Source organism: Catharus ustulatus, chromosome 9, assembly GCF_009819885.2.
Source record: "Catharus ustulatus isolate bCatUst1 chromosome 9, bCatUst1.pri.v2, whole genome shotgun sequence".
In the NCBI taxonomy this organism is placed as follows: domain Eukaryota; kingdom Metazoa; phylum Chordata; class Aves; order Passeriformes; family Turdidae; genus Catharus; species Catharus ustulatus.
Genome location: NC_046229.1, coordinates 19,612,234 through 19,671,756, shown reverse-complemented (window position 1 = coordinate 19,671,756; position 59,523 = coordinate 19,612,234). Strand labels below are relative to the sequence as shown.

Below are 59,523 nucleotides of genomic sequence, written 5' to 3'. Positions count from 1 at the left end.
CTCTATTGATCACTGGAACAATCCAGTCGAAGAATGCTGACTTTGTGCAGCCCTTTGCAGGATGGCTGGATTGAGAAAAAAACAGGTAAGTGGGACCCAGTAGCAGGTAATTGGGAAAATCCCAGACTGGTGAGAGATCATGTTTGGTGCATGAAATCCTTGACTTGTCTTTTACCTCCAAAAAAACTGGACAAAGCAGCTGATTTCTACAAGATTTTCTGTCAGTCTTTCCATAATGTCATTGGTCAGGAGAAATGAAATATAAGACAATACTAGTTGTAATAAGAGGATGATGCTGAAAACCCATGTTTAATGTATTGTGATTTTTTTCCCCGAGAATGCACGAAAAAAGAACTTCCAAATTTAATTAATGATCTCAGTTACGATATTTATTTGTCAAGAAATAAGGCCTCAAATCTGCCAGGAATACATTTGAATTTGTAGACTCAGAAATAGTACTGCATTCCTGTGAATTGAGGCGGAATCTATCACAGATAACCAAGATCACACCTTGCCAATCTGACAGTTCTGTGATTTGTCAGGACTTCTGGTATCTGGGAATAGGAGTAGCCTGTTGCAATGAGGAGCTGAGAACTACTATTTGGATTTGCATGTCTGACCAATAAGATCAGTACTGGATCTCAGAGGCACATATTTTTTAAAACATGGCTTTCACTGAAGCCTGTGGTAGACCTCTATAGCAAGAGTCTACACTCACAATGTTGTTATCCAGAGCTTCCAGCAAGTTCTCGAGTATAAAGTTATTATTTTCCATAAATTAAGATTTACTGGTAAATGCAGCGCTCAGCTGATGGCAGGTTATTCAGGGCCATAGTGATGCATTGCTTTTAGGGCATGCTGTCATCACATCATTTTTTTCTGTTTCTCATTAATTGCAAATACTTCCAGGATGCAGGTCTGTAAAATGTAATTATTTATTCCACTGGGTGTTTTATCTCTAGTGCTGCAATCAGAGGCAGCACACGCTGCTGTGTACTCACCAGTGTGCAGTGGGTGGCTAACAGGAAGCAAAGGGGTTTGCGAAAGACTTTCCTGACTCCAGTGGAGGTGTGGGGCATGGAGCAGAGCAGCTCCACGCGAGTGGGTGTGAGCTTGAATGCACCGGCGGCTCCGGGCTGCCAATGCCGGTGCTGCCCGGTGCTGCCGGTGCCGGAACTGCCCGTGCTGCCCCGTACTGCCCGGTGCTGCCCGGTACTGCCCGGTGCTGCCCGGTGCTGCCCGTGCTGCCCAGTACTGCCCGGCGGCGCTGCCCGATGCTGCCCCGTACTGCCCGTACTGCCCAGTACTGCCCGGTGCTGCCCGGTGCTGCCCGGTGCTGCCCAGTACTGCCCAGTACTGCCCAGTACTGCCCGGTACTGCCCGGTGCTGCCCAGTACTGCCCGGTGCTGCCCAGTACTGCCCGGTGCTGCCGGCACGGGCCGGGGCTGTGCGGCACCACGGACCCGCCCGCTCAGCTCCCTGCTCAACGCCCGGCTGACGGCAAAAATATGAATGATAAACCTGGATCAAATGGACTACAGGGAACAAATCTGGAGGTACAGAAAGAGGCTCCATGTGTCGATTCTGGCATGGCAGAAAGCACCAGGCACAGCCCTAGTTTCCATTGGACTGGCAGTGGATGGGCTTTCCTTTCCTCTCCCAGCGTCCGAGTATCAATCGGTTCGTGCCTTTTGCTAGGATGCTAAAAGGCCTGTAATTAACATGAGCAGAACAATCCATGAAGTATTTCGTTATCTGAAATAATGCGATCTATTAAACAAACAAAAAAGCCGATGGTGTTTATTATTTCCCCTGCGTTTGGCCGTCTCCCTGTTCCAGCCGGAGCAGAGCCTGGCCGCTGGCCACTAGATGCCACTGTTGTATAAGGACATGTCGGGCGTAATGACAGACAATGAGTAATTTACTTAGAGAACATGCATGTGTATAATTAGGAGTCATCAATGTCTTTCTTTTAAAATAAAATAAGTTTACCATATCTAATTAGATATTTCTTATAAGATGGATTTCATTCTAATTGGGTAAAGCTATGCTACTGGTTAAAATACAGCAAAGAATGTATTTGTATTCACTTTCACAGTTTCCATATTCTTTTAGTCCTTGCAATAAATGGATCTGATTACACCTTTTAAATCGATGTTCTCTCAAACTGGTATGACATAAATGATTGTTCTGTCATTGTGATTTTACTGCCATTGTTTTCAGCGTGTGAGGTTTTTTAGTGATATCTCTCTTAATCTCATTTTGTCTTTCCCTATCCTCCAGATTGTAATCTTAAATCTGCATGTTCTTTCCATCCAAACTGAAGTAATCTATTTAAAGAGCCAACAGCGGCCACCACGGACGACTCTGGCTTGACCATGACCGCACAGGCTTTCCAGCAGCAGTGAGCTCAGTAATCCACAGCTAATGAGCCAGAGCTCCAAAATGTCCGTTGTGCAAGGGCTTCTTTAGAAGCGCCGATTTCCTGTAGCTGAGCGTTGCCAATGGAAATCTAGATTTTGCAGATGTTGGACTGTATCCAGCCTAGGTAAAATTCAAATTCAGTGAGTTTATTTTCAGGGAAAACGAACACCTTAAGGCTTCAGCATGAATTTAGAAGGCAATGGCTAATCATTGTCAGACCTGGTGTGATTAAGGCTTACACCCCTTCCCAAAGCAGTTTCATTGGTGCCTGAATTCTCTTCACCAACTTGGGTTCTGAATTTTCCCACCAAAATTCTGTGTTGCATGCTAATTAAGAACTATGCTTGTTTTACGGTTCTTTCAGATCTGTGGGAGTCTTGGTATGGGTGATCTTCCTCAGAGCAGCTCTGGTGAGGCCAGGCTGCAACAGCGACCACTTCCATGTTATGAGTGTTCCACCAGGCTATTCCTGCCTCTGTCCAACACATGAACCACTCCTGTGTTTCCCAGTTATGACTAGAAACTTGTCTATTCAATCCTAATCTTCAAATCTTTCAAATTACTTTAAATTATCTCCTGAAAGAAGCTACTCCTGCAACAAAACAATGGCAAAGTGATTTTAGAGTAATTTTCAGATTGTGCTTTATAACTGCATTGTACCTCAGAAATAGCTTGTCCCAGCGGGCATGGCTTTCTCTGCTATCCCTACCTCTCATATATCAAATTATGGATTATTATACAAAAGTTGTATCTCTGTCTTATTTATTGAAGTGTTGGTTCACTAAATAAAGGATCTCAACAGTGATTTGAGCTGGCTGAAAACCTGCTTGAAATTTATGTATTTCAGTGAAAGGTTTTCAACAAGCTCTATTTCTGAAGCTAAAGTACTTCAATTCCCAATGACCAAATTCATTAAAATATAAATTAGCTTAAAGAAACATATGAATCACAATGGTATATTTGCATATCATCTATTTGGTGTGCCTATAACAGATTCTTCATGTAGACTAACAGCTACTGCAATCTTCACAACCACAGAGTTGAATAAATGACTGTGGGGCAAATGAGAAAGCAAAGAGGATAAGGATAAAAATTCTTTCTGCTGAATGGGAAAGAATACTGCAGAATTCTGCAACTGAAATTAAAACCTGTGTTAAACCAGTTTCCTTCACTAAGACGTCTTAGCTAATCAATTAGCATTGACTGTCTCAGTATTCTAATAATAGGAGAGGATTTAAGGAAATGTCATGTTTCGTTTGTATTTTCAGAACTGTAGATAATTACTGATTATTGCACAAGAGTGAATATCATCTAAGAAATAAAGGTGAAGAGGATGGAACGAGAATGTCTTATCTCAGGGGAGTTAAATGATCCTCCTGCAGTAAGACCTTTGCATCCTCAAAAGGCAGCAACAGAAATTTCTCATAAAGTTTGACCTGTTGTTCTGTAAGTAATATATTCAAGACTCCAATACGGAGTATCTTGTCAATTCCTTTTAATAAGTGAAGCTGAACTGATACAGCAGCTCGGGTTGTTTCTCTGATCTGTACCAGTTCTCTGCTCTATGCCTTCACATGTATTTCCATGAATTGTTGATACACTTGGCCAGTGAGTTTTCTGTGACTTCAAATCTAAGCCTTTCACTTTCCCTTGTATAAAACATGCCCAGAAGCTGGATTCTGAAGAAAATAAATAGAGAGAAAAATATTGATTTTAGATGTTAGGATAATCTAAGGAAAATTATTCAAAAATAAAAGGGGAGGGAGAACAATTTTTAAATTTTTTTTTTGTCTTTGGTGCAAATACTCCCCAGAAAATTCTGTTGTAGTGAAGTCATTAGCTCCATATAAATGCAAACAACAGCTGAAAATATTGCATTTGTGACATCCAGAAAGTTCCATGACATTCTTAAGAGATGTTGTTCTACATCTCATCATCTTTCCAGGGGAAAGGAGGGAGAAAGGATAGGTTAATCTTCAAGAATGATGGGCATCAGGTTCACTGGTGGATCTTCTGAAAAGGCTTATGTTTGATATCATAGAGCACAAACTCGATTAGCTCTAATGTAATTTGTTTGCTTTTGTGATGCAACTCAGTGTATGCCATTGTGCATTGCTCTGATCAAGTAATGTTGACAGTCAAAAGAGCTAAATAGTCAGAGATTTATGCCCTTTCTAGAAATGACTAGGACATTTTGAATCCTATAGGAGAATAGACATTTACACTTCTAACTCACCTAGAATATCTTTGAAAATATGACCTTTAATATAGTCCCATCTTTCTAAACAGCTTCAGGGGTCATCCCAACATTTCCAGATAATTTTGTAGACAAATACAATAAGGAACTGCTGAGTTCTCTTCAAACTGAGAAAGAATAAATCATGAGATGTGGGAAAAAAAAGTTCCATGACTAAAGCTTTTCAAACAATGCAATTTTACTGTATTATCATATCCCACTAGTTCTTTAGTCACATGAGAACACGAAGTTTGTTAGTAACCTAAGTGTGACTATTTCTGCTCTTTAGGAAAATAGTTCTATAATTCATTGATGTCCCATTGCTTGACTGTACTCTCTAAAATATAATCCTCCTTTTTCTTGATATTGTAATTTTTTTTTTCATAATTTCTAATATTCAACTTGGTAGCATTTGAAATCAGCCTGAAATAGACAATTTTATGAGAGTTTTATAAACTTCATTTAAATTGAATCCAAGGAAATGTGGAAAAAAGTATTGCAGATGAGTAATTTTTTAAGGAATTGGGAGGAAGAGACACCATTATGTAAAGGAATGTTTAGTATCAAAGCATATAAATAGCTTTAGCTGACAGCAGAACAATAACTTCAAAAGTTAAATCATTCTCAAATTTTGATAGAAAAGGAAGCTAGAAAAAGCTAGATTTATTCCACTCTGAAGATAAGAAAGGCTGTTTTAATTGTGATTTTTAAGGATTTTTCAGACATGCTCAACTTTTGATTTCAGTGTTTTTAATTCTGATTTGCACTAATAAAAACTAGGTGCAAATGAGAGCTGATGAGTCTGCATTGAAGTTAAATGAATAGTTGAAAATGTCTATGAATATTCATTTAAATTCAGAAATTAACTCCAAATTGATCATACCTATGGCTTTGTGAATTTGCTCTCTATGAGCATACATGCACTTGAAATTAACTTTCATGAATATTTGCAAAAGCAAATTTTCAATTAGATATTTCATATACTTGCAGAAAATAATTTTTCAGTTACATATTTAATTGTGAGATTTGGATTGTGCATCATGCTGCCTGATATTTGTGATCTCTTCTGTGAGACTGCGTATTTGATGCACTCCAGAAAGTGGATGGAACACTTTGGAAAACCTTTACCTTGTGAATTACAGGATTCACCGAGAAGCAGAAACAGAATATACAAGGAAATAAGAAACTGTACAGATTTTCAATTTCCATTTGAGGATTTTTCAGAAGAAATATATTGAATATTGTTCTTCAGCATGAAGTGAATCTTAGGGGCCAATTTCTCCTCATTTGTGCTGTCAGGCCACGATCACAGCCAAGTTAGTGTCTATGTCCAAGCAGAATAATTTTAAGGAAGTGGCTGTTTGAATTTTTAACCACGGAAGACAAGAATCATGATAGATTGCAATGGCTGATAGTTTGGGGTAGCTTAGAAAAAGTGGTACACATGCAATGACTGTCATTGGGGCTCCAAAATGGGATGTGTAGTTTCAGTTAGAAGCTGACTTCATGTAAGAAATCATAGATCTAATAAGATGTTTGTATAAAACTGTTCTCATGGTATATCCAGTTTAAACATTATCTAGAGCTTGCTGGCTTGCAGGAAGAACTGAAGCTGAAAACAATATTCTTACTGAGGAACACAATAGAAATGGCAGTTTGGCAAGTCTTCCATATCAGGAGGAGAAACCAACAGCAGCAGGTGAGTTGAGAGGATGGGGTGTGGGCCTGCTTGGCATGGGTACTTTTGTGTTCCTAGAAACAAGGAGAAGCAGGAAGGAGGCTTGGCCCCTCCATGGATGCAGTGGGATCAGTTCTGACCAGAGGTGTGATGTGTGGGGAGGCTCAGAGGAGAAGCTGCTGGCAGAAGTGACCACAGGACCCCGTGGCCAGCCCAGGAAGGTGAGCTCACCCACCTCGAGCAAGGGGAAGGGGCTGCTCAGGGGCAACAGCCTGAGCAAGGTTTGCACCTGGCCTTAGCAGCCCCGTGCTATTGATCTTGCAGGGGAGGAGAGGTCCTCATCAGTAACTGCAGTCTAGGAATGCACTTCTAAATTTCAGTTTAGTTTTTATTGTGTGAGTTCATCCATTGTTGTGCACAGGAGTGTAACTGCTTATTTTGCTGGACTAACTGTGTCCTGATTTCCTCTTTTACCTTGGCAACTGAATGGCATATTCCCTATGGCTGATTCAGGGCACTTTGGAGCAAGGAAATACACACACACAGGTATTCCCTCGGAGCAGGGGAGTGGTATCCCACCTGGTTACTGGAGCCAGCTTGAGGGCAGGTAACAGGCAGTGCTGGGTCAGTCTCCCTCAGCAGGCACAGCCAGTGCCTGTAACAAGCAGCAGGGGAGGAGGAGATTGTTTATGATGCATAAGGTACCATAAGAGGGTATTACTCAAAAGAAAATGAATCAGGTTCTGAAACTGAGACAATCAAATTTTTCAGCATGACCAGCTGTAGCTTTCCAGGGTACTGAGTACCTTGAATTCCATGTTCAAATATTTTGCAAGATAAAATACTGTTTATTGGAAGAAATTTGTGAGTAACTTTAAACCAGGAATTATTTGGGGAATTTTCTGAGTGGTTTTTAGCTAATTTAAAAACAAGAAATGTAGGACAAATTAATTATTTTGTTATGTATTGCTTCTTCGTCTCTAGTTTGAATAGTGAGAGAATCCAGCCTAGAAGTCATACTCAAGGATTGGATTTCCTGTGTAAAAACTACACAATGTGATAACACAGTTGTACTGCATATTCAGTTTTGATATGTAACCTTTTAAATAAATTGGAATACTCTTTGTGCCTATACTGGCACACACGGAGAGATCATAAACAATAATTTTGTAAAGGTCACTTCCTCACTAAGCGCTTGAGCTCATGGCAAGAGCAGCATAGGGCTATTAAAGGACCTTTATGTTTCTATTTTTTGGTGTCTGTTAATATTTTTTCAGCTTTGAAGCTCTATTTAATATAAAGGCTGTGCAGTGTCCCATGCCATGGGTCAGTCAGTGCTGTGAGACCCTGGGCTGCCTCCCTATGCATTTTCAGATCTGGCTGTAGGATCCAGGGTCACTGGGCAGAGTGGAGCAGCATGCCCGAGGCTGGCAGCATCCCTCCTGCTGTGAATCAGGGGGAATACGGCAAAATCCAAAAGGTGGAGGCTTTTGTGTCAGTAGCATCTCAAGACAACCAGGTATCAGGATCCTGGGCAATACATGAGTGTCAACAGTGGCTGAGGGATCTGCACAAGGTGAGAGTTACCAGATACTTGCCAAGTTCAGCTGCATAGCACATTGCTCAGATTTTCCTGCTGCTGCCCTTCTAAGGTGCTAATGAAGTTGTAGGTTGAATCATTATTTTTGGTCCAGTGGAAAGTCTCTTGGTCTTGCTTGTCTCCAGCAAAACACTTTGTTTCAGAGGAAATGCTTGGAAGTTTATAGTCCATCCAGCCAACATTAAAACTAAGCATGTCTGCTGGTCTTCAGAAACAAAAGCACATTTTGTTACAAACTCCCTTTATGCTATACTCATTGGACTGCTCTTTCCTGTGATTGACAAGATGGCCTGAATCAATATCCTTTTCTTTTCAGATCTCTATTATTTTGAAGAAATCCACATTTGTCCTGCTGACAGTGTAGGGGGAAGTTATTTCTCACTGTGGTGGCATCAGAGGATACCCTCTGCAGGGTAAGAGGAATCTATCTGATGTTGTTAAAATAGCCCCTAGCCTAGATGTGTATGGCATTTTCTGGGGGGCAGTCAGGCAGGAGCCTGAGATGGTGCTTTTTAACTCTGAGATGTTTTCTTTCCACTGCTGCCTGCTGGGTGTAAAGCCACCATGGCTCACAGAAGGAACAGGATGTTTGTAAGGATATTGACCATACACAGGGGGTTGTAACTGGAAAACACCACAGTGTGCCTGCAGAAAGGATGCTTGATGTTGCAGGCATGGTCTCTCTAGTGGTCAGAGGTTGGTGCTGCCCACACAGGAGGTGACTCATCTGTCTGCTCATGGGGACACTCCCACACTTGCTCTGGCACAGCTGGAATTGTCCCGATCCCAGACACAACACTATGCAAAGCCAGGACCAGAGCTGGGGGACAGCCCAGGTGCCCCCAGCTTCTGGTGCCACCATCCCTGCTGCTGTGGTGTTTATTCAATACCTAGAATTTTGTTTAAAATTATTTCACTTCCTTCTCAGTGAGAAGCCCTTGAATGTATGATTCAAAGCTTTGATTTTGTCTTCTGTAGAAGCCCTGTGCCTAGCACCTGTCTGTGATCTTGGGGTGGTTACATGCACTCAACAACAGAGATATGTCAGCCTGGAAGTTTAAATTTCTCAGGTGTCTCTTATCTGGGAAAATCTCTTCACTCTTTCTGAGGGCAAGCTGATAAAAATCCGTATTTCCTAGATTTAAAGTATCAATGTTGCTAGCTCCTTCTGCACTAATAGATTGTCTGTTTTATGGGGTTCTTAATAACTCACCTAACTTTTAACAAATTTGCATGAATGAATTTTAAGGAAGGTCATAACATTATAAAAGTATGTATTTGTACTTGTTCCACATCACTCTACAAACTGTAGCTTTTTTTTTCCCCCATAATCTTCACCAGAAAGGGATAGAACTTCAATCTCATAATAAGGAATAAAAGATGTAATTTCCCTTGTAATTGATAAGCATAATTTGTAAATCAACCTGCTCTATGGAAAGGTGAAAAATGGTTGGAGCAGTTAAAAATGAATTGAATATGGAGAAAATAGATTCCCCATAAGAAATAATATGAATTTGTAAATGTGGAACACAAAATTATTTATAGACATTGATTGAACAAATTAATTTGGCTGACATTACCTTCAATTTACATAGAAACCATCTTTCCCTTTTTCCGTGTAGACCATTTTCTATGTTCTGCTGTGACTGAGGGAAAAACAAAGCAATGAGTCCTTTAAGGCAAGAGGAAAACATCCCAAAAGTCATTTTAACTGATTCCAAGAGTTGTGCAGCGGGCAGAGATTCAGGGAATGACAGAGGCACATGCAGAGAGGGAAGCAGCGATGCCAGGGAAACAGCTGGTGTCTGAAAAGCCCCGTTTGCTGTTCCCGTTATTGCTCTGCGTGGAGGCTGGGGTGGAGCCCAGGCTGATCAGGCCAGGCTGGAGCAAGGATTCTGTTGGGGAGATGCTGGTCTGAAACTCATGGCTTGGGAGGCCCCAGCCAGCTGGGATTGAATGTGGCAAAACCAGGTCCTAACTCCATACTGCAATGGAGAATTGTAAACCAGCTTCTTGCTTGACCACATGGACTCGGTGGGAATGACTGTACCAAGGGAAGGTCTCTGGAGTGGGCTTATTTCAGTTTTGCTTGCACAGTAGACATTGCTCCTAGACTACATGAATACATGTGGGCATGTCTGGGAACATTTGGTTCTTCTGTCACAAGACTTGGAAGCAAATTTTTGGTCTGTAGTCTTTTGTTTCTCAAATTCTTTCTGGTCGCCCCAAAGCTGAACATCTGGTGGAGACCAAAGGTAAGTGTTTAAGGCCAGTGCTGCAAACCAAACACAGCATGGTTCTGTTATGTCATAGCAGCATCCAGCACATTTCTTATGCAGGAGGACCCGTGTGGACATCTCAGTAGGTCCAGCTCCTGAGCCTCATGGAATGTCTGGGAGCAGCCACCGGCTGGTTTAGAGGCCAGGGATGGTGACTGTCTGATTCCTCCTCTTCCTTCTGCATCCTTTCCTGTCTTCTTGGTGAGAAGTATAAGAAACCCATTTATTCTTCCTTCCAAACTGTAGCTGATCAATAATGAGACATGCTAGTATTCTTTCTTGCTACTCAGGCACATAAAACACTCAGCAAGTTTTTCCAGGCTTAAAAACTCACTGAGTTGAGCCTTGCACAGTGACACTGCATGACCAAAAGCAAAATGCAAATATGCCTAAAATTCAGGACCTCAATTCAACTCACTTTTGTTGGGACATTTCAGACAGAGTGTAGAGAATGACACATGAATTCAAAAGACAATTTATGTATAAAAAGTCTAATAAATGTTTCAGATTTCTTCCACAAGCATTTAAAAAAATAAATTAACAATTCTGCAGTCCTGTTGAGTTTCAACATTGGAAGTCAGTAGCAAACTATTTGAAATCAGCCATTCACAGTAACTGTCACTGGGGAAGGAAATGATAGAGTCAAGGTATTAGGAAGAGAGAAGCAAAAAAAATAGGTTGCCCATTCTTCTTTCTTTTATCTCTTGCACAGTTTGGCAGAGAGTTCGGGAAGGGGCTTTTCGCCTCTTCAGGGAGAGACATAAACTTGGACCACACATTCTCAAACACTGCCAGCTTGTCATTCAGCTCATGTATTCAAGATGTTGCATATTAATAGCACTCCCTGATGATGGTGGATAGGGGTCTCTCCACCTATACAAAATAAGCCTCTTGGCACAACAAAGTACAAAAGAGGCCTGCACAGGGAAAAAATGCACTTGAGAACTGGTTTGGAGAAACTCTGCACAGATGCTCATGTGCAGATGCATATTTCAGATGGTTTTTTCCTGATTAGCATGCAGGAAACTCACCTGTTTTGCTGCCTAGAGGAGTCACAGCAGACATGGAGAAACACCTGCGTGAGTTCAGTTCTGTCTCCCTGTGAATATGATTTCCACCCTTATTCCATTGCTGTTCTGTGTAGCCACTGAGACCCTTTTCAATCCCCCTCTTGGACATGCCTAAGGCAGCAAACACAGAGCACTGCTTGGGGATGGAGACAAAGCATGAACAGTGGAGGGTGGTGCATGTTGAGGAGGGAATGAGTGGATAGGGTCACACTGGTGCATTGAGGGTGCACTGGGGATGCTAGATGGGCTCTGGCATGGCTGGGATGGGAGGATGAGCTCCCAGGACCTGCACAAGAATGCATTTGTCATCTGCAGATGATCTGACACTTGTCACATACAGAGCTGTACCTGAGGTCTGGTCATGGGATTCAAGAAAAGGAAGCAGGCTGTTCCCCCCTCCCTGCAGTGTGCTGCTTACACGTGTCTGCCGTTGAGTCTCACACTGAGCTCTACAGGCAGATCCTACACACGCATGGGGAATAAATTTCCTTTGTGCTCTGCTCCATTGTAGTTTACTCCAATGGCAGAAAGCACAGCTTAGTTCTAACCATGTGTTTTGTAAAAATGAGCCTCAGGAGGAGAAAGTGGGGAGAGAGTTGCTTATACATGTGTCGGTATCTGATGCAATCCGCAGTGTGAGCCACGTTTTTCTGGATATTTCAGCATACACTGAGAATGACACATGAGTAGTCCAAGCTATTTTCAGAACTGACAGTTTTCCTTTTCACTCCAACAATTGCTTCTTCAATACACTAGAGTATGCAAAGTGCTTCAATAAACTTTTAATTGGGAGTAGGAGTAACAGTGAAACTAAGGGAAAACTTTAGGCAAAATGAGAGCTGACCTCAGCTCATACCTGTTTTGCAGTTTGTTGTTAACTTTTTAAAAGAGGCTGCACACCTTGGCATTTGTTGGTTTCTGGTAAGGCTTTTCAAAAGAAGTCCTTTTCAGGAGTCCTGAAACAGCCTATGAAAGATTGGTTTTATGATGTTCTTGACCCAGGAAAGATCCAGCAGAAATCTGCTCTGCCAGGAGCCATGGGCTAAAGCTGTCTGGATATATTTTGATCTAAACCCTTAGGTATTTCTCTAAAACCAAATATTTAAAATACTCGAGATTTTCAGAAAATCTTCTCTGATCCTTACAGCAGAAAATAGATTCCAAGCAAAACTCTCCAGATAAATGTGAGATGGATTTTGCTCTAATGGCTCTTTCACACTCTTTGCCTGAAGTTTACTGACTGACACCAAGAACACAAATATGCCAGGGACAGGGTCTCTTCTTTTCCTTAAGCTGTCAAAATCAATTAGAGATCTGAGGCATGGTGGTGTATTTCCTAGGAACTTAATTTCTTTCTATTACCCTCCTGACAAAAGTAACCAATCTCTTTGGAGCTTGCAAAGTAAGGTACATCCCACAGAGCTAATGCTGTGTGCACTACTTGTAGAAAGGTATGTTTAACAAAAGCTGCATTCTGGATGCACTCCAAATATCATTACTATTGTTTAATTTCAGCTGCAGTTCGCCATCTGTTTAAGATAGTTTCAAAGATAATAATCTCACCAGACAGATACAAAGTACAAAACTGAAATTACGTTGCTCAATTATTTTATTTACTAGTGGTGTTAAACTACTGGTTTTGTCTGAATCATGCAGAATAACTGTGGAGGTTTTTTACCTTTAAGCTCCTCCAAAAATACAGCTGTTTAGCATCAGTACCTATTTCTTCCCAGATTACGTTATATGAATGAGTTTGATAGGAGTCACCATGGTGAGGAGAGGATAATGGAATTTCAGGTAAGAGTTCTCCATAATGAATTCATTCCTTACAGCATGTTAACACCCACCCATGGAATTAGGGACCTTTGTAACACAATGCAACAATTTACTAGACATCACAAAACACCAATTATAGAATTGGACTGAAACGAGCTGCCAAATCCTCTGTCCCTCATAAAAGAAGGATAGGTATAGTCGTGCCAGCACATTTTAACTCCTTCCTAAAAATTCACTTGGGTCCATTGTGAACATCCTCAGTGATACAGTAGATTGACTGCAGTGCTATGTGTATGACATGAAAGTAAAATAAAGTAAAAATGAATAGGTCATGAACAGCAGTGAATATGAACTCAATTTGGATCATATTTATTTAAATAATTACGGCAGATTGTTAACTTTGAGAATCTCCTGATTTATGCAAGGGAAAATGAAAGAGAGTTGGCTTCTATATTGTATATTTAGCTTGATAAAAGGAAGGCAGTCTGCATGGGAGAAGTGTGCAATTGAAGTTCCTCAGCTGATATTTTATAAAAGCACAATTAAATGTCAGTACTTTACAAAGAACTCTTAAATCCTAAGACTGAATCTCGTCTGTTTTTACTGGTAGCAGAGTACCAAACTGTAAGCAGAACTGAGCAGGATCTGACTTTCCATCACAGACAGTTAATAATTAAATCAAACATTATATTCAACAATAGAACATATGCATCAGCTTCTTTCAAATTGCATTTCCTTCCTGTTAGATCCATTAGTGTAAACCAGACTGCCTTTAGAAAACCCCTTATTGCTGCTGTCTTTCAGCACAGTTCCTGAAATGGATAATGTGGTGCATATTATGGGCAATTACACAGAACTCCCTAGTGACAGGGTTTTAGAGTTTCAGAATAAAACAGCTGGAACTACAGGGCTGTAAACTAATCGGAAAAAGAGACAATAGTAACACATTTAATGCACATTGTTAGAACATGGACAAAGACTAGATGTGAAATACTACATATCACTACACCTACTGTATTGCACTGCATCTTCACTGCAAAATCCTGTTCAACTCTTGAAAGACAAGGCGGTCAAAGCCAAAGATTTTGTCATGAACATGCATGCACAGCTCTATAACCTGAGCTAATTGGAAACATTAGGGGAAGAAGCCTTGATCCAGATCCCTGGTTTTGTCTTAATGTCAGTGTAGTTTTAATCAAATCCAGAACTCTATTAAAAAATTATAATTTATTAATGAATGCATAATGAATATATACCTGTAGATGCTAAAAAAGCTATGTCTCCATCCCTCTTTTACTGTTTCAATATACTGAGAATTTAGCTTTTGCATTGCAAAATTTGCATTTGCTCTTAGATACATCTTGGATATTGCCACAATGCATAGTGTTTGATCCTCCATCAGTTTAAATTGATGACAAAGCTCCCATTAATTTTAGTAATACAGCAGTGAATTTTTAGAATAGCACATGCATCATTTAAAAGCACAATGACCGTGATTACATGTGTAATCACAGTAATTGTGCACACAATTACTGGTTGGGTATCTAACTGCCTTTCAAAAATCAGTTGCTCTACTTGCATGTATGCTCACAGCAGCCACTTGTGCAAATGCAGTGCAGCCCAGAGCATGCCCACCTCTGTGCTTGTCCCTGAAATACTACAGCAGAGGGCTTGTCATGCAGTAGGCATGTCGGATAGAGAAGTATATGTTTACATTGCAGTGGTTTGAACAATAAATAAGAAAGGAAGAGAAATGGCTGCAGTGTCTCTTTGGGAAAGTAAAAATGTAAAATTACTTCAACTAATTTTTCAAAGGGACAGAGACTGATTTTCACCAGCTCCTGTCTTGTGAGCCTCCTTATCAGCAGTGTCCAGCAGGCATGGGCACAATAATGTTTTGTAATGGTATGGCAAAATGATCAAATAATATATCAAATAACAGCACCGTACTAGAATAAAACAAAAAAATTAAAACCAAACAAAACAACACGGAGTAACATTTTGCAGCTTAAAAACAAAGTTTCAACATAGTACAGTGAGTTTTTTAGAATGCAGAACCCAAGAACCAACTGGTGTGGCTCACTCTAGTTTAAAAGATGACTCTTTTAGCTCAGAACATTGATTCCTATATCTGCAGAGGTATAGAAAAGCACATCCTCCCTAGCCAGGGAAGGCTTCCTGATCGATCCTTTTGCTCAGTGAAATGGTAGCAGGATGAAGTTTTACACAAACCATTTTATGCAGTTGTCCCCCCCCGTCCTGGCTTCCCACCCCTGGGGCATGGCAGGTGTGCTTTGCTTTTCCAGGAACAGCTTTATGACCTCACGATGGAGGAACTGGGCAGGCTGGGCCTGGCAGCCTGGCCTCTGCTTCTCCCAAGGGAAGGCTGGGCCATGAGTCCACACCAGGGAAAGCAGATGTCAGTTAACAGCCAGAAAGCAGCACCCTGTTCCTGGGGAGGAGCTGATGCCAGGGGATGGGAGCACTGCAGCTGTGTGAGAAGTAGCAGAGCCTCTCCAGGAGCCCCCCTTGCTTGCAGTGCTCCCTCCAAGGGACTGGGGCAGGACAGGATCCCACAGCTCAAGAGAGCATGAGAACAGGCCCCCCAGCAGCCCTGACCCTATGGGAAAGGCAGCTGTCCTTCCAGCAATGAATGAAAAATGAACTTTTTCTGAGGCTGCCAGTGGACTGGAAGGCTTTCAGCAGATTACACGCTGTATGTTTACCAAGGAGGAAACCTTGTAAAATGTGCTGGGGCAGATGTAATGGTTACAAATCACATGTGCTGTCTAAATAAGATCTGAATATCAAATGTAATGTTTGACAATATCTGGTTCTCAATTTCCCTTGTTTGAAGGTGGAAATTTGAGGCTCATCCCCATAATGTGGAATTTTAGTCCCATCAGGTTTTGGGAAGTTTGGTCTTGGGCTCTGGTGTGCTGAGAAGAAAACAAATGTTCAGTCTCTTTCAGGAAGAAGAGGGAACAGTGGTCAGATGTTTGAAAAATGTTTCTTCTGCCACTGGGAAGTTTCAGCACCTTTCTCTTCAACAGCATCAGCTTGTAGGGCCAGAGAGCATTGCACTTTATGCACAACTGTGCTCCTTGGTTTCTCAGAGCCCATGGTCACAGTGACTTGACATGTTTTCAGAATAGCTTTATGTAAGTAAATCCAGACGTTATGTCCTGTTGCCTCTGCACAAGTAGCTGCTAAATAGTTTTTTAAAACTTTATTGAAGCACATGATTCCCGTCTTGATTTTCTACAACCATCCTTCTGATCTTTGTAGCAGATTCTGTTCTTAATTTCATTACAATAAGCGTGATGTAACCTCATTGACATCCAATCAGAGAGGGACTTTCACCTCTCTACATTGCCTTGGGTCTTCAGTCTTGTACACAGGAGCTGTTCATGTAGACTAAATTCAGTACAGAGCATTAAACACCGTCACTTTCGTCATTAACATCAGAGAGCTAGATGAAGCCTTGAAGCTATGAAATCCCGTAAGTCCTGTGGAAAATGTTTCTTTATACAGATCTGAAGTGTTATTCAAAGGAATTCACCCTAAAAGATAGAGGATTGCTGGGACATGAAGAACATAAGGCTCTGAGCCTGTATATTGGAAAAAAGTTCCCTCAGAAGTGTGCATTTAGTCACCTTTGGTGGCACATGCTGCCTTGCTGCTACCTCTCTGCAAGTGTGGCCTCACTTTCACTGTTGTTGCAACATGTGTCAAATGAAATGAAAACAGAGATTTGGGAAAGGATATAATTAACCTACTTGTAAACATTAACCTTAAATATCCTGCTAATTATCTCACTAATTTAATCACTGCAGATCTCAAACTTGTTTGTTAAATATTTAATTCTGCAAATTGTTTTTGATACAGAGGTGTGTGGAGCTTTCTGTGAATGTAAGTTACTTTGTAAAACTACATAAAACCATTGTTATGTTCACACTTCATTGAACAAACCCTGCTGTCAACAAGACTTTTAATGGAAATCACAAGACACTGTGCCCTGAGGCGAAGAGATATAGTGCCCTATTATTTTAAAATCTAATGAACACATTGTGTAGAGTGTAGACCAGGGTAAATTTCTTCCTGCACATCTTTAGGTTTGATTCCGTGGGAGTCTAGACTGGAAACCTCTGGGTTTCCTTGTTGCTTTGGTTGCAGGTTTGATTCCATGGGAGTCTAGACTGGAAAGCTTTGGGTTTCCTCGTTCCTTTGGTTGCAGTGAAGCAATACAGCTATTTCTTACCTATTCACCTCTTTGTTACTTGAGTAACTCAGCAAAATTATATACTTGATTTTCAACCCTTTTTGTCAAGTCCTTACCTTGTGCTACAAGGAACCTAGAAGGTGTTTAGATGCTCCAGTTACAATGCCACCCAAAGTGCCTCTAATTATTACTGAGAGGAAGCTCTTGAATTTGGTAGTGTTTGTTGAGAAGCTGAAAGCTCTGTTTGTTCCTTTCTCTCTGATGGGAAGGGGCCGTGCTCCTGGTGCCTCCTGCAAACACCCACAGCACAGCCAAGCACTGCAAGGCAGGACCATGGGGAGAGGGACATAGGCTGGCTGTGGGTGCTGGGAACATCCTGGGTGGAGCAGACAGCTGAGCCAGGACACACTCTGGAGGCACCCAAATCCTCTGTCCCATGAGAAGGCAGGGCTGCTCAGCTGTGCAGTGCCTCCCCTCAGACAGGAGCTTCAGCCAGTCCCGTATTTCAGGCTGCACGCCCATGGCAGTTCTTTGTCAGTGTTATTTTCTCAATTTTTGTTATATTTGTCTTCTTAATTGAGGGAGAAATTGAGAGATTGGGACTCACATTGTGTTTCTGCACTGTAATTTTTACTATCAGAAGAAGGTGCAAAGGTATGCTAAATCCAGGTGACAGCTCACAGCAGACCTGTGACAAAAGCCATTTGATTAGTTAGGTCCATATAAATACCTATTTGGGACTATATTACTACCTTATCATGTATTATTTAGAATTTCATCCTGATTGTGGTTATTTGTTACACACTTACATACTGGTTAGTTCAATAAAAAAACCCCAAATTTCTGTGAATTTGGGTGAATAAAGCTCTGTTTGTTCTTCTTAGTTATATGAAGTCTCATTCTTTCTATGCATTATCTCAATTTCTGGGCAGTTTTCCCCTTCATTTACTCCTAAAATTACTTCAGTACTAATGAATACTGAAAGACAGCCAAGACAGGATGAACTTTTGGACAATTTATGCAAACATGACAGATGATAATAGATTTACTATAAACATGTCAGGCACAAAAGACTTGACTGCTTTTTAAATACAGTGATACTGGAAGAGATTTATGGATATTTTCAACTGTTCATTAAAGAGAAAAATATTTTGAAACTATAGGCTCTATCCTTTTATCCATTTTTGCCTTCCAGGGTGAGTTGCAAACCTTTGATGTTTTCTTCACCAAAAAATAAAAGTAGTTAAAAGTTTATTTCTTCGAAGTACTTTCATTTTTGTGTCCTTTTACAGTTTTTATTACATTCCTGGCAGTCCAAATTATGGTGTTTGGAGAGCACCTAGAATCCACAGCTCTGAGTTTCCTGAAAATAAGGACTAAATTCATTTAATGATGCTTTCTGGCTACTGTCTATTTTCTTCTCCTTTAGTAAGAAAAGGTTAATAAAATCCCTGAATACTTTAACTGCCTGTTAGACCAACCAATTAAAGGTTATTCTATTCTAAATGACTGGAAGCCACTTGATTGAAAAGTTAACATTAAATAGCTGGTACCTGTTGCATCAGGTGAAGAAAAAGCAAAGTCTTAGACATGAAAATCATGTATAAATATGCTTCCTACAGTTGACCCAGGTATCAATTCTTACAGTCAGATAGGCATATTCTTGACTGTTTATTGTCAGAGTCTGCTTCTGTGCCCTTACAAATCAATACTAAGCCTTGCTTTCAACTTCAGTGCAAGTGATGATGTTGGCAGTCAATGATTTTGCAAGATCAGTTCAAGATACTGGAATGGTTTCATGGAATTATTGGATGTTTTCTTTCTAAAATAGTGTTAAACTCATAAGTAAGAATTTAAGGAATTTAAACGTGAAAATATATGCTCTTGCACTGCTTCTTAAAATCAGTGTATCTTGCCAAATCTCCTATGAAGTCAAAGCAGTGCACCAAAATGATAGCAGGAAGGATTGTGCAGTGTTTGAATATCTAATCCTGCATACTCACTGTGCTGAGCATGCCCTCATATTTTCAAGAGATGGGAAAAGATGGAGAAAGATGGAGAAAGATGGAGAAAGAACAGGTTTGGGTGGAAAATAACAGTTTTCATTGTAACCTTAGAAGGATATTGGCAATTTTGGAACAGAATGATTTAAGCATTCTGAGACCCTTCAAAGGAAGGCAGGAAGCTTAATAAAGGCTTCATTTTGGAAAAATGGATGGCTGAAAGTAGTATTTTACTAATTCTTATTAGAGGTGCTTTTGAAAATTAATTTAAGAGCCACAAACAAACACACGTTTATGAATAATATAATGCTGTTGGAGATAATGCAAATGTCTTTATAAATAACATAGTATAGCTTAAATCATTATTTTTAATGCCTCTTTTTCTTTTTTTTCCCCTATATGAGCAGGTCTGTGCTGGTCTGCATTAATTAAATGTAGGTAGGTTTGTAAGGCCAGATCATCATTACTTCTGTGTCCCTGATTTAAATCTGCAGTAAAACATTTCTCCATTTAGTTTGGTGCTTTTGTGTCATATTTCATACACTAGTTGTCTCTTAATTAAATCCATGATGGCCCACCAACACAGACTATTAAAATAACTATACTTTGCACTTGACATATTTATGAGACAGATTCATAAGAGTATAGACTGATACTTGAACTACTCACTGAGAAATGCTAATAAGATTATGATGAAGGTAAGATTAGAACATTCGTCTCCTTTTCGCTTCTCTCTTCTTTATAGGAATTTATTTTTATAACTGCAATTCACTATTTCTATTCCAGGCTCTTTGATGTTGTTGTATATACCAACAGTTCTTTCTATGTCAATTTATTGTGGCAATGAAGAGTGGGAAACTGCTAATTTATATCACACCAGCAAAGTGCATAACTGTAGTGTTCCTTGAAGTATGAATGTTTGCAGACATCTGTAAACCTTTGCATGGGACTGACATGTTCAAGATAACACCTTTGGAAATGGATGATGAAAAATATGGATGATGGTGAAGGGCCATGGTGTTTTACCCTGATTGCCTCACTCCTTCAACACTCCTGTTGGTGTAGAGCTGGCTAAGTCTGCTCCTGGCAGAGGGAGGAGATAGAGGCATTGTGCCTGTGACCCCTCAGTGCCTGTTTCTGTGTGTGACCCCTCAGTGCCTGTTTGTGTGTGTGTGACCCTCAGTGCCTGTGTGTGTGACCCCTCAGTGCCTGTTTGTGTGTGTGACCCCTCAGTGCCTGTGTGTGTGTGTGTGTGTGACCCCTCAGTACCTGTTTGTGTGTGTGTGTGTGTGTGTGTGTGTGTGTGACCCCTCAGTGCCTGCTTGTGTGTGTGTGTGACCCCTCAGTGCCTGTTTGTGTGTGTGACCCTCAGTGCCTGTGTGTGTGTGTGTGACCCCTCAGTGCCTGTTTGTGTGTGTGTGTGACCCCTCAGTGCCTGTTTGTGTGTGTGACCCCTCAGTGCCTGTTTGTGTGTGTGACCCCTCAGTGCCTGTTTGTGTGTGTGTGTGTGTGACCCCTCAGTGCCTGTTTGTGTGTGTGTGACCCCTCAGTGCCTGTTTGTGTGTGTGTGACCCTCAGTGCCTGTTTGTGTGTGTGTGTGTGACCCCTCAGTGCCTGTGTGTGTGTGTGTGTGATCCCTCAGTGCCTGTTTGTGTGTGTGTGACCCCTCAGTGCCTGTTTGTGTGTGTGTGACCCTCAGTGCCTGTTTGTGTGTGTGTGACCCTCAGTGCCTGTGTGTTTGTGTGTGTGTGACCCTCAGTGCCTGTTTGTGTGTGTGTGACCCTCAGTGCCTGTGTGTTTGTGTGTGTGACCCCTCAGTGCCTGTTTGTGTGTGTGTGACCCCTCAGTGCCTGTTTGTGTGTGTGTGTGTGACCCCTCAGTGCCTGTTTGTGTGTGTGTGACCCCTCAGTGCCTGTTTGTGTGTGTGTGACCCTCAGTGCCTGTGTGTGTGTGTGTGTGTGATCCCTCAGTGCCTGTTTGTGTGTGTGTGACCCCTCAGTGCCTGTTTGTGTGTGTGTGTGTGACCCCTCAGTGCCTGTTTGTGTGTGTGTGTGATCCCTCAGTGCCTGTTTGTGTGTGTGTGACCCCTCAGTGCCTGTTTGTGTGTGTGACCCCTCAGTGCCTGTTTGTGTGTGTGTGTGTGTGACCCCTCAGTGCCTGTTTGTGTGTGTGACCCCTCAGTGCCTGTTTGTGTGTGTGTGTGACCCCTCAGTGCCTGTTTGTGTGTGTGTGTGACCCCTCAGTGCCTGTTTGTGTGTGTGTGTGTGTGACCCCTCAGTACCTGTGCCTGTGCCAGACAGGCTGTGTCCTTGCCCATCCCACAGCTGTGGCAGATGCAGTGGAGTGTCCTGAGCTGTGCAGCTGCTCTGGGCAGCTTGGCTGTCACTGCAGTGTTGGGAATTGCCTGGGTGTATGGCCTCAGTGGGTAAGGAAAACAGAAATGCAAGCAAATCCACAAGTCGTATCACTTGAAAGGCTGATAGACATGTGCTAAGATTTGATCATTCACCTGTATAAATATCTTGGAATTTCCTTCTCAGCATTATTTACTGAAAGACTTGCTGATATAATTTGTTTGTTCATTTTCTTACTAATTTGGATGTGGGAAGTTCAAGGAACTCCATGTTTGAGAAAAAATCACTAAGCAGTGAAAGTGCTGCTAATTGAAAATCATCAAGGATTTCTATCATTTTTCAGGACCGTGATGTTCGCATCTTAGGGACCTTTCCTCTCTTTCTATTTTTTCCCCATTCACATTGTTTCATGGAAGAGCTTCCACTCATCATTGTGTTGTGGTCCAGGTGTGGATACAAATGGAAATGGCTCTAAATACATGCAGCTTGAAAGGAATGTGTTTTACAAGTGGGGTCTGTAGAAAGCCATGTCTACATGAGTTCAGATGTTCTGGAGGATAAATATATTGCTGTGCTTCATCCTGGTATTCTCTGTGAATGCAACAAAAGCATCAAATGCTGGGATTTCATTTAGAAATAAATATAATGTTAGAAAGTAAGAGTAAAAGAGTTATATTACATATTTTATCCTCTACAGAAATAAACCAGCTACAGTTCAGGGAGCTTCACTAAACACATTAAATCTAATAAAATCGCCTACACGTACTCCTGACACTAGTAGTAATTAAAATAACTTGTTTCACAAAACTGGTCCTATACATGAATACTTATTGGCAATTATTTCTAAGTTCTTCAAACCAAAGATAAAGTAATTTGATTCACACACAATGTTCTTGTAAACGTGGTTCATACTGGGTTTTATATGCAGCTTAGGACTGTTAATTGCCGTTTTGAGCCTCACAGTAAAATAGAGTTCAATATGTCGCTTTTTCTGAAGTATTGAGAAATGTTTGAGAAATGCTTGTCTTAGTCTAATCAACTGTGAATAATTTATTTCTGAGTCCTACTTTTCAGTATAAATGGATCTGACTTTTCTCAGAGCTTCTCAACTCTAATCAACTTGTTACATTCATTTAATTAAGGAAATCTGTAGCGAACTGTGAAGTCTATGTACCAACAGGCTTTTCTGTTGTGCAAAATTGGCGTATTTTCATTGTGAATGCAATTGTGATTGTTTATACTGACAGGTAGCCTCTACTAAAGAAATCAATTTTTTTTCTACACATATGGGTCAACATGAATAACATATAAACTGTTTTCTGAACTGCCTCTCTCATGGTGGAACCACCACCCAGCTTCCCAAATTCACACAGCAGTAGCTTTCAGGCAATTCTCATTTCTGGAAGGGTTGTAAGTATGTAAGTGTTCTTCCATGCCTCAAAGGGGAGGAAGATATAATAGAGGTAAAACATGCAAGAGTGGGGATAAGAGACTGACTTTAGAGTCACAGTTAGCCTGAAAAAGGTCATCACACTAGAAGCACTGGCACAAAATTATGATCAGGATCTGCATGCCACAGAGTCACCCATAAAGGGGTGAGCTAAGGTGCTGATTCCAAGTCCTGCCTGTTTTTCCTAACCTCACATAATTTCTTCTCACTTCTCTGAGAAATCAGCATTCTAGGAAGGGAACAGCTGGTACAATAAAGGGCTTCTACATCATATATGCATTTGTTTTTTAAAAAAGCCCTATATTTATTTGGTAATAAATGTTCAGAAGGTCATCATTCCTATCATATTTATGTGATATGAGGAATATTTTTTATTAGAAATATAGAGAGCTGCTGTGGAGATTGACATATTATTTTTGCCTCCTTATCCTCAGACAAACTCTTCAGACTCAAAGAAAAAGTCATCAACCCTGGTCTAAAATACTGTCCAGTGCTTATGGGTTATAAAATGAAAATCATCAAAACTGTCCTTGACAGGATGTTTCTTTTCATTAGTTGATTAAAATAGTTTATTGTTGCCTACAGCATCATTACTTTAAATGTATTTTTTAACAAAGAGCAGATGTGACCATGTCTTGCACTATTTCTCTTTGTGTGGTTTCTGATACAGAAGTGAATCACTACCTTGGCAGATCCTCCTGTGGAGAGGGAAAAGGAAAGGTGAGGGGCTCAGCCATGGCTGGGGTATCAGCTTGGGGATGTTGTACAAAAGTACTGCAGAAAGTTGGAGGTAAAACATGCAAACTTTCATCAGCAAGCACTCAGAGTAGGAAAAAAACCCCAGATCTGGAATTATCTGCCTGCCATTGCTGCCATTGTTTTCTCTGACAAAGCAAGAGGTGGGTTTTGGCATTTTTTCAGACTGATAGCTCTAATGTTTCAAATAGAGCATGGAAGTGGAGAGTAGCTGATCCTGAAACATTAAACAAGGTTGCACCCCCATGAACTCTCATCTATCCCCTGCTGTTACAAAGAGAACTGAAAGTCCAAGTCTTTGAGATGTATGTTAAATTTCTTTGTTTCTTGTCCCATCCATGTTTGATGGGGGAGCTGAAATCTCAGCACAAATCCTATTTCCAAATCTAGGGGTCATTTTAAGCAATAGTTGTGGAATAGGTACCTTTCCATTCCCTAGCACAATTTTTCTAAGGCATGTTGTCATCTGATGATAATAGGGCCTTTCACTAGCAAATCTCAAATCATTGGCCATATGGCCTTACATTCAATAAATATTTATTTCAGAATCTTAGGATAATTAATTTCCGTTGTTTCTGTTTTCATTCTATACATGCTTATACTATACAATTAGAGAAAAACACAGACAGCCATGAGTAAATGTTGCTCATACAAAATGTTTCTATTACCCTTTACTTTTAAAACCATTAATAGATTATTAGGAGATATAAACATTGGAGACCATGGATCATATTTGCATGTTAATGAAATCCATGAATTATACATTATTTGCTATGGAGAGTACTAGAAACAATATTCCTCCTTTCTAATAGCTATAAAAGCTGGAGGTTTCCTGGAGCACACATCACATCCCCTCTGCAATACCTTCTAATGGAAAGAAAGAAATCCAGCCTTTCAAAGCAATCTCTCACTAAATGAAATAGATTTGTTTGTGTTGCTTTGCAACACACAAGTGTGACAGTTCATTTTAAACAAAATAGTTTTAATAATGTCATTACTAATATCTATTTGGTCATCTCTCTGAAAAATGGTGTTTTAATAGGAATGTTTCATTTTAATAAATGGCAGAAGAGGCAAGCTGCCCTGAGTCAGCAGGAAGTGGATATACACCAGAGAACAGGCTGATTGTGTTAGATTCATCCAGAACATTGAACAGCACACAGACAGTCCAAGAAAAAGCAACTGGCTGTATTCAAATGATTAGTCTTACTGCTATGCTGTAGCACAGATTCACACATTCTTCTATTATTCCTTGACCTTCTGCCAAAAACTCCCACTTCAAGTAATAATTAGAATTAGTGTTTCCAGTGCATGCTTCCATCTTCCTAACAAACAGTAATGAAATGTGGCTTTTACAAAATATGCAGTTAATTAAACTTTTTTTTTTTTAAACATTGTTTGAGTAATACAGTTCCCCTGTGCTAGCCCCTCATTATGCCTAACTACCTGGGATTGGTGAATTGAAGGAAAAGCACTATCAATAGAATGAGTGAAATTTCAGAATTTTGTGCTTTAAACTTGCTTGTGCTTTCTAAATATTTTTTCGTTTTGTTTTGTTACAGCCTTTATTTGTAATCCTGTGTGCTTTTTCAAGTTGAGGACAGTATGTGTATTATATAACAACTCTACAAATACCCTCAGTGTGAATTTGAAGAACACATATATCAAGTGCTTCAAGATAAGTGGATTTCTAGACAAGCTTTTTCAAAAGGTGTCTTAGCACTGTATTGCTTAATAACACTATGCAAATAGATATTCTGCTTTAATTTTTAAAAATATTATTTCATGCTTTTTTACTGTCTGCCTTAATTATCCAAATGCTGAACAAGTATAGTCTTTTGATTGATGAGAGTTCCACCCCTTTACCCACACCCCTGCAGATATGAGGCTCCACAGTTTAGTACCATAAATCACTGTGATTGTATAACTTAACTACTGTATGATCAGAGATCACATGCAGTGGTAGCCTGGATATGCATTCATCCTTCGTTATGAATGTTTTGGGGCTAAATTTATTCTGGATGTTTGGAGAAATATCAGTTTCTTCACTTAAGAAAGCAATGCATTTTAAATAAGCAATTCTTGCAACAAGCAATTCTTGGAAATAATCACAAAAGTCTTCTATTTGCAATCTTCATTAATGTGAGTTATTTCTTCACTTTAGGAGAAATCTTTTCAGAGGAAAACAACAATTAAACCCCTCCCCCCAGGCTCTGACAGCTAAGGATCTATGGATCAGCCATTTTAGTAATTAACCACAATTCCTCTGATTTGTGAATTTCCAGATGATGAGGCAGGAAGCAAGTTACATCTTGGAGAAATTGCCCTCGGGAGAGAGGAAAAACTATTGCGAGGTTGACAGCACAACCTTGTACCGGCACAGTTTCCCTTCCCCAGTGGTTCAAGGAGTTCCAAGCACCCTCCTGTAAATCATCAGCTCACATCTATTTATTATCTTCCAGCCCAGTGCACAACACTATCTGTTACACACGGATACCAGCAATATTGCAAGGTGGACTCAAGGGATAAAAGGCAGCAAACCCTGCACACCTCCTATGCCTGAGTCACACCCACTATAAAGCCTGGCTCTGTTCATAAAGCGCATGCTGTTGTCAGAAATGAAACAATATGAACTGTTGTGGTTCAGAGTCGGGTTTTTTTAGTGTTTCTCCAATATGCTTGATCTTATCATCTTGATATCTTTGTGTTGTTATATGGAGACAAAATTTATCTGCATAGTAATGGACAAATTGCCTATGAAAATATTGCTATTCACTCGATGATTGTTGTTATATTTGGAGTAGGCGCCAGCCTCACTCTGTGATGCTTGTCCTGGAATATCAATAAATAAATCATAAAAGCCAATGCTTCAAATATTGAAAAATTCACACTTCAAACTGTGTTTTGAACTATACTGAGAGCAATGCCTCAGATTGTCCTTTTGCTTTATATGAACAGAGGAAATTCAAAGTAGGAGGAAGTCTCTCCCGGGATTTGGCATAGGGGAGTGCCACAAGCCATCAGCCTTCCTGTCTCTGCTGTGCCAACGAAGCCTCTCCTGGGATGTACCACGAGAAGCAGACAGTGTGTCTGGGGAGTTAATGTGGCTTCAGATGAAATTATCTCCTGCAGAATCCATCTTGCCTGTTGTTCGAGTGCATGCAAAAGAGCCAGGCAGTGGTGAGGAGCCAGGCCACAGCAAGGCAGGTGAAGGCTCAGAGAAAAGTAGAAGCATCTTCCTATGACTGTTAAGTGAAGCTCCTTGCACCACAGACTTATGCTGCTGGTGAAAATGGGACATCACGCCTCTTTTTCTCCTGCCTGGAGCCCAAATTTGGTAAGAGCAAACTCACTGAAGTTCCCACTATGTTGCCCATTTCACTCCTCACTAGTAACAGATATCTAAATTATATGGTGTGATTGACAGCATTAAAGGAGAAATGAGGGCAAATGTCCTTCTGAAAAGTACACTGTAGCTCAAGCACGACTGTTTGGGCTGATGCCCAAGTTGCAGAATGACTTTTCCATGGTTTGCATTGTGCGGGGGACCACTAGGCAATTCTAATGGTTCTTTTTCTTTTGCTTTAAAAGCACTGATATTAGCTGAAAGCTAGAAGTAGGAATGGTATTTTGTAGTAATTGTAAATGCAAAGCTAGACGAGCACTGGAAGTCACTCAGGTACATCTATTCAAAGGCCAGAAGAAAAAGCACTGCAGGTATTCAGTGCTTTATCTGATTAGAAAACAGCCTGGCACAGATGTGATTTCTGCTCCATATATCAAGCTATGGCAGGCTTTTGCTGCTTCATTATGAAAGCATCTGAAGTAAAATAGGTTTTGGAACATAAAAAATGACAAATTTGGAAAAATATCTATATGCCAGATGGGTGTAGGAAGAATCCTTGTGACAAATATATTATTAAGGGAATATGCATAAGGAAAGAAACTGTGCCCAGTTCTTCCAGGGATGGACAGGCAGGAAGGTAGCGTCTCACTGTGTCTAATGTATTCTCATCTAATCTAAATCTAATTAATTATGTCGCATCGCTGGCATACAATCTAGGCACTGCACACAACAATGGAAGGCTGCACCGGGGCTTCGGGAGGGCTGGCGGCGGCTCGGCCCTCCCGGCTTTAATTCGCGGTCCCCGGGGAGCGCAGGTCGGGTGGCGCTGGGGGAAGGCAAAGGCAGGGGCTGAGAGCAGACCCTGAGCGCCCCAGCACAGCTTCTGCTTGTGCTTCGTGAAGGAATAGGAGCATTTTGGCAGTGGCTGTCTTACTCCAGTCACGCTTTTGGAGCCGAGCTCGCTGTCAGAGCTGGGTCCTGCAGCGCCCGGGAGAGAAGCTCATGCACAGCTCCCGGGGTGGGAAGGGGAAGGGAAAGGGAAGGGGAAGGGAAGGGAAGGGACGCGACGCTGCTATCGGGAGCTCGCCCACCTGAGCTCCCCGGCTCCCAGCACATGGCTCTGTGTGGGACAGCTCAGCACTGCGAGGGCTGCGATACACGGCGAGAGAAGGCTGAGCCCTGGTGCCGGCAGGCAGCGCTGGGGCTGTGCAGCAGCCCGGCCATGGGGCAGCACTGGCGGAGGGAGGGGGTCCCTGGAAACTTCAGCCTTGCACTGTGGGGCCAGTGGGATCCTTCAGCCCCGGCGGGTGGGGCCAGGCATCAGCCTCTAGACCCTTGAGCAAACATCACTGTCTCTTGCTGGAAGCAGGCAAGTCAGGATTTCAGCTTTAGTGTAAATAACCCAGGACATGCACGCTCTGGCCAGCCACTCCCATCTGGTGCCTGACCAGATCTGATGAGCTCTTAACAGCAGCCAGAGGAGCTGCAAGAACATATTGCACACACTGGTAGGGCTCTCAGCCTTTGCTTATTCTCGAGGATGGGATAGCATACCTGGTTTGGATTCCAGGTGCAAATGATCTAGCCATGATTAATGTGCTCAGAACTGAAACAGAAATGGAGGTAGAGAGGGTGGTATGGCAATCATATCATTTGGCTTCACATAATTTGATTTTACTGATGCCTCATCCACTATCTGATTACTCTTTTCCTTTTAAACCCAGCCAAACCAGGAGGCTTTTGCTCACAGGCTTTTAGTACTATTTTATTTGGCAGTTATGGAATAAAAGAATTTTAGTATTGCCTTAGAATTTCTCCTGACATCTATCACAACCAATCCAGCTCATATGTGGGTGAACTGTGTTTTGATCCAATTATAAAATTCTATTGGAGTCTTGTTACATTCTTATCCCATGTGCATGTTGAAAAATTCAAGAGCAAAAGAAGATTCTACAAAATGTTTCTCATTTACTGTAGGCTTGGAGACACAAAACTGCATCACACAGTCATTTGTGGAGGCTAATAGCAAACTAGAAAAACAACATATTCTTCAGGAAAAAACCCACCCTGTTAATCAGCAGCAAGTCTTAGAGGGAGAATAGTACAATCTGTGTATGGATATTACTGGCAATCATCTTTTGGAGACACAGCCTTACCTTTGTTAATTGTAGCAATGAGAACTTTGTTGATGTTCATCCCAGAAGTTACAATGAAAAAGGATCTGCCAGTCTGAAGACATTTTGGAGAGTGCATAAAAATGACAAATTTGAAAGCAGCCAGACACAAAATGACCAAGGTAACACATAGCTAATGTCCCAATGGATTGCAATGACTATAATACTTAAAAATGAAGATACTTTATACAGTCTTAGCATCTCTATAGCAAAAATGCAGGATTAAATCAACAGCCCATGCACTATTTGATTACCATGATGGAGAAGTTGATCTAGGATATTTCTGTCTCAACACTTTCACTGTCTTCAGGCTGCAAAATATAATAAAAGGAATTAGGTGTCTTCCTTGCTCATCGACTATAGAAAGCCATGCAGAGGCGTAGCTTCACAGAGTGCTGCTCTCAGGAGAGGAAATACACTTGTCCAAAGCTTTCTGGCTCCATCCTGGTGGAGTCTCTCATGTGCCTACAATCAGAATCTCTGTCCTAAAGCTGGGAGGTGCCAGGACCAAGCCAGCAGCCCCGGGCAAGAGCCAAGGAGCAGTGGCAGGGCCAGGGCCAAATCTGGAGCTCAGACTTCAGCTGGGAGCTCTTCAGCCACATGAAAAAACCAACAGCTCTTTGACTTTCCCAAATACTGCTTGGAATTAATGCCTTTCAGGTCTGTAGGGATCCTGTGGCTGCCCTCAGGAGCAGGTGCTGGCTGGCACTGCTGGGATGGATGGGCCTGTCTGCCTTGCCCAGCTGAGCTGTGCCCTCTGTGTAGCCCGAGGCCACTGTGCTGCAAGGCAGCAGCAGGGCTGTGCTGGGGGTGGCCAGGACACGGGTGGCCCTGCTGGCCAGAGGCACCCTGCACTGCTGGGCTGGCTCTGAACATGTTAGGTCATTCCCAAGGCTGGCTGCTCTTGGTTACATCAGTTTGGCTTCCCTGTGATTCCAGCAGCTTGACAGTGAGTCCCCTTTTCCTTATTTCTAGGGTACAGACAGGCTGTTGGTCCCCCATTCTGGAATGCTGTCTGTGTTTCTGTGCTCCATGGGAGGCTGATAAACATGGCACTTCTCCCCATGGCTTTCCCTGGTCACTCTGAGCCCCATCATTAAGTTCTGACACACAAATCTGTTTAGTCACAGGAGCAGATTGCTTCCATGAAGCGCAGAAATGTAATTTGCCAGTAGTTAAGCTGCAATATTAAATACTAACATGAAGCTCCTTCCCCTTTTCAGTTCTTTATAGCAAAAAATACTTGCTGTGAAATCTTGTTTCTACAAGGGTCAATGATAAAATCTGCATCAGTGACAGAGCAGCTTCTGCCCTTCCTATGGTGAGTGGTTTTATTGGTTTTGCATTTAAAGCTGTTCCAATGCATCAGTGCTTTCACTGCCAATCCAGAGCACTCCTACACTTGGAAAGCTGGTGAACAGGTCATCTCCATATTCTCCTCACCTCAGGCAGCAGGACAGCCCTGCTGGGGTTTATCCTGCAGTGGCCATGGCCAGTGTTTGAGCTCTGAGGCAGAGCACACTCCAAGAGCAGCCGTGAGCCAATACACCTCACCTCAGGCTCCAGCCCACTGTAGTTAATCATTAAATAATTCTCCTGGTGATGTTATCCAGCGCTGATAAATTACAGATTTCATTGTTTTGCCTGGAGCAGCTTTAAATTGTGTTAATTTCATTGAAGATTGACACTGGCTTTTATTTTCTTTTGCTACTGTTTTGTCCTATAAAGCGACACACACTACAGACTTCAGTTTGCTCATATTATTGGTACAATAGATTTTTTTCTTATATTTGGAGAAAATTTTAATCAGAGCCTTTGAAATAGCAAGAACTTTGAGATCAATAGAATACTAATGATAGCGTATTAGAAGAGGAATATTACCACAAATCAAATAGCTTTTAAAACAACCTTATTGTTGACCATGTTTGTTTTACATGTGATCGCAGAATGATTTCTAATTTTATACAGCAGTGAATTTATTCCACCTACAATACACGTTTCTGACACAGGGTTTTCTCAAAAACTGAAGATAAAATACATTATACATCTTCCTGATGAGCCAAACTCTCATCGGTCTGATTCTCTCCTTTGGCAAAGGAAAAAATATCCCCAGGTAGTCCTACTCTTTTCAGGCAGAAGAAAAAGGCTGTTTTAAGTTAGTGGGATCTTGATCTGTTCTTTGATGACAAATTCCACCTATTTTGGAACAATTAACATAACAGTTCAATGTGTATTGAATAAAGCATAAGAAAAATTTTGGAGCTGTAATTTACAACTAAAAAAATGATATTAAATAACTTCTGTACTAGCAATAATGTGACACAATACCATAGACTGTTGTGGTAAATAAGAGAAGGTTTTGATTGTGCATTTGTAGCTCCACGAGCAGAATGTGGAGTTCAACTAGGAAATATTGAATAAAACTTCATATCCCTTCTGAGGCTCCACATCACAGCTGGCATTTTTAATACAGGTCTCTCTCAATATTTTCACTAGGGTACCTGGGGTTTGCTTTGGAGAGGTTTTGTATTTTTCTTTTTTTTTTAAACACGTGATATAATGCAGTCGAAACCCCCACCTTGTTGTAAATGTGCACAGAAATTAATTGAAGAATAAATGAGGTGCCAGGTGCCCCAAGGCACTGATAGGTATTGATGCCTTGACCAGCCTCACCTGGGGCATCCCACCCCCTGCAGGGACTCAGCATTTAAGCTCAGCCCTTTGCATTCCCTTTTCCCACCGGTGCTGTAGGGCTGCTGGTATCTGCTCCTGGTGTGTGCCCCCTGCTGCTGTGGCCTCTGGCCTGTGTTTGTGCCCAGGCTTGGGGACAGAGCTGTCCTGTCAGTATGGACCATGGCAGTCTGCAGGGTGTATCTGCTTTTGGCCCTGACCTGCAGATTATCCCCTAGACCTGGCCCCCAGGCCTGTGCTGTGGCTGTGAATGTGCCTGGTGTTGGGGCTTGTGGCTGAAGCTGCTTTGTGACTGTCCTGAGCTTGCTTCCCTGTCCTGCTGGAAGACTACATGGATTAATTGAGGTAAGTAAATACTTCAGTAGAGTTTGCTTAACATGGAGGAACCCACCCTGCCTTGTGTCTTCATAACCTGTTTCTTATTAGAAAGGCAATAAGAGGAATGAAAGGCAAAAAGGAGAATATAAAACTAGCTAGATTTAATCTCTTGGCACAATTGTTCTGCAATAGCTTTTCAGATCTGATGTTCCAGATTTTCCTCAGAGCTGTGGGGACAGGGGCTGCAGCTCCTGCAGGGACACAGCTGCTGGAAGCTGAGCTGCCAGAGCTGCAGCTGAGGTTGGGCTTCCTTTGATGTCCTGTGCAGCCGAGGGGTTTCTGTGGTGATTGGTGATTGCTCACCTGCCTGAACTTGTGTCAACCTATTCTGTACAAACCCAAGCTGTTGTTCAAGAATTTTATGAATCAAAAAACAAGCCTTCTGGTGTCCCTGTGTCATGTGCAGGCCGTGGTAAAAGATTTGGGGTGGTGGCAGCTGGGAGCTGAGAAGAAGAAAAGCTTAGTTTGCTTTTTTTGGGACAGAGTGTTAGACAATGAGTTGGTCCAAATTGCATGGACTGTTTCAAGAGAAGAACTAATGTGATTTGTAGCAGAATGGATCAAGTTAAAATTCTCCAAAATGCCTCCTCAAGAAACATTGAGCTCTTAAGAAACCAGGGGTGGTTTCATACATTTAGCAGAACAACTTACATGTGTAGGCCATTTAAAGAAATGGAATAAATAAAGCGCCTTATGTTGTATTTCTCCACCATTTAGAAAAAATATGGAAAACAGTGTCACTTTAATGGTTTGCCTCTATTTTTGTCCACCTCTATCCAAGGCTTATCTGGCCTCCAGGAGGAGAGAGGATAGCTACTTACAGGTTTCAAGCCTTACACTCACTTAAGTTACTGCTTGGGTATGTTTTCCATTTCTCTTAAAAAAAAAAGCATTCTCTACTTATTTTTCCAGATCCTGACAAGGCAAGTTTGAAGGAGAAGCAAGAGTCTGCTTCCCTGGGATAGGTGCAGGGTTTTCCTCCAGGATATCTACAAGTGTATTTGGATGTGTGTCTGTTTAAATGTAGTATTAGTGTGAAGGTAATAGAGAAATCTGGGCTTCATCCCACAGAGTCGTAGACTGGAACACCTGCCAAATCAGATCCTCTACATGTGGGGTTTGATTGGCATAATCACTGAAGGCTTTTTGTTTCCAACTGCTCTACATAGATTAGCCTAGAAGATTAAAAAAAATTCTGGGTCCCTCCAAGTACTTGGGATAATATATTCTCATTTTAAAAGTATGGTTGAATATATTGAGTAAGGGAAAGAAAGGCCTGAAATCAAGACTTTAGAAGCAAGGCAAAAAGTCACAATGTTTGTTTCATGATGTATCTGGGATCTTACCACCTGGAGAGGTTTGAGAAGCAGACCTTCCAAATAAAAATAGCAGAATAAAAAAACAATAATAGTAAAAAGCAGTGGTGAGGTACTTCAAAAATCTACATTTTACAGAAGTGTAATCATGATTTAAAAATACAAAAACACTGTGACTCAAAAGAGGGAGAGCGTGGGTGTTTGCTGGGGATGAGTCAAAAGAGAAGAAATTTCAATTCCAGAAAGCAAATGCAAAAGATGAGGCTCTGTAAGTAGAGCCTGCAAAAAGGCAGACCAAATTTATGCATTTGTTCTGCATCCAGAGTTCACCTCCATGCTATGCAGAAGTCATTGATTAACTGACATTAGATTGAAATGGGGCAATTAGACAGAGTAAAATGTCTACAGCATAAATTATACAAGGAAAGTGTCTGAAGAGAGCCTCCCCTTTGTCTTTAAGACTTGCCAGCTGTTCCTTTTCTGCCTTGTGATTTTTACCTTTCCAGATAAGCATATTCCTTTCTCTAAATCAATCTGACGGAGCAGAGCTGACTGTATATCACAGCACACAGCTGTATGGCCAGATACATTTTTAATAGGTCAGCCAGTCCAGTGGCAAGATAGCACTGATTCATGGTAGCAGATGAGGAGGAAAACGATGCTGTGGAAGCACCTACAGCAGATACCACTGCACACTTCCTTGGCCCTGATTACTTGAAACAGCTTGTCACGTGCTTAAACTGAAATGTGTGCTTTGCTCGCCTTTGTAGTCAGTGAATCAGGTGCTCAGTCTCCCACAGTATTGAAAATTAATTACAGGAGTTGGAAATCCTGCTGTTTACCAGTATAAATAATGGAAGTAAATCACTGATTCATTGAAAAAAGAGAGCTGAGGCAGTTCTGTGGCTGTGCTGGCTCAGTGCTCTTTGCTTGTAACAGTGCAAAATGTTTATATGCTTTTTTGCAACAGAAACAATGAAAACTTTTTTTTTTTAAAGAGGATGCTTTCAGACTCCTCTTGTGGTCGTGGGTAACACAGTGTGATCCAAAAACACCTTAGTGGTGAATTCAGCTTGTTTGTAAAGGAAGCCTGCTCTTTGCTGTGGTGCTGGGGTTGTGCGAGTCTGTGCCAGGAGCATGCTTTTGCTCTTCCTCTCATCCCACTGCCTCGAGCTGTGGGCTGGTACTGGGGCTACCTAAACAAACCCTTCTACAGAAGCACAGAGTAGTTGGAGATGTATCCAAACTGCCGTTTTCAGCTGCAGTTTTTACAGCCTGTATCCATTTACCAAGTCCAGACCCGACTGAATATGAATGGTCCCAGCTATGGCTGCAGAGCCACACTTGTCTTTTTCCTATCAGCACTGAACAGGGCTTAAGAGTGGGAGATTTGCACAGGCCCATCTTGTTGGGGATGTTGGATTTGTTCTCAGGGTTGTATTTTGATTCCTATGAGGCTGCTCTGAGCTCTGACAGGAGTGGGAAGGGCAGCCTGCCCTGATAGTGGGGACTGAGCTGGGCATCTCTACAGTGCAGTGTGCACTGAGAGCCTCTGAAGGACTACAGCAGGTTTGGCTTTTGTCCAGTATAAGGAAAGCAAGTCCTAGCATCCACCTGTTGGAACCACACAAGGAAAGATCACCTGGCTGTGCTGTACAGTGACATGCACTGGGCTGTTGTAAATAAACTGGGCATTAAGTATTTCCTGATCTTCCCTTTACTCATGGTAATGAGATTAACACACGAGCTTTTCCACTGTAGAATAATGTGCAATTTGTAGTGTGACCCCATGAGATGAAGACTTGACTTTTTGTAAAGCCCAGGTTATTCTTTACGAAGTGGGGAAGGGGGAAATGGGTGTTTAAAACTGTTTTTGACCTGTGGTTCAGCAAGTAGTCAGTCTTGTGCTGTACGCAAGATTTGAATTGGCCTGAACTGGTGGTACCTGCTGGATGACCTCTTCAGTTTTGGATTTAATTTCCAATGTATTGTCCATGTAATTCAAGTGATGTTTTCACCCATTCCTCATCAGGCCTTTGCATAGAAAGGCAAGCTTGCTATTTCTGTGTGGCTCTAGCATGGGACTGGTTCAGAGCCCCACAAACCTGATGGTATCTCCCATTTACCTGCAGCAGTCAATACCTGATTCCAGTTTTGTCAGGACTGCCTCAAACATAGGAATTCCATGAAAATCAGATATCTATCCTAATTGTTCAAGTTCAATGTGCCCAGCCAAGCAAAAAGGAAACCAGGTGAACATTTGGCTAAGTGGCATTTACATTAGTTTTATGCTGGGCTTTATCTGACATGTCAGACACACTTAGTATTTTATAGACATGTCTCCCAGCCTTCAAAAATGCAGATTTATTATTTTGAAACTATTTTGCCTAAGCTGAGACCATTTAACATTTCATAATTAGGTTGAAGGGTTGTGTATATCTCACAGAGTCCAATCTGAAGAAAAAGTGAAGTGTTTCCATTTTTCATGTATGCACCATGAAAAGGTGAATGTTGACCCTAATGATAATATATAAAACAAACCAGTCTCATACATGCTTGTTCAATAATTTCTTGGTCATAAGGAGTGTTTATACAGCACTGAAGTTAAAATATCTGAATATCACGAAGCATGATGATTTTGTACAGTGAACTTTTATAACTCATTTGGAATGAACCTGTCAGTCATCATTAATGGTCTGTGAAACCCTATCCCAAGCTGGTGCCAAGTCTTTCCCACAGAAACATTGTGATAAGCTCTGCTGTGTTCACAGTAAATCAGGGAGTTTCACAATGAGTTACACGATAAGCTTTGCAGGATTGCACAGTAAATCATTGTGCTGAACAATTACACAGTAAGCCTCCTTAGTTTTTTCTTTATGGGAGCATCTGTCAGTAGTGGATAAAAGTCAATATTTATATTTTTATGCCCCTTCTACTACCTATCTCAAATGCAATTTATGGACACTTCTTAAGGTTGGTGGTAAGACCACTCTGTTAGTATTGTATGCCTACACATATGAGATGTAGTTAATAAAATTCTGGGGGACAGTGCCCAAGGAACCTAGGGAAGTCTAAAAGCATCACTGAGGCTGGGTTGGTGATGAGGAAGGTACCCTTGGCTTTCAGTGGAGCTGTGCCAGTTTACAGTAGCTGAGCTGGCTTTTGTCTCAGTTCTCCAAGAAGCTATGTACTATGATTTCCAGTTTATGCAGGGATTCACATTTACTCTGCTCTACCTTGGTTTCCATTCTCCCATTCATTTTTTTCAGTCAGCATTGCTATAAGGAGCATCTTTCCTCCTAAACTGTTTCACTGATTCTTGTGGTTTACAAGACTATTTCTCTACCTTACCAGCTGCTCTTACGTGATTTAACCTCTGCACCTCTTTGATAGGTCTTATCTCAATGTTTTTTTTACCCCCAAATTTCAGCTTCACCTGTCTCCCACACATCTCCTGTTGATGTTCCCCTGTCCTTCAACACTACAGCCTGGAACTTACCTTCTTGCCTTTCCTCCCAGGCTATGCCTGGTGTCCCTCCTTGCCTATCTCCAGGGCTCAGAGTTGTCTTGTTTGCTTTGGTTTCATCTCCTCCTCCCTCCCCATGTCTCGCTGCTTCCTAGAGACTTGCAGGGCCTATTGCCAAGTGCTCCAAACATGCAGTTTGCATTCTTCCTCCTTTGCAGAGCCTCCTAAACTCCCACTACTCCACCCATCATGTGCCACTTCAAAAATGCACACCTAATCTTGCAATCTTGACAAGATGGAACAATAATAAACGAATTTCCTGGTGCTGTTTCAGCATGGTTCCTTCAGGTGTATAAATCATTGGTGTCAGATTGTAGGAGATGTCTGCCTTTCAAAGAGCAAGCAGTTGTGTTTGCATTAATGCTGCCTCCACAAAGCGTCGTGTCCTGGAAAGGGCTGTCGTGTACACTGGAACTGCAGGAGCCAAATCCCCATCTGCAGCACAGCAGAAAAGCTCCAGTGCCATCAGGGGCTGGAGCTCAGGTTTGTGCTGGCTGAAGGGCTGGCCCTGAGTGGGGACTGTGGAGTGCAAACCAGGAGATTGTTACTGACGCCCTTTTACCTCTTTTGGAAACCCACTGCAGACAGAAAAACAAATCCCACAGGAAGACATCTCACTGAAAAATAATAAGAAATCTTGACACAATGCTTTGTGTTTTTAGAATGACCCTTCACATTTGTTTTATTGATTAATATATTGTTAGAAAAAGAAAATATTTCAGTTCATGAGCTTGAGCTGCTGCTGTCTTCTAAAATCCTGGCATGAGGCACTACCTTGTAAATGTGCATGAGATTTGCTAGTGGAGATCTGTCCTGTACGGTGATGAAGTCAGGAAGGAGCTCCAGCCAGCCTTTGTTGCAATTACTGAGAGTTAAGTTTGTGATTTCTTTTGTCTGTTTGAAGTCACCTTATTGTCTTCTATAGATGTTCATTTGAGGTGGTTGTGAGGTTAGGAAGAGGGAAGGAGAGGTGAGAAATGTGGAACCCCTTCTAGTCTGCATGCAAGGCAGATCATGTACAGCATATGTTGCTGGTTTAAAAGCCCTTGAGAGGATGTCATGGGGTTCTGGTGTAGTCATACATGTGCAACATGACACTTGCTGCACTTATTTGAAATGCCATAAAATGGGATGTGTGCACTTGGTGCAGAAGGCGGCTGTGGAGCCTCCAAGTATGTGTAGGTAGTATATTACAGCTTTTTCTGTGTGGTGTGCATCTGTTGTGGCCAAACTACAGATTAAATCCAGTCTTGTAGCTAGTGAAAATAGCTGTTGTATGAGCAACCTCCAAACGTGGCATGAAGATGGGTGTTCCCCTTGTGCTGGGATGCAGGATTCCTGCAGTTTAGGTTTGAGACTTGGGGAGTGTGTTTGTAAAACAGGATGGAGGGAGCCCAGGAGGCTCTGGGAAAGCTGGAATGGGATGAGACTGTCAGGACAACAATCAGACCCATGTGTGACCCTCATATGCACAAGTTTAATGTATGTATTGACACCAGCTTATTAAAGCAGCTATTTAGGAGCCATGAGATAAATTTACAAAAGGGTTTTGTACTTGGGAGCTGGACCTTTGAAGCTGTTGTTCCTCCCTTTTATAAAAATCAGGAGACATGCTGAAATTGCAAACTGCCTTGTCATCCCTGGAATCAAATCTTCAAATGAGGAGGAAATCTTTTCTTTTTTCCTAGAAAAGATGCACTTGCTGGGTCTTTTCAGATACCATTTCTATTTGTGACAGGAACTTTTTCAAGGAAATGAGCAGAAGGTAGAACAGCATGCTGCTTCTGATTGTACATTTCTTAATATGCTTTAGAAATATACACACTGGCAACACTTTTACAAGAAAATACCTCATCTTCCATTAAAGAAGGACTTATAAAAAAAGCCTTGACTTTTGTATGGCTGTGTATTTCATTAGGTATATGTCATACTTCTCTAACAACTCCTAAATGGCAAATAGTCCTGAGTAGCACTGGAAAAGTAATTTGCTTTAAATGGTTCATTTAGGTGAATTTAGCAGTTTTATTTTGTATATAAACTGAAAAGCTTTTCTTAGCTCAGCTTTTCCACCTACCAGAATACAGGCATTTAGTTATCGACAGAGATCATGCAAAATCTCTGTAAGACAGCTTAAAACCAAAAATACTTGCTTTCTAAATGTTATTATTTAATTACTCCAGATACAATACTTGGACATTACCATGAGTAGGTAGAGTTAGATTTCTTGACACTCATGGGGAACACACCTGATTTAATCAGATTTCCTATAAGCTATAGGAACTGTGTGTGCCAAAAAGCAACTCAGTGAAAGAACTCCAAGATAGCACCAGCAGTCAAGTACTGAGTGTTTTATATAAATGTTTTTCCCAAGAGTCATCTTGTAACTTTGATCCTCCTAACATGTTACTTCTAGCACAAATTACTTTGAAGTAAAACAAAAGCAGAGTAAATAGAAAAGCCAAGCCCAAAAATATTCACATCAGCAGGCTTTGCAGTGAAATCATAGTGTGTTCTCAAGCCATGATTTCTCAGTTTCTCCTTATTACCCTTATTTACCCTTCCTTTATCCTGATGCTTGAATTAAATCTGTATACCAGTGCTTTTATTCTCTGAATGTCTTTTAATTTGACAGCCTCATGGCCTCAGTGCCCTTCTTTGCCAAATATTGCCTTTTTGTAGACGCAAGTTAATTCCTATCATATAGTGAGACAGGCTTGTGCACGGTGAAAGCCCAGCTTGCAAACTGTCTTGTTTCATTCCTGCCCCTGAGGAATTCTGTCAGTAAGAGCAGATAAAACTATCAGCACGTTCCTTCTGCTTTCTTCTGAATTTTTTTCTCAGCCGTATCCTCAAACATGGGGTGTTTTTCTTTCTTTTTACTTTGCGTACTACTTGCTGCACCCACTCTTTCCATCTCCCCATTTCCCAGCTCCCCTGTAGGAATGCCATGGCAATATAGTGCCCTTGCACGGCTGGGAGGAAGTGCACTGTCACTCATGAGCCTTTGCACCTGCCAAAGCTAATGAGCTAAGCTTGACCCTCATTCTGACAGATTATTTAGAACTTCACACTCCTAGGAGAGTTGTAGTGTCCCAAAGGAGCATCTGAGTGCTACTACTAATATTTCTAGTAACAAAAGATTTAATGTGCTTTGTTATATTGTTATTGATATTGTTGAATAGATCCTGTTTCAGATCTTAAATGCATTTTTTATTGAGTATCATAATTCATGTTTCAATAACAGAAATATAATAATGACATTTTTACTGATAGCTGACAGTCCAAAACTTTATTTGGACCAATGGAGGTAATGCAGAAATGGCAACTTTTAGCAAAGGTCCTCTTGCCTGGCCTGATCACTGGTCCTGTGCTTTTGTTTTGGTGTATGTCTTGTCCTTCTAATCCCTGATGGCAGTGGCTTTACTCCTGAGTGATGGAGACCGAGCTAGGATCGGAACTGGGTCCTAAAACTCATTGTTTTGTTGGCATAACTCAAAATTATGACAAATAGGAAAAGGAGATGGGTAGTTGCTCTAATGACATTAAGTGATTAGTTATGGGTGGACATGATGCTTGTGGTCTGATAAGAAAAGCACTCAGAAAATGAAGCACACATTTCCCAAAGCTTGTCTGGTGGGGAGGGGGGCGATGAAAGGCTGCTGGAGCACTCTTGAGACTTTCTCCATGTCCATCTGGGTGTGTAACAGAGTTGGGAAGTGCTGCCAGTGGCACTCTGCTGATGTGGGGCAGGTGTCCCCAAAAAGAGGGCAGGCTGCTACTCGCTGAATTGTTGGGGATTTTTTTACCTCTGTGGACAGACTGTTATTTTATGAGGAATTTTCTGATTAAGGTCTAGACAACCTAGAAAGCCTTTCAAAAGATCCACAAACCCTCTGAGCCAGTGTGTTGTATTTATCTCTTAAGGAACCTTGTCATTAGGCTCAAATTAAAAATGAGCTGTCAGTTTCTATTAATAATTAATGCTGAAATGTTAGCACTTTGAAAGACTGTTTCAAGTGTAACACATTCCATTTAATGCTGAACAGTTTTATATTTACAGTAATTCCACCTTTCATCCCTTAATGTCAACTTCTAAATCTTTAATGCTTTAATCACACTTCTTATTTTGATATCCCAAGCGAGCTGCTCTAACCTGTGTCCACTCCCTTTCGATAAGGTGCACGTTTTATACTGGAAGGTTAGTCAGCAGCACTTGTTAATTATTAAGGAAAACAAAATGCTATTGCTGGAAAATTGTTTGTTCCCAGCTGTATGTGTTACCTTTAATCTGTACTGACAAGAAGCAAGAGGAATCATAAAATAATCAGAGGAGCCAGGAGAGAGGATTGTTTGTGAAGAACATTACCCAGCAGAAATGTAGACAGCCTTGATTTGATTCCATAAATGAACCTAATTACTGGGTAATGTATTGTTCTATGGAAATAACGTATCTGTAAAACACACAGTTAAAAAAAGGCTCTGGGAATTTGAAAGCAGATGATTTTTGCTTTCAAGCTGTGTTTCCTACAGCATATTCCTGGACAGTTAACTCAGTGAGAACTTTGGTCTTGTGCACAGGCAACAAAAAATTGCCCATCCAGCAGCATATGTCTGTAAACCAAGTTTTTTTGCAGCCTTTCAATGCTGGATAGAGGCAAATTCTGCAGAGAAACAAGCCACCTAAATGTGTTGTGAAGTTTTCAGAATTGTTGTCTTCTGTAAATATCCAAGATATAATAAAATAAATACTTGGGATTTTCTTAACTGCAGGGCAAATAATGAATATTCTAAAGAATTAGAAAAGACACTTAAATTGCTTCCAAAGAAAGGAGAAATTTTTGAACTTGCAGTTGTAAAATATATTGCTCTAATTTGTTTGTTTCCCATGTTGAAGTGAGATGTAGCTATACAGGCAAGGGTATTTGTGATCAAGTTTACATAATATTCAAGGGTTATAGAGCAATATTAAACTAATAACCTACTGCATAATTACTGGGATCAGTAGAATGAGACTCCACCTTGTGCCTGTCAGATGCATGTGCTATGCATAACATGCTACCAATTTATGTCAACAGTTTGTTATTCAGGCACGTGTTTTCTGGGGTAGATGCTTAATACTATTATCTGAATCTTTTTTCCACATGTGCTATTGCATGGAGAAGGCAGAAAGGTGTTTCACTGTAACAGGCCCCTCAGCTTGGCCCTGCCTTTGCAGAGACTGAAAATGAGGTCTGGTGCTGGGAGGGGACCTGCTCTGGCCCTTGGGATGGGCCCCATAAGGCTGTCCTTGTGTGAACCATGTTTAATCATGGCTGTCTATCACTGGGAAGACACCCAACCTCTGAATTTGAATGCTAACCATTTTTTAAAAATGTGTTCTTTCATTCCCCTGCATCATGTGCTCCTTTCCCTTCTTGTTTTAAGCATGTTCCTCATAGTTAGGTGTACTTAAAAATCTCTGCATGGCTTTGTGTTGGTAGCTGGGAGTTCAAGCACACGTGCAACTCACAGCAAGTACTCCCTCACTGCATGACAATTCATTTGAAATGAAACGAATAAGTTTATTAATTTGAAATTCATTTCAAAACAGTTAGACTGAGACTCCAAAGTATCTCTATCCTGTTTGGCCTGGCCATTCCCAGACAGGCAGAGCGCTGTGTCGGTCACGAGTATTTCACCTTGGTGCTAGTGAAAGCAGGATGAGCAAAGTGAAATTTGGGTACTGTACTTTGATCAATTCTAGCAGCTTTTCCACCTCAGGTGCATGTATTTCTGTGAGACCAAACTGGAGTAGAAGAAGGTATGATTTTCTCAGTCTGAACTTGTATTATCAGCTCTCAACAATATTATCTGCTTCTTTTATCAGGCTCTCATTGTCTGGGCTTTTTTTATAATTATATGAAGAGTGGATGAAGTCCTATTAAGTTGTCTGTGACTAGAAAAAGAATTACTGCACTGATATTTTCAATCCTCACTGGCATGTAAAAAAGGCATTCAGAGTTTACTGAACCTCTGCCTCACACATCAAAAAAGAAATAGAAAAAGTCCTGCTGATACATTATCATGCAAGCATCCAATTCTGTCCTTTCTTGCTGTGGAGATATGCACAACATACGGGAAAGACTTTTCTTTCTGTTGCCTGTGCTGCACTAAAGAAAAATATTTATAAGATGCCCAACAGGACTAAACAAATGGACATGTGTAGAATATGTAGGTTATTCATTACAAACATGATTAGTGCTTTTATATAATAGATGTGTTGTTAAAGCACTGTGGATTCTTCAAAGTTTACAAGTTTGTTATGAATTGATTTATTCATGAAGTGCTTTGTTTCTATGACAACTTTATTGGCTTGCCAGTGGTCTAAATGCATATAGGCATGGCAGGAATTCTACAGTACAAAACAAATTACATGCTCCCACCTGAATGGCTTGATGCCTTTAGGGAATATACAGAAATAGTCCACAATGAGGGTTGATATCACCATAGACTGTGCCAGTATGAGAGGGCTTACTTAATAAAGAAAAATGCTTAAAGGTCTTCCACAGCTTCCAACTCTGCAATAAAAGCAAAAGATGGAAATGAAGAAAGGAATCTGGTAGGAAAACATAAAAGGGACCCAAAACCCAATTGCAGAGATGCTAGTGTATTCAAGAAAAAGCCACAGATCAAAGACCAGCACTCTCCCACAAACAGAGCTTGCAAGAAGCTATTAATATTCATAACAGATCTAGACCTACAAAAGAAACTGGAGAGCTATTGTTTAGTCAAAAATTAGTGTGAAAGTATAGGACATTAGTTGATAAAAGGATAGGAAGGCTTGTTAGGGCAACTCAAAATGGCATCAGAGAAAAAAGTAAGTGGATCAAATAACAGAAATGAAAATACAAGAGCAATAATTAAGACAGGGACTTGGAAGAGATGTCAGAGACCCAAACGGAGTAATAGCTTTCAAAGCATGCAAGACAAAAGTTATGTAGTAATGCTTCTATGAGTGACCCCATGACAGAGGTCTCTCCAAGACAGTTTTGTAAACTACAATGATGCTTTGGCTGCTTCTGTCCTGTGTGATGCAAAACCTTTTGGGAAATGATAAGCAAGAGCAGTGGAAACTGGGGCAGGCTCTCCCATCCCATCACCCATAATCTATCTGCTTTTCGAAGCAGAAGCAGCAGAGATTGCACTTCCATGCAAAAGTAAGTTTTCCAGCAATGTTTTTTAATCTAAACAAAACTACAGAGTGTTCTGGATCATTTTTAGAAAATTGGTATGAGAATTTCAAAGGAAAGAAGGGGCACTGAAAATTCTCTGCCTAGCCTGAAAGCCAGTGTGAAAATGCCCTAAATTAGAGCAAACCAGTGCAAATGCAAATTCTGTATTGGTAAATTATGGATTGCTGCTCCTCTAGCTCTTCTGCCTCTCTCAGGAGCCTGTGCTGTGATTTAGGTGTTTCCATGCTCACTTGGCTCAGACCAGGTTTTTGCCTTGTAATTTGGCTATTGGGCTGTCATTCATTGAAGTATTTCACTGATTTTGTCTCTTCCCATAGAATGTTCAGAGGATGGGGCAGAGTTTGCAGCACTATAGATTTAAGGATGCACTGCAGTGAAACCAGGCTGTAAAGCCAGGGGGGTTCACCGCCCAAGATTTGGCTCAATGAGTGCCTTAGTCAAACGCAGTTTTGCATTTGTGAACCAGCTCAGCTGCTTTGGAAGGTGACCAGTCTGCTGTAGACAGGCACTGCACGAGAGGCAGAGTTCTGAGGCCAGAGAGGAAATGAAATGCAGTTGTTAAGGGAGGCTGAACGTGGCTCTGTGCTGGGCAGGCACACAGTGTTTGTAGCTCACCCGCTCGGTAAGTGCCTAAGACTTTGGACTAATTTGACATAGAAGCACTAATGAAATAAAAATCTTCTCCAATTAGTGCATACTCTCTATTATTTCTGACTTGTGTTCTGACCCAGTCCCTTCCATATTCCTAATTGCCTGTGCTGCACTAAGTGATGTTGCCTTCCACACACTTTTACAGGCTGTGGTCTGCTGCAAGGGGAGAGATTTGTGAGCAGCAGCCTCCATGATTGACTTGAGATGACACTGTTGCTTCAGCTGGTCAAGCTGAGTATTTAGAAACTATGGAATATTTACAGAGATAGACTAGAGGGAGGGAGTGATCACCTCCTTAGAACAGTGGGTCTAATTCTCAGCTGGTCATCCTTGTGTATCTATCATGCTTGCTTCAAAGCCCCTCATAATAGCAATAGATTTTGTTTGGGTTTTTGGTTTTGCTTTTTTTTCAGGCTGGGTATAAGCCTTGGGAGAGAAAGGAGTGTTGACATCAGCCAAATAGCTGATTCCACCACGCCTTTGGGTCAGAAAAAATACTGAAGTAAAACTACTGGGTGTGCTGAAACAAAATGCAGAGGTTTTTTTATTTCTTTAGTTCTCCATTTCTGGACACTAAGTTTTCTGTCTCTGAAAAGAGTAGTTGCCCTTTCAGGATTCAATCTGGATATGAAGTGTGTAGTGAAGACCTCTTTTTCTCAAGGAAACAACACAAAATCTTTTTCCATTAGTATTTCTTACTGATTTAACCCCTATTTGATGCAAATAATGCATTTTCAATTTAGCTTTTAAGGAAGTACATAGGCTGAACAGTGGAACAGGCTATCCCTCAATAAGGCAGGGAGCCAAAAGTAGTTCAAAATCTCCCTTAATGGACTGGTGGAGGTTGTGCTTAGCACTCCTGAAATATCTGCTGGCTTTTCAGCACTGTTCCCAAGAGACCTAGAAAAGAAGGGCTTCTGATGGAACACAGCAGGCCAAGGATGCACCAGAGGTTTGATGGCCAGAAGAACCCCAGAACACAAAGTACTGGGTCAGAATCACTGCAGAGAATGGGCAGCCTGGATGCACATACCACTCAGCTGTTTTTTCAGAGTCCTTTGTGCAGCCTCCTCTCATTTTGAGGAATTGGGAGATGTTTGGAACATGCATCACAGGGAGTGCTGCATCTCCAGCATCCAAGTAAGGTTGAGATACACACATGGTACCATCAAATAATGCTGCTTGTAACACATCAGCCCAGCTCCTGCTATGTAGTGCATGTGTTCCAGTAAAGAGTGGCTTTTGACAAACCACTTGGCAGTGAATTTAAAAACTATTTTTAAAGTCTCATAAATGCTTTTATGGGCCCTTTTAAATGTTGTTTGAGCTATGTAGGAAAATGTCATAGTTTATCCCATACCTAACCACAATACTTAATTTAATGATAGCTGTAAAACAAATGCAACAAAGAGAAAACTGTTCTGAACTTTCTTGACACTGTATTCAGCAAATACTTGCTCTTTACCTGACATGCCATCATTTACTCTCTCAGCCCTCAGAGAACAGCATGATAGCTGAACTATCAATACAGTAGAAGAAATCATAGACAAGGAAAGTAAACTGTGATATTTTGAAATTAATGATGTAGTTCACTTGATGCACTGCATGCTTAATAATGAAAAATCTAGAGGGAAGAGCTTGTTTAATGAAATTTTGAAAATCTCTGCATTTCAGTCATAGACTGCAATGCCAGTTGTGTATGTATAAGGATATGCCTTCTATGACCTGATGTGGTAAGTTTATGCAGACAGTCCTTCATGCTTAACTTGTAGCAATGCCCCTTCCCACTGCCCCTCTGGGCTTGGGCTGTGTATGTTCGTGTGTGCATACAGAGGGGCTAGGAACAGGTACCCTTTTTCATTAAGTAAGTGACATTTTCATGCTGGTGCAGCATCTATCTATCTATCTTCTTTCTGGCAAAGCTGTGTGCCTTTCAGTCAGCATCTGACTAAAGATCAATGAGAGAAAGCTTTTTGAAGGTGCTTTCAGGTCCTGCGGCAAGGGAGATGATCAGAAAGCTGCCATAAGCTTTGGACCCACTTGACAAATGAGGAACTATTTTGGTGCTCTGTAAACTGCTGTCACATCAGTTAGAAACACTAATTAGAACTACTTTGCTGTTGAAAGTGTCCAGTGCATTAAATACCACTTCTGCTTATTGCAATTAGCTTATCCATTGACTTACACTTTATACCACAAGACTATCAAAGATGGAAATGCATAAGGGATTGCTTAATAATTTATGAGGGAAATTAGAACTGAATGGCAAATAGCTTTTGCCTGCTACCCTTTGACCTTTCATTTCTGGCAGAGCATGAAACTCACATGTGAGATGTGCTCATCCTTGCTTTTGTCTAGCTAGGGAAGAGTCAACAAAACAGGATGCACAAGTAAGCAAACACCTGATTCTTTTTCTCAGTGATGTGGAGCTTCTGAAAAGCAACAGGACATTGTGGTACCAGAGAGTCTGTAAGGACAAAGTTCTTCATGCCTCCTGTACTGTTCTTCAGACTGGTTCTTGTTATTGATAAAGCAGGGTGATCTTGTTCAGTAAATTATACCATGTGGAATTGGTGATAATTTTTAATACCATTTTATCTTTTACAAGGCAAATTTAAAAATGAAACAATTTGGTAAAGAAGTGAAGTTGTAAGGACTGAGACAAGTTCATATTCTTGTTTTAAAATTAAATTTGGAGTCCATAATATTTGAACATACCTTAGGAATAAGAACAAGGAAGCAAAATTTTTTCATACTGTAAAAGCCAGAATGGTAAATTCCAGCCATTAGGAATGCCATGACTCTACATTGCACACAGAAGTTTTTAGTGGAGAGGGGAAAACAAAATATCATTCCAAATAGCTGACATGCAATCTAGCACCTTGCATAAAATCACAAGGCTTCATTCCTCATTCTGCTTTTGTTACCTTGGTCCAAGCACTTATTCTTCCTGCTTGGATTCCCACTGATGGTATTAGTTCTTAGTTTGGCTGCCAGGGTATTAAGGATCAGGATTTGTAATTTGTTATTTTAAATATAAGATGGCAATCTTACCACCACTCATACTTCTCAAGAGCTGGAATGACTTTCTCCTGAGGTGATTTTTGGGTTTTTGTTCTCAAATTTTTTTTTGTTCTCTGGGACTAGTCCAAAGAGCACCTGTGTTCTCTCCTTTAAAAATTAGTAAGGTATAACTGTAATGCTCATTTTTCGTCCCCTGAAGTGCTCTTTTAAAGATGCAGACAGAAAACATAAAGCAGAAATAGGCAGTTCCATCTAAAAGCTCCTAACAAGTGTCACCTTCAATGGTCTGCTTCCAAAGATATGCAATTCTCCATGTCTTCAAATTTCTTCCTGATGGATGCAGAATATCTGCCTGAAGCCCTGTATTTTGTCAGACTGCTCCATACAGAAATATTTCTGAAAAAAGTAATTACTACTTAATTTTCAAAAATGTAAATGATAAAAGATAAAATGCTAATAATAAATGAATGGGCATACATGCACTTACCAAAATGCAAGTATAAATTACAGTTTAAAATAATTTTGTTCTTTGAAGCTATTTGCAAGTTTGGGGGGCTTTTTTTGGTGTTTAAGGAAAGAAAAATTTCTGAAAGAGCAGAAGAGAACTGCAAGATCTTGAGCCGTAACTGAGTCTTCTCAGCCTGCTAAAACCAGAGAGCAAAGCACTGATCTCATTTGTACCCCTCACTCCTGCTGCCTGTAACTGGGAGAAGGGAGAGAATTGGTTTGGTTTTTAAAATTAGTTTAACTTGGAAACCAAACCCAAAGATGATGCAACAGAGCAAAGCTTAGTGTGACATGCAGAGTTGTCTGAGGCTGCTTTGGTTTGGAGCAGTTCAGGCCCTTGGGCAAGCTGCCCTTCCTTCAGGTGACTCTGCTCTTCTGGCTGCCATAGCAGGAGCACGGTGGAGGTATTATTTTTTTTTTTTTTTTAGGAATTCACTGCACTGTTGAGAATCTCTGGCCGTTAGGAAGGTCCAGATCCTATGGGAATTGTGGAAAACTTTTGAGGCGCAGTTTTGAATCCACCCTTGCCACCAGCAAAGTTGCTCTTGATGCTATTGGAGCCAAGAAGCAGCACCTGGGCAGGAGTGAAGTGTTCTTGTAAGTCCCAGCCTGAAGCTTTGCTTTCCTTCATTTCTAATTGCCTGCTGCCTTCTTTTAAGACTGGTAACCTTAGATCAGAGGGAAAAAGAGGATTATTTTTAAGCATGATGAAATTTAACTTGTAATTGCTGTTTCCACAGCAGCCAATTGAGAGGTAAGAGCATAGCTTTACCAGGCAGCTCCTAATCTCTGGGATTTACAGATGCTGAAAATGAGCAGGAAATCAGGGCAGCAGTGACCTACCTGGAGTGCAAGTGCACCACACACTCACAGATATCCATGGTAAAGACACAACATTCCTAGCAAGTTTTGTCTCTCCTGTGCAACTTAGAAAAATCTCACAGTTTGATGTTTGTGCCAGGTTCCACCTAGCATCCATCAGACCCTGCTTTGTATTTAATGTCAGCTTTGGTATCCCTCAGCTTGAGACAGGGTGCCACCATACATTCCATTGCTGGCAAGATTCAACAGGAAAGCAGTAACTTACACATGGGCTGCTTCCCCTGATGTTCCACATTCCTGTAAAATCAGCTACTTAGAAAAAAAAGCACACTGTTAATTTAGCCTGCTCTTTCCCATGGAGCTGGTAAGACAACCCCAGTAAGAAGCAGAAGACTTCAGATGTTCAGTGTCTGTGGTGTGGGCTACAATACACGTTTTCAGAGCCAGCACGGATGTGGTTGTCCTTCATTTAAAGCCCCTCTGTGGTGTCTGGCTAAGTTTCTTCAATTCTAAGAAGCAATTTGGCTTTCCTACACCACACAAGGTAAGCAGGAAGCTGCTATCATGTAAATGGCACCTATTGAAATGTGCCCTCACACAAAATGTGCCATGGGAGAGAGTTGGTTCCTTGCACAACCCTTTGCTCCTTGGAAGAAGCAAATGCTCCCAGCCCTGAGCACAGGTGCTGCTGCCCTTCCCTGAACTTGTTCTCCTGCCTGCTGTTTGCCAGCAGAGCAGGCACAGCACACTGCCTGCTCAAGGCCAAGTCTGAAATGTGTGTGTGTTGGCCAAGACTATTGATTCAGCTCTGCTCTGGCACAAGTGTAAGGTTTTCTGTCCTAGAGCATTGGTGATGTTAATCAGATTCATATGTATTTCTTAGTGATTACTGAGGAAATCTTAAAAACCATACCACACATAGAATGTTTTGAAGAAAGTGTTTGTTATTGTCATTCTGTTCACCAACTGCTTTTGTGGATTTGTGTAATCAACAAACATCTAAATGAAGTATTGGCAATCTTTTTTGTGTAATCCCGAAGAAAACATGAAAGAGGAAGTTATGCAAGTAGCTTTAGATAACGTCTTTGATATCAGGGAAGTTTTTTTGTTCTGCTTTAGACATTTTTTTGTGAGTTTTTTATTTGTTTTATATTGAAGACTCCTAGCCCACTAGGGAGGGTTTGGCCTTTTCTCTAGAAAAAAGGTTTTTCTGTCAAACATCTCAGTTTGTTTCCTTCCCCACCCACTGCTAATTTTAACATACCCCTCACCTGAGCAGCAGTGAAGCTGCTTTGAGTGTCTGTGGGTGCATGTAGGTGTGAGTGTATGTCCATGGGCTGGGGCAGGGACAGGGAGCTTGGCCCTGCAGGTTTGTGCCTGGTGGGGGTGCCTGGCTGCTCTTGGCCCCTTTTTCCCTGCAAAGGGCAGAATGTTTTGGGGGGATGTCTCCAGTGCAAGATCCCCTCCTGAGAGTTCCCAGGTATTCTTCCATGGAGTGCTGCTGAGGCTCCAGCTCCTCCTTGTGCCCTCCCTGTGGCCAGTCTTATCCAGCTGCTCTTGGTGTTGAGGAGGTGCAATTACAGAGTAAGGATATTTTTCTAATTGATAGAAAATGGTCAATACATTCTGCTCAATTTAACCAGTGTATGTATTCACACTCCCAACAGAAGCAAGCATGTCTAGGACAGCCCAATAGGATGCAGTTGTCTTGGGAGGAAAAGGCTGTTTGTAAATTAGAACTGGACCAGAGATGTCTTTTTGTGCTCTGAATTAGTGGGATAGCAAAACTTTGTATCAGTTTTCCTTGCCTGAGAAATGCTCTTGTGAACTGTCTTAGTCTCTTAAAACTTCTGTAGATGGAAAGATTCTAGTGAGAATTCTAAAATGGTATTTGAAAATAAATATAGGGTATATAAAAATACTGAATAAGCAGCTGAGCAAGAGAAAACTCTAAGAAAAATTGCTATTGTGTAAAGATATATAGTTGCAACAGTAGACTGATACCCAATAATTTACTACTAAGTTCTAAAAACCAGATGACTGCAAAGTGTTTGCTAAACCATTCTTTTTCATCTGACATGTGGTTGGATTATGTGAACTGACTCACCATTTAAATGGGGCTACTGAGATTGGTGTGTTATTGATTCAGGCAATCCTTGACCCCAGGGATAACACTTGCTGCAACAGAGGAAACTGGCTTTTAGAATCCTACATCTCTCTCTGCATCTGTTATTTGGCAATACTGAAAACAAAAAGATTAGAGAAGCAAAGAATGAGTTAATACTCGCAAATTGAAGAAGCTTGTTTGATGAAATGGTGCTGGTGCTCTCCAGGAGAAGAATTGGGAGGTATTGAGACTTTAGTCCTTTGGATTAAAATTCTTTTCAAGAAAGCTGTCCTTCAGAATCTTTTTTTTTTTCCAGAGAAACCTTAAAATAATATAAGTAATGCAGCAGACTGCTGATCAGTCTTAACTGAAAACTTGCACTTTTTTATTATAAGGATATCATCCCTAGGCCTGTTTGTCTACTTTCTCAATCTGTCATTCATCAAATTCTGAACAGTTCTCAATCTCCAGACATTAAGCAAGTAGCCTGGCACTTGCCCAATAGGTACTGGATGATGCTGCAGCTGTTGAACAAGTACTTCATCAAAAATTATTCTTTGGCTTTTTATCAGCTTTTTCAACTCCCAGGTTGCAAATCAGTTGCTTCCTTTTTAGTTACACAGAAACAAAATGAGATGCACCTGAATACTTTTAAAAATAATTACTTCTAATACTATTTACCAAGGCAAACATTCATCCATCTTCATGTCTTCCTCTGCAGACTGTAGCACTCACTCCTTTCTTACTCTTTCATATGCAAACACTGTCAGTATTATAATCACTGAGCATAAGTCAGATAAAAGCAAATCTGATGTATTAACAATGAAAATGTTCCTCTGAATAAAAACATGGATTACCATGGAATTTTTGCTAGGATTATGCTAGGAGCCTCAGAACTTGTCTTTGAAGGACTTACTCTTCTAATAAAAGTGAACATCCCATTTTTCTATGCCTTTTTCCTAAGCAGGTTGAAGAATGCTGTCTTTATATGAACAGGTTTTTCTAGGCACAAAATTTCACTCAAATCATTTGGGAAAGGGCAATTGGCAATGTCTTATGGGTGATCTTCCTTTAGTCTCTCCAGTGCTATTGAAACAATATGCAGACTGGGTTGGGCTTTGGGAGCCTGGAATCTCCCACTCTGAATGGTGTTGTGAAAACAAATCCCTTTTGGTGTGGGAGTATCTGCACAGAAGAGCTGATGTGGGCTCTCCTTGCCATGCTCACGCTGTGGGGCTGCAGGTTCCATGGTGGGAGGGAGTCAAATGTGGATCCCAGTGGGATGTGCAGATGCTAGGCTTTGGAGATATTTCTCTTGGAGTTTCAGACAGCTCTGAGACATTTGCTGACCTTTTGAAGGATTCCTAAAGCTGTTAGTCAGAAAACATTAGTGTTAGATGCTGACAGTTCTGAATGGGTTACATACAATATGTTTCCTTTGCTTTTACATGCTTAGATGATGCTTTACTAGTGCCAAGTGGTGGCAGACAAAAAATTATCAAAAATGGGTATGGCATGGATGGAAGGAAGTGCTATGTGTGCAGAAATCTTGCTTTCCTATCAGAGCACAGGACTACTGTTCAGTGTCACCGAAGTGCTGGTAATGTGTAAAACAGCAGCCCCTGCCCACAAAACGCAGTGGCAGTGTCCTCCTGCCATCTGTGACTCAAGTCACAGCACAGTCAGCACAGGTTCAGTGCATTTTTCCTAATGGTTAAAAAAATTCAGTAAAGTCTTCAGAATTCTTCCTAGATGGATCAATGTAGCATAACATAGTAGTGCACAGATCAGATGAGTCATATTGAAACTGACTCTGTGCTGACAGTGAATTGCTTCCACTTCAGCAAATTCTTGAAGCACCTCATTTCCTATGAGCTAGATTATTTTTTCATAAATTGTGGACAACAAATAAGATGAGTTTTAGCCCTTGCCTTTGTTGCTGAATGTGGCAAGCTGATCTGTGAGTAATGGAGCCAAAAAGAGCAATCTGTTCCAGAGGCTCCACAAAGTTTTCCATTGTTTGGGGAACGAATCAGTCCATTCTCTACGTGAAAGGGAAAGTCACGCTTAGGAACTTGATTTGTTGCAATGATCTTCTTTAATGTATTGCACTGCTGGTGACATTCTTGCTGATATTGGGGTCCTTTGTGTGCTTTGTATCAGTTTTATTTTCTTGCCAGGAAATTGGCTTCCTTACATACATAGGTGTTTCAATCCTGGATCCTTCTGAGCCCAGAAGTGTGCCTGCTAACATGCTTCAGACCTGACTGCATTCACAGAAAAGCTGGTATCAAGGATTTTACCCCATCTTCCTATTGCAAAGTTAAGTTTCTTCTTAAAATTTACTCCAGTTACATGGGGCATAAAGAGTAATTTGGGAGCTCAGAGTGGCATTTGGAAGAGCATGGCTTTTGCCATGCTCAGGTGGTTGCTAGATTTGAGCTGGTTCAATGTTTGTTCTAAAGTCAGATAAAAATAGACTAAGATAAAAATGTAACTTGAGTTCATGTGGTTTGGTGAGTACTAACCTGGAAGTCCACCCCTCCCCAAGAAGGAAGATCTGGTTTTACAGGGAATTCCTACCTGGACATCTAAATGTAAAACGAGTTGTAAGCACCAGTATTAAGAAACGTTGAACAAGAAGAAAGAAAATTGAGACAGAATTGAAAAAGGAAAGGACGGAAGAGGGAAAGGGAGTGAATGGGAGGTAAAGTTAACCCATAAGGGCAGCTTTATCTGCAAAGATGGGGAAATGGAGAATGCTGGAATTTCCTTTCTGATAAAGATGAAGAACAGGTTTTTCTTTTCCCTTAAAAGGATTATATCATATACATTAAAAGTCGTTCACTATTGCTAGGCAGTGAGTAAGAAGTCATTCTTCCAAGTGCCTCAGGATCTTGAATAGGGTATGTGAAGAGTGACTAAGAAAAGGTAGTAGCCACCATTCTTCATTGTCTAGCAATGTGGATTGCTATAGGAACGGAGCTGAAGACCCTGTTGGGTTCAGGGGTAGGCACTGAGACTGCATTTTTGTGCTCTTGTATAGGACTGTTGACATACTGATCCCTCCTCAGCCCAGAAAAAACCTAATTAAATAGCTTCTCTTTCTGTGGCAGCAGAGGCAAAGGCTAGGGAACGAGGCTCCTACCATTATCCTCTGGAGTCAGCAGAGCTGCAGCCAGTGGTGCTCAGCTCAAAACTTTCATCCTCTCCTCCAGGATCTTGCCATTCTAGTTTTCTTGCATGGTCAGACTAGCTGGGTGCAAGTGAATCCAAGAGGTCAAGGTTTCACACAGTACCTGTCCTGTGACTTGGGGAGGAAAGTCTGAAGTCTCAGCTTACTGCCTGAGAAATGACAGTGTAAAGAATCATGTTTTCTTTAAGATTGCTTATAAATCTTAGCCATTTTAGGGCTAACTCACCACGGTCTAAGGCCACCCTCAGTAGGTTTGGGATCCCAGATGTTTGCAGTGCGATGCTCCTATTGACCCCTAGTATCAAGCTATGCTGAGTGGGATCTCTGCTTCTCCTTGGCAAGAGACCCTTCTGTTTCTGCTTGGCAAGATATCTGTGACTCTCCCAAGCTCTCCTGTTGCACCTTTCATGCTTCATAGAGCATTTCTGTTTGCTGTATCCTACAAAAATGCCCTGGGCTTCCAGTGAGCAGAACCCTGCACCTTGCCTGTAATAACCCAGCATGTGCCTCATTTGGCAGGGGGAAAAGGACTTACCCACAGCTTCCCAGCATCTCAGAGGCTGTGTAAAATCTGTGCAGGGTCACTGGTGTAAATCCCAGATGTCCTCTGGAGGCTGGAAATGCCTTCCTGAGCCACTTCAGCTGAGATGCAGCTGAGTCTGATCCATCAGCTTAAGAGGAGACTGGAAATGCTTGTGAGAAGTTGCTGCTGCTGGGGAAGAAGTTGATTTTTTTTCTCTTTTTTTTTTTTAATTAATTTTTTTTTTTTGGTTTTACTCTTCAGTTTTCCTCTTTGCTCCTTGCAGAGGAATGTGGGCTTAGCTTACAATGAGTTAGGACTAGACCAGGCTCTTTCTCAAGAAAAACCTGAGATTCCAGGGAAGGGTTTTGTTCCCTTTGTCTGCTTTTCTGTAGAATATGCTCATTAAAAGGAGAGTCTGACTTTCAAGAGCAGGTCTATTAGAGAGGTAGAAAGCAACTCTAAAGCTTGACTTTGGATCCTGATTTCCTGCAAAATCTGCATAAATTCAGATTTAGGCTGGCATAATGAGTGCTTCTCAGAAATATGCCATGCAGAATACTTTTGGGCTGTAGCAGGCTCAATTAAATTCTGGCAGTTTTTGGTGGTCGTTTTGCAGCACATTCTGTGGGGTGTTTTTCCAGGGGTCATTCAGCAGTGTCTCACTACAGAGAAGACCACTATTGAACTCTTTGGAAAGCTATGAAATTTCATACACTGGCTGCAACCCCAGGAGACAAATCCAGCCCCAAACACTATCACTCTTAGATTTGTGTTTCATTCAAGAAGTCATGAAGCAATCTATTTTGCTAGGGAAAAAAAAGAAATCATTATTTTATCATAATTCTGAGTACTTTCCATAGGAACAAAATTTATCAGAAATGCCTGAGATCTTTGAGAAGTATCCCAATTGTGCAGAAAAGCATTACATTGATTGTGAACTTAGCCTTTCTTTGGGTTTTTCTGCTTGTCATTTTTACTTACATACAAATATTAATGAAGACCTAAACGTGCCCTTTTGCTATTGCCCTTTATTTTGCTTTTCTATAAAGATTGCTCATAATCCTACAGCTATCTTTTTGCACTTTAAAAGGTTCTTGCTTCTTATTGCTGTCAGGATAATAATGCTGCATCATTCCACCTAACTACCAATAAACAGAAGTGCAGAGCCATGACTTCTATTCAAAAGCATGCAGGCTTCTTTGTATGTTTTGGTATATATAAATATCTTTCAGCTTGTAGCTGTAGTACAACATCTGAATTGAATCATGACTTATTCTTTCTATTAAAGCTGTGTTGTCCTTGCCATTATCCCTTTTTCCAGTAAATGAGTACAATGAAAAATTGATTCTAGCTGTATCGGACTGCAGCAAAATAACAAAAGATGATTGTTACATTATCAAAGTCCTCTCTGCATCCATAATATAAGAATTGAAAGCACCTGTCTTTATCTTCTCAATCAATATTGCACCTGAGCCACATTTTCCTGGAAAATGCTTTAAAAGGTGTCCACTGTATGTTATTTAGATTTAACAAATGCATTATTCAGGCTGTCTTCATTTATTTTGATTACCTGAGATTGCTCTGCCATCCCTGTGAGTTATAAAAAACCTAATATTAAAAGCCACACTAGACTAGTATGTCAGTAACAATATCAGATGCCTTCTATGTGAAGCTGTGTGACAGCTGAACAAGTACACTTCCTAAAATCTGTGTGGAATACTTGTATTCAAGGGGGGCATTTTGTGTCATGGCACTCCCTTTCTAAAAAGTAGAGCAGGGCAGAAGGGTAGCTTGGCCAGTATGACCCAACTGGAAGCAGATTTGGCGGAAGTGACAGTGGACATTAGTCTACATTTCTTGAAAGGATAAGCCAGAGTTGGTTTCCTAAGATGGTCAGGTGTGCTTTTCAGACATGCTTTCTAATACTTTTAACATGCAATGCTTAAGAACAGCTCATTTACTGCATGTCTCAATAGACTCTGTTGAGCATCCAGTAAGAACAGAGAAATAAGTGAACAGCTCTAGAGACATGGCCATCATTTCAATATGTGCATTTGCATATTCCATCTAATGCCTCAAGTCAGATGCCTAAAATTAGTAGATTTATTTGGATGTGTGGAAATAATTGTAATTTGTTTCACAGCAATCAATTTGTGATGCTTTGATTTTCCTTTCTACAGAATTAAATTATTAAGGGGCAAATATGATTTTCAAGATACTTTTTATGATTCTCTCTGCTTGAAGTTTTGGCAAGTTTGACACACTATAACCCAACATTCTGCCATGAGTAATAAATATTAAAAAAAGCCCCAATCAAATAAAAAACAAATTAAGTATGAGAAGTGCAAAGAAATGAGGGACAGCAGGATACTACCTTGCCAGGAAATATGACCATAATAGGAGCCCCTTTTCCATTTCCACCAATTTTCTGTAACCATGAGACAGAAGAGGGGTCTGAGAGAGGAGTCTGTGTCCCTCAGGTTCTGTGTGGGGCTGTGTTGGGACTGCAGGGGGTCAATGAAGGGTTGAGCAGCTCTTCAGAGGTGCCTTCAAGATCCTCCACACATGAACCTTCTGTCTGGCAAGTCCCATGGGGCAATGGGAATTGCAGCAACTCCACCCCAGCAGAGGTGGCTGGGGCTGCTGCAGTGGTGCTCAGCAATGGGTCTCTGCTCCAGGATTTGAGGCTGGTGCCAGTCCTGTCCTAGGCAATGGGGAGAGGTGACTCAGGATCATCTGAGTCCTGCTCCAGCTCCTCCCTGAACAGAGTTAGGACTCAGGGCAAAAGGAATGTTCTTGCTATCCAGGAGAGGTGTTGAACCACACTCTAGTGCCATTTGTATTCCCCCAAGATTCCTGGTGCTGACCCAGAGTGACATGGCACACCCTGGGGAAGCAGCAGAAAGCAGCCTCAAACCTGTTCAAATCTCGGTCAGCACCTCAGGTCAAGCCCAGGGCAACCCCTGAGACCCCCTGGCCCTGCAGAGCAAGAGGCCACCCCTGTTCCAGCAGTGAAACCATCCAAACCCCTGCCTACACTTCTCTTGCATTTGGCAGGAGTACCTATATTTTTTTTCTATCCTCTGCCCTTGTTTTTTTTTTTTTTTTTTGGTTCCTGTTTAAAAACCTTGTTTTTTGTTTTAGCAGAGGAGTAAAAACATCTGCTTAAAAATTAACTTCAAAGCCCTTAGTCATTGCACAGCTTCAAGCACAGAAATACTCCCTCTCAATCTTTTTTTAATCTTGATTGGTGTTGTTTTGTTGTTTTTTGTTTGGTTTTGGTTTTGGGATGTTTTTGTTTTCTTTTTTACAGCTGAGCACAGAAAGACAGGACTGGTAAGTCAGAACCCAGTTTTACCATGCCTGTACACAGCCAGTGCTGGAGCCTGGCCCTGGTGCTGCAGCATGTCCTGCACACCCCATTCATGCCCCACTGCCCCATCAGTTCAATGTTCATCCAGGATCCAGTAAAGCTGGGAGATTTCCTCACCAGTTTGTGCCAGTTCCTCAAGTCTCAGAGGGGTCAGACCTTGCTGTGGCTGCAAGGAAGCACCAGAATGAGAGGGGAGAAGAACCCATGCAAGGGCAGAGCCTTGACTTCAGCTATCCTAGGTTTTTAACGGGATAATTCAACATCTGAAGTTTGTCTGAGTGCCAGGATGCCTCTGTCAAACATGTTTAACCTTTAACTGGCAATATCAACTGCTACCTTGATGGGAACAGGCTTTCTCAGGAGCTGTGCACACCTCTGCTGCCAGCACAGCCTGTTGGAGCTTCTACTTCTGATCCCAGCCAGACCAAAGGTAAGGAGGAGTACAAGAAATAAGAAATTACATGGAAGAAATGTCTGGCTCTGGTTAAAGGCTACTCCTATTGGAACTTGACCTCTGTGCATCTGCCTGGCCCCTTTCCACGTGCCTGTCCCCTGCACAGAGGTGTGCACAGAGGCTATCTCAGCTGAATTTCTTCCTCTGCTCAGGCCAGGAGTGTTCAGGAGGCTCTGCCTGCACCACTGGGATGGTTAGGAGGGGGCTGTACACCTGGATCCGTGGGAACCTGCAGCCCTGCTGTCTGCAGAAATGAGCTGCAAAGCTGCTGCTTAGATCTAACCCTTAATATATTCATATTCTCTCATCAATGCAACTAGCAGGTGAACTAAAGACTGAGTTCATGATGGGATTC

At 41.3% G+C, this 59,523-nt stretch overlaps 1 long non-coding RNA gene across 4 annotated transcripts; it reads left to right on the top strand.

Annotated features, from left to right (window-relative positions):
• The first annotated feature begins 2,033 nt into the window (after positions 1-2,033).
• On the top strand, positions 2,034-26,699 carry LOC116999847. 4 transcript variants are annotated; one of them, XR_004418634.1, is made up of 5 exons: positions 2,034-2,548; positions 2,789-3,870; positions 6,417-8,351; positions 23,763-23,812; positions 25,411-26,699. It is a non-coding gene; the product is annotated as an uncharacterized LOC116999847 (long non-coding RNA). The 4 variants fall into 4 exon arrangements; XR_004418636.1 differs by having other exon boundaries at positions 2,034-3,870; positions 25,411-25,559; positions 26,134-26,699; XR_004418633.1 differs by having other exon boundaries at positions 2,034-3,870.
• The last annotated feature ends 32,824 nt before the right edge of the window (positions 26,700-59,523 follow it).